At 46.6% G+C, this 72,089-nt stretch overlaps 1 protein-coding gene across 1 annotated transcript; it reads left to right on the top strand.

Annotated features, from left to right (window-relative positions):
• The first annotated feature begins 18,880 nt into the window (after nt 1-18,880).
• Kcna5 (potassium voltage-gated channel subfamily A member 5) lies at nt 18,881-21,641 on the top strand. The gene is given in 2 exon segments (XM_059256910.1): nt 18,881-19,764; nt 19,767-21,641. Coding segments are annotated over 2 exon segments (1,806 nt in total). The 5' UTR covers nt 18,881-19,043; the 3' UTR covers nt 20,852-21,641.
• Nucleotides 21,642-72,089: the final 50,448 nt, after the last annotated feature.

The following is a 72,089-nucleotide window of genomic DNA, read 5'->3' as shown; positions in this document are numbered from 1 at the left end:
CCTTCTTATTAGTTTGCTGTCTGCCAAAATGGCAGAGTGACCTACTCCAAACAACAAAGGACCTCACACCATCTTCGTGGGTGGCTGAATACTTGGCTGAGGCTGAGGCTGAGGCTGAGGCTGAGGCTGAGGCTGAAGGCCCGTGGTTGCCCCTCCTTCTGCTAGCCCAGAGCCTGTGGAGGAGGCACCTCGGGGCTCTGGCTTTTTCCCTTGCCCATTATTTATTTCTGTCTCCCTCTCAAACTGCAAAGTTGAAAGGTAGGGCCCTTGACTTAACAAATCTCTTTAAAGACAGGCCCTTCAGAGTGGTTGGTACCGTATGGGGGACACTGATACCTCACAGGACACAGAATGTGCCCTAGAGAATGTGTCATTTTAATGGGAGAACCAGCCACTCTGCCTGCTGCCACTCTCGTCTTTGGCAAACCCTGCCTCACCCATGCCACCTTCATACTCAGAATCCTCAGTAGTTCCCGTTGCTTCTGTGACCCTGGAGGTCATGTGTTCTATCAGTGTGACTTGGTGCTCCAAACAGTGCTCACATGGACAAGAGCTGAGCCAATCAACACAGCACTGTCAGATAAATAAATAAGTAAATGGCAGAAGCCACGTTCCTTAACCAGCCCCCAGCTCCATCCTGAACTACCTCCTCTTCCTCAATTCTGATGGGTGGCCTGCTTCTCCGGACAGGGATCTCCATCCACCTGTAGATGCCCAGGAGCTCAGTGCACTTAGGTGTCATACATCCTTGCTCTGGCAGGAAGTGGTATCTCCTCCCATTTGTTGAAGTTTGTCCATCTCCAGTCGGCCCCTGACCTATAGAACAACTCTGTTCTCTTGGCATCAACCTTGGAGGTTGGAGTGTGTCTTCTGTCCTCGGGCAGGCTTGGAGCTCCTTGTGTATAGGAAGGATGTGGGTGCAAACTTTAGTTCAGCCAGCTCCTTGGTGCCCAGCAGGGCTTCATACCTTGTAGATACACAGAGCGGTTCATAGTTGTGGTCTCTATTTACACACACACACACACACACACACACACACACACACACACACACACTGTCTTGGACACAGTGGAATGCTCTCATAGCATCACTGTGTCAGTCTTCCCAGACATGAGTGCCAGAGTATCCTGAGCAAACGTGACTTTGTGACTTGATCCACCTTTGTCCCAGTCCTTCACATTCACGACTGCCTGGCTCCTGGCTTGACCACAGCTTGCTCACTCTGCCAGTCACTCAACTATGGTGGGCTGGGGCTGAGGACACGACAGGAAGTTGGGGAGAAAAGCACGTCCCAGAAGAACCAACGTGAGTGGAGTGAGATGGTGTTCCTGGGGCCTTCCAACAGGTCAGTGAACAAGCTCCCGTGGAGTTTTACCAGTTTGGGTGTCATCGCTGCTGGTTCTTTGCCATGTGACATGGAACTCTCCTGGGAGAGCGGTGGGGGCTCAGTTTGTACATGTGAATGGAGAGTTACAATACCTACCTACTAAAGGGAATGTTTGGAAAGAGGGTTGAAGGTTGAACGAGAGGATGCCTGGGCATTTCCCAGGCTGGCAGAGCTTGGTCACAGCCAAGGGACAGTCAAATAATTATTGCTAATGGTTCTGTTTCAGCCAGAAGCAGAGTGAAAGTTTCTGGATTGGAAAATCCGACCTGAGGCCCAACAAGTCACTGGATGGAAAATGGGTGTAGCGTCATGGGACCTGGGCAGGGCCTTAGTGTGAGAAAATCAGCTGCCGGGGGAGAGAGCCAACCTGGCTCTCGGCCTCCACTCCACACGTGGCAACCAAGAACCCACTTTGCTTTTCTCTTCATTTCTTTCCTCTCTCCTTTTGTTTAAAGACTTTTTCATGGTTGGGGATTGAACCTGGGCATCGCGCATGGAATCTGCCATGGAGCTATGTCTTCAACTCTTTCTGTTTTTATTTTTAAGACAGAGTCTTTTACTAACTCACCCAAGCTTGTCTTGAACTCATAATCCTCCTGCCTCAGTCTCCCTAATAGCCAGGATTACAGGCCTGGCTAAGAATCTGAGTTTTCAATGAACAAAATCCTTCCATGATCAAGGTTGGCCTTAGTATATTTGGAAGTTCTTTTGTGATCACCCCAGGAGCTTCTCCCCTTCTTTTCTAAGCTAATAGCCATCTGTCTGCAGACAGGTAGACACCGTGGGAACAGAAGGCCCACAGAAACAGCTGGTTGACCTCCCCTGGTTAACCCTGTCAGTAGGATATAGTCTCACTGCTTTCCCTTCCTGACCAGCAGATGGCGAGCGTGTGTTAGTGCTGCTGATTCCTGGATGCCATCGGATTGTTTGCGAGGTAAAAATCCTCCACCTGCTCCTTTATGGAGTTCTATCAGGCAGGTCTGGGTAGCATTCCAGATATCCAGTGAAGATGTCTTCCTCCTGCTGGATGTAGAAGCTTTGTTCCCAGTACTTGCATAAAGAAATGCTGAGATACTGAGGTAGCATCTCCCTACCACAAGAGTTCTTGGGTTCCTCACTCTTGACCTACGCACCCACATAGAGGCAGGTACCCCCCACCTTCTAGTAGCTGGATTCTAGATTAAATTAAAATGGAAAATGAACAATTTAAACAGAAATATTATGGCAGAGATCATCAGACAGCAAAGCCTGTCTTTGTTTTTTTTGTTTTTTCGAGACAGGGTTTCTCTGTGTAGCTTTGGAGCCTGTCCTGGATCTTGCTTTGTAGACCAGGCTGGCTTTGAACTCACAGAGATCCGCCTGGCTCTGACTTCCGAGTGCTGGGATTAAAGGCGTGCGCCACCACCACCAAAGCTATCTTTACATGTCAGTCAGGGAAGGAGCCCAGCTGGGAAACCCAGAGGGTCTGCAGGACCCTGTGGATGGATCAGTTCATAATTCATTTGTGGTAGTGTGGAAATAAGGGGCCTTTTTCTTATAAGCCTCTTACATGGTTCATTGCCAGGGTTCTGGGAGGCAAGATGGGATGTCAGAAGGAGCCTAGTCTCTGAAGGCAGACTGCTTAAATCCCAGTTTGGCCATGTATTAGTTGTGTGCCTTTGGATAAGAGTCTAAATTTCTGGAGACCCAGTTTTCTTATCTGAAAGGCAGAAGCCACAGAAACATAAATTGCAAACTACTATGTACTGTTTAAATGATTTTAGAGTCATATAATGAACTTGGTATACCGTAGGTGCTAAATAGATGTTAATAAATGGCTGCTGACTTTTGTTTTGTTTTATTTTACATTTTCCTTCAGTAAAGTAAGTTAGTCACCTGTCCTTTCCAAAGGGGTGTCTGAAGTTCTAGAAGACGAGCCTGGAGGAAGAAGGCCCCAAGAATGGACACGATTCCCTCCTCCCTCTCCAGGTCTTCCTTCTATAAGGACCTACGTCAGCTCACCTTCCAGTGTGTCTGTTGACATGGCACCCTGTTCTTCATCTGATGGGCCAGAGTCCAGTGTGCTCTGCCTGGGAAGGTGAGTGATGTCCCTGTGGAGGTTCAGCCTCCCATGGGGCAGGTCTCTGCTGGGCTGAGTGACGGCTTGGGAGGTGGGTGTCTGTGCCAGAACAGCTTGTCTCTGAGCTGGCCCTTCCCTGAGGTCATGAGGCCAGGCCTTTGTTGCTCCTTAGTGCCTTCCAGGAGCTCAGGCAATAGCCCAGAGAGTGAAAGGGGATTATTCATACACTCACATAGCATTCTGCTCCCCCAGCCCTCCATCATGATCTTAGCTGGTTCACTCCAGATCTCAGGTAAAATCTTACTGATGATTGTCTCTGCAGATTTGCAGGAGTGTTCCCAGCTGTGAGGAGGCTCTCTCCCACCTCTCTCTGCAGCCTTCTTCAGTGGATGCTTAGGGTTTTTTTTGGCATACATCTTCAGAACCTGTACTGTGGGCTGGCAGCCTGGGGCCTCTCATAGGTTCTGTCTATAGGGGAAACATCTTTTGTGGTGATATTTTATTTGTACTGAAATGTGATTTTATTTGCATGTTAATAAATAAAGTTGCCTGGGGGTCAGAGCTAATAGCAAGCCATAGCAGAAGCTGGGTGGTGGTGGTGCACGCCTTTAATCCCAGATCTTGGGAGACAGAGCTAGGCGGATCTCTGTGTGTTCAAGGATACAGCCAGCATGGAGACACACGCCTTTAATCTCAATACCAACCATAGAAGACCTGGAGGTCTGTACAGACAGGCAGTGAAGAGGAGGTCATGTGGTTGGGTTTACAACCAATGAGAAGGCAGAATAGAAAGTCTATAAAAAAGACAAACAGACAGGAAGTAGCTCTCTTGCTGAGGAGGACAGAAGCAGCAGTGAAGGGTAAGGTTTTTTAGCTCTGACCTCTTGGGCTTTCATCTTTGCATTGGCTCTGTGTTTCTTATTTAATAAGATGGTTACATCTACAATCTTTCATCCTCTGGCTGGTGAGAAGACCCTGTCAGCTCCAGGATTCTGGGCTGAACCCTCAGCTATGTTTTGAGTTACACCCGTGTCCTGATACCTAATCATGAACAGGTCTTTCTTATCCCAGGGTCTTCCTTGGTCTCCCTACGTGTCAGAGTCTCAGTAGCTACCTCCTTTGTTCTTTGAACTAACCATAATAAATTAGCATGACAGAAAACTTTTAACAGGTGACCAGGTCTCATTCCCATCACCTAAAACGTGAGTGCTGCAGCTAGATGGCCACTAAGCACAAGCATCCTGTGACCCGTGACTGCTGATCGAACACAGGTGCCTGAGTACCCTGAGGCTTAGGGACCATCACTGACAGATATTGGTGACAGTCTGAGGTATCCCTCATAGGAACTGGGAGTCACTCAGCTCACCATCAGTGCTAGCATGACAAAAATGGATGACTCTTGGGGGTAGCTGATGAGGAGAAGGAGCAAGAAGATTCCTGGGATCATGGGCTGGCGCTTGTGTTTGTTTTTGTTTGTTTGTTTGTTTGTTTCTGAACAGTGGGAGGTCTTGTTTCTGCTGGTGGACAAGGGGACTAAACAAGAGGAACCCAGGAAGGGAGTTGTCCCTCCTCAGCATGATTTCTGATGCTCTCTCCCTTAACTCCTATGCTTTATTTCTTCTAGAATCAGTCTGTGGCCATCACTGCTCACTCTCTGCCATCTCTTCACCAAGGATTGCTTACAGATGAATTTCACAGCAACCATGGTTTTCCATGTTGGCCTCATCATCCTTTTCTTCAGCTTCCACCAGAAGACATCCCTCAAGGGACACTGGAAGAGGCTGACTTAAATAAAGAGTAGGACCAGAGACCAAGACCAACAGAGGTATCTTCATGGAGACCTGGGCAGAGGACAGCAGAGCTCTCAGCTCTCTCCCCTGCCCCACCCCAAGAACTGCAGTTCATCCAACGAAAGAGGAAAATCTCCCTTCTAGAGTTCAGGAGGAATGAAATGGACTCAGGCTTCATACCCACTGCCCACATGGATTTATACTATCTGTGCACCTCCTGCCTCTACTAGATATAGTCCTTTAATGGAAGGGACTGTCTTTTTTTCAGTGGCCACTATACTGGGTACCCACTTCATCTCAACAAATGCCCCTTTAAGGCTTGGATTCTACAGCTGGTGGTCATGGCCACTGGTAAAGAACAGGCCTGGGTATGGACAAAGTCAAGGATGGCTTGCCACCTGACTTGAAGTGGGAAACTTACTTGGTTTCCAATGTGGCTATGAACAACTACCCCCTCCCACACACAGCTTTTGGCTCACCACCCTCAGCATGGGTGTCTCTGTAGTCGCATGATTCCATAGCACATTATTAGGGTGAGAGAAGGGGATATATGCATGGATCAGAATTGCTTTCTGTCAACATGTGGATTTTTCTGCTTTGTTCAATTGTCAAATAAATATTGACAAATGAAATCATCTGAGATCAACGGTTCTCCTGTCTCAGTGGGAGATACTAGAGTCCACTAAGTACTCTGAATGTAAATTGTGCAAAAAGCTTCTACAGAGGGATAAGGGCACTGTTGAGAAATGGTTGATCTTCATTTATTTTCACATATAGAAGTCTCCTAAACCCCCTCCCTGGCCATCAACACCCGAGGCAGGTGAGAGAACTGGCCCTGGGGTCGTAAAAGCAGGAGAGATGCCAGGTGGTTGTAGCTGGAGTTTTCCTGCCTGGCCCATGGTCAGGGCAAATCTCTCTCACCTGCCAGTCCCACAGCCACTCAGACCTGACCAAGTAAACACAGAGACTTATATTGGTTACAAACTGTATGGCCATGGCAGGCTTCTTGCTAACTGTTTTTACAGCTTAAATTAATCCATTTCCATTAATCTATACCTTGCCACATGGCTCGTGGCTTACCGGCATCTTCACATGCTGTTTGTCATCGTGGCGGCTGACAGTGTCTCTCACTCAGCCTTCCACTTCCCAGCTTTATTCTCCTCCTTGTCCCGCCTACACTTCCTGCCTAGCCAATGGCCAATCAGTGTTTTATTTATTGACTAATTAGCAACACATTTGCCATACAGAAAATCCCACAGCACTTCCCTTTTTTTTTTTTTTTTTCAAAAAGGAAGGTTTTAACCTTAACAAAGTAAAATTACATATAATTTGGGAATTTGGGCGTAGCTTCTCTTACTACTTCCTGCTGGAGGGGGGCGCTGTATCTTATGGGGAAACAAAGAAAATTTTAGGATTATGGAATAGTCCATGAGGCTGTATCGTCTGAGCCAGTCGCCTTGAAACGGTTCTGGATGTTGGATCATCTGGGCCATGGTGTCATCGGAGACCTTTCAGGGGGTCTTGGCTGCTCAAACCTGATGTATCTTAATCTTGAACAAATCCATAGCCTGTGGCTTTCTGTGGGAACAAAAGCAGAGTCTCCTTTCCAAAGCAATATATCCTTATATCCAAATTTTGAAGTCAAGGTACCTTTAAAATATACATTTTGGCATAACTCAACAGCTTTTACAATCAAATGTTTTTCTGCAGTTAAAAATCCCAAAGACAACACAATCCAGATTCTCTGTGTAATATCCATTTTTACGTGGCTTATTTTTTATACTACCTTTACTGTCTCTTTAAAGACTTTATTTTTAAAAACTATTTATTTCTTTATATAACTGTATATATTCCTTTTTCTCTCTCTTTCAAGCCTATGTACATTTTTACACACATTGTAAACTATTACATCTGAATCTGTCTTATTGTGAATCTATTGCCTTAAACTGCAGCAGCTGTGGCTGCTGGCTCCGCCCACCTCAGTTTCCCAACATGGCCGTGGTACTTTACCACCGGCTCTGGGAGTTATCGTGGGTCTATGCTTTTATCCAAGCAGCATGTAGCCCAGAAACCTCTTTTTTTTGTTTTGTACTAGCAAAGTCTAAATCCGCCATGCAGCTTAATGTGCCACTTGCAGAGGCCTCATTCCCGCCAAACTGCAGGTCCAGCGCGCACACCAGAAACCCTCAAGTAGCTCAAACCGACAGCTGCCGCTCATTTGAGAGAGACAATTAGGAACTGTTTTTAGCTCCGTTTTAGAACCTTTTTCTCAGTTTTTAGGTGAAAACTCTTGCCACCACGTTGGACGCCATTTGTAGCTGGAGTTTTCCTGCCTGGCCCATGGTCAGGGCAAATCTCTCTCACCTGCCAGTCCCACAGCCACTCAGACCTGACCAAGTAAACACAGAGACTTATATTGGTTACAAACTGTATGGCCGTGGCAGGCTTCTTGCTAACTGTTTTTACAGCTTAAATTAATCCATTTCCATTAATCTATACCTTGCCACATGGCTCGTGGCTTACCGGCATCTTCACATGCTGTTTGTCATCGTGGCGGCTGGCAGTGTCTCTCACTCAGCCTTCCACTTCCCAGCTTTATTCTCCTCCTTGTCCCGCCTACACTTCCTGCCTAGCCAATGGCCAATCAGTGTTTTATTTATTGACTAATTAGCAACACATTTGCCATACAGAAAATCCCACAGCAGGTGGTGATGGCATACACCTTTAATCCCAGCACTTGGGAGGCAGAGTCAGGTGGATCTCTGTGGGTTTGAGGCCAGCCTGGTATACAGAGCGAGATCCAGGACAGGCACCAAAACTACACAGAGAAACCTTTCTCAAAAAACCAAAGGGAAAAAAAAGAGCAGGAGATCTGTCCCTGTCCCTCACCAGCTGCAACACTCAGGAAAGCAGGCCCTGCACCTCACTTGGGCAACACAATAGATCCAATCCTATTAGCAGAGGTGTGGATGAGCCAGCCCAGAGGTTGTAAGCATGGGAGAGTGGTTCCCATTACTTATCTGTTATGTGGTGGCGTGAGTTGGGGAAAGCTGCCTCTACCCACCCATCAATGCCTGAAGCAGGTGGAAGAGATGATCCTTACTTTACTTGGAGATTTGTTAAAGTTTACTATCTTCTGTATATATAAAAATAATATTTTTTTAAATTTCCAAATTTATATATAAAAAATAATAAATAATAAAATATATAATAATAAATAATAATTGATAAATAATAATAATAAAATATATAATATATTATATATATTTGGTTTTTCGAGATAGGGTTTCTCTGTGTAGCTTTGCGCCTTTCCTGGAACTCTCTTGGTAGCCCAGGCTGGCCTCAAACTCACAGAGATCCGCCTGGCTCTACCTCCCGAGTGCTGGGATTAAAGGCATGCGCCACCACCGCCCAGCCCTATATTTCTATATTATACTACTGAATATTTTCTTGATTTTCAAACTCATTCCCCCCCGCCCCCCCCCCCCCCGAACACTGCTTTAAAGTGGAATTGCCAGGGTCACTGCTTTGACTACCTGGTTGTCCCTCTGCAGCAGTGAGGAGGACAGTGAGAACCTCAGAGCCACTCCAGACCAAGGGTGGGCCACATCTAATTCTTCCAGTGCTTCCAATGGACACAGCACTAGCCTGTGGATGTGTGAACCAGACACCTTTCCTCTTCAAATGAGAGAAGTGAGCCTGAGAGGCTTAGAGGTTAAGTGATTTACTTATTCAAGGTGACCCAGAGTATAAATGATGGAGTGCCACCTGAACCCAGGCTTGTCTTACTTTGGATCCTATTCCCTAAGAGTGCTTGGAGGGTGACAGGGTCAAGGGCTGAGTTCCCCGGAAGGAAGTTCCTGAGTAAGCTGGAGTCTTTAGAAATATCCATCATGAGGTGAGCACAGATGTGGCCCAGCCGTGCACCTTGGCAGCTGAGTTCTATCTTAGTACCCAATATTATTTCATTTTTAGGGTTTGCAAAGTGCTCCTGGCAGCTGCGGAGCATAAACTGATGCCTTTCTTATGCCCGCTTTCCTTCCTGGGCTGTGAACACAGAGGCTGGAGTTGGCCTACGAGAGAGCAGCCAGCAGGTGGTGCTGTCTCAGTTAAAGCAGGCCACTCCTGCCTGTGACAACATTTGCCTCATGGAGGCCCCACCCTTTGGTGACTGTCTCATGAGAACCTGCACAGGTCTGGGACTGCTCCAGGCTCTCATTAACACACACTGGGACACTGGCTTCTCTCCATCCAGCCTTTCAGTGACTCGAGGTAGCCAAGGGCGTGATGGAAGAAGAACGCTGGACTAAACCAGTAAGAACCTTCCTCTGGCCTCTGTTCCTCAGAAAGGCCCTGATGACACTCCCACCACCAGGAGTGACCATGGCCCTGCCACTTGCCACTCAAGACCCGCCCTCCCAATCACCTTATTTGAACTAACACTCAGTGTCCAGATCTATAAAGTAGGGTTACTTGCAGCACCGACCTCCCAGCGTTTACTGTTTTGGCAGTGACATTCTGTTCTGACTCAGTTTACCTGGAGACAGGGTCAGATATAGAGGGTGAAGGATTGACTTATGAACCCAGGCTGCTTCACCTGTGCTTCTGACCTGATACCCACAACCCCCTTCCAGACAGACCTGTAGACCTTGGTGAAATGCATGTATTTACCTATTCAATCTAAAGGCTGCAGATAAAGAGATGCACAGAGGAACGAGGTATGGAGCCTGCAGAATGCACTCCAGGGACCCACGCGTCTTCAGCATGCAAGCTCCGTGAACTCAACTCTTTGACATTTTCATGGAGACTTCATTGCATGGACACAGCTGATAAAGTTGTTAGCTGCTAGTGACAAACTGACGTCAGTCTCTCTGTCCTCCTAGTCCCCACCAGCCCTCAAGTCCTGCCTTATTCTTCCAGTGACAGGCCCCCATCCTGAAGCTCCCTAGGGGCTTCAGCCTTCAGACCACTCATTGTTCTGGAGAAAAATCCACCCCTTTGAAGATTCCAAGGATCTTAGGGGTTGCATTCTAGGACACGGAGCTGAAAGCCAAGCATCATGACTACACAGCTCAGTTCATGTATTCTACATGAACTTGCACTCTACATGGAACCTAAGATAACCTATAAACTCAAAACTACATTTCCATCTTCTAGAAGGAAGGACAAAGGTTTGGACAGGTTCATTTACCTGTCCACATCATGTAACTAGTAATACCAAGTACAGACTGGGGGAGCTAGAGAGATGGCTCAGTGGTTAGGAACACATACTGCCCATGCAGAGGACCAGAATTCCCAGCACCCATTTCAGTCAGCTCACAACCATCTGTAACTCTGGTTTCAGGGCATCTGCCACTTTCTTCTGGCCTGCAAGGGCAACTGTACTCCCATGAAAATACCCCCACATAGACACACATGCATACATATAATTAAAAATAAAAATAAAAAATGTAAAAACAAGAAGTGTAAGGCGGCACTCCAGCCTTAATCTTTCGCCTCCCAGTGGCAAGCTCTTATTCCATAAAGGGTTAGCAACCTTCTTTCCTCACCTCTGACACACACACACACACACACACACACACACACACACACACACACGAGAGAGAGAGAGAGAGAGAGAGAGAGAGAGAGAGAGAGAGAGAGAGAGAGAGATCTGTCTTGAGCTGTAAGATCGCTGCTCACGAGGTTGGTAAATGACTTCCACTATCTAGTAGAATAATCCAGGACTTCTAAGGGGCCATGGAGCTCATGCAACCAGACATAGGGGCTGCTGTCAGCCATTTCTTTGTTGGTAGAAACAAAGGTGAGGACTTCTGAGACTTCCAGAGGGTGGTGCCTGGACACGAGCTGACAGACTGAAATTCCTCATCACGACCCTTGATATTAGAGTCCTGTTAGCAGCATCAGCTGGCTGAGAATAAGTCAGTTATTTTCCCCAGATTAATAAAAAAGAAGCAGGGTAGGAGGGTGGGATCGATCAGTGGGCTGAGGAGTCGAGGGATAAGAGAAGGCACACGTTAAAATAGCAGCAGATGAATACCATGTAATTTCAAACAGTCGATAACGTCACGCCGAAAGGCTGGTATGTCCGCTGAGATAATTGCCCTTTTCCCGATTAGCGTCTTTATCAGGAAAGGAAATGATTGCTGTGTGTGAGAAATCACGCTGCCTCTCGTTTCACAGAAGCAGCAGTAACGAGAGCCCAGGCTCCCAAAGTGTGGGCTATCCACACACACAGAGCCTTTGAGGAGGAGGCATGGGGTAAGTCAGTCTTCGGGATCACTGTTCGTCTTCCAGGGGTATGGGGGAGACTACTGACTGAGCTGGATCTTATGTGTCTGGGTTTGAAACCAAAGACTCTCCAATCCCTCAACAGAGCAAACATCCTCGTGTTTCATGACTGTAAGAGGCAATTTGACAAGCTCACCTCTTATTTCCCTTGCAGCTTTCCAAGTTAAACTCCGAATCACCAGGCATACTCCCTAAGGTCAGCACAGTGTGACAGTACAATAATCATCCATTAAGGATGTCCGCATTTTCATCCCCAGAACCTGTGAACATGCTACTTTGTGTGGTAAAAGAGGCTTTGCAAATGTGAGTGCATTTTAAGGATCGTCAACTAGGAAATGTTTTGGATGAGATGGGTGGAGTAAATGAAATCACATCTTCTTCAGACAGAAGAGGATGAAGATGGGTCGGGCAAAGAGGTGTAACCAAAGAGGTGTAAAAGGGAGCCATTAGCCAGGGAATGCAGGTGGTCCTGAGAAGTTGGAACAGACAGAAAAGTGAATGCTCCTAGAGTCCCTGAAAGGCATCAGACCTGCTGAAATTTTGATTTTAGTTTAAAGAGTGTAATTTTGAACTTCTAGCTTCTGGAACAGCAAAATACTGAGTTTATTCTTGGCAGACTGTTATAGCAGCAATGAAAAGCTGATACTGCCTAGGAAGGCCTAGGGCAGACGATGTCAACCTCAAGATGTCAACATCTCAGATGACACAAACTAGGGTCATCTGAGAGGAGGAAACATCAACTGAGAAAATACATCCATAAAACCTGCCTGTAAGCAAGCCTGCTGGGTTTTTTCTTGATTGATGGTTGATGTGGGAGGGCCGAGCTATCATGGTGGTCCTGGATGGTATAAGAAAGTGAACTAAGCGATCCATAAGAGCAAGTCAGTAAGTAGCATTTCTCTGCTGTCTCTGCTTCTGTTCCCGCCTCCAGGTTCCTGCCTTGAGTTCCTGACCGAACTTCCCTCAGCGGTGGAGTATGCTCTGACAGCTGTAAGCAGAAATAAACGCTTTACTTCCAAGTTGGTTCTGGTCATGGTGGTTTATCTCAGTCATAGAAATCCTAACTAAGACAATAAAGCTCTCTTACCCCAATACCTTGCATCAGGGTCTCCCATGCTGAAGCTGATAACCCAAGATCCACTTTCCCCAACTTTCCACTAACCCAGAGGATCACGGCTGCATTGTGGTGTCAGCACAGGGAGATAACACAGCGACAGTGTCGGTCACTCTGAACAGTTAATGGACAGAGCGTCAGTGGGTGCTTACTATAGTCAAATGGCGCAGACTGACTGGTGTCAGTAAACACACTGAGCACTGTGGTTTCTGAGACAGCTGATACTTAGAAACTCTATGGGAAGTGGTCTTTACTACTGTTTCCATAACGTCTTCACACAAGGAAACTGAGTCATCACGAGTAAGTGGAATTGCTGAGCCTCTGCCCTCAGGCAGGCCCTCTGAGAAGTCCTCTCTAGCTTTAGTGGATATCAGGATCACATAGAAACTTCCAATAACACTGGTTCCTGGGCCTGCCTCCAGATACTCTAATGCCGTATGTGTGGAGAGAGCACTGACTTCCCAGGATGCTCCAGTTGCATCCAGTATTGCTGGTCAGTGAATCACATTTGAGTAGCATGCAGCTGATGGCTACCCCAGCTCAGCCTCCACCACTAGGACCAGCTGCTTTAACACTATCACTGAGCCTCAGTCCTCTTCCATGATTCATTCAAGTTCTTGCCAAATCAGAATGAAGAGGATTTACTTTGATAGGCGTACTGAGTAGAAATCGATGCAGAGATGAGTATTGCCATGAACTGTGCACCATCCTCATGTTTCCTCCCAGGCTTAGAAGGAATGCTAATTGTACAACAACCAAAGGATCTTACATTTGCTTGGCTGGTTTTAAATAAAATGCCTTTATTATGCTTTTTATAACCTCGCCTAGATTCAAAAACGTATCTTTTGACATGGACTGCAACGAGCTGGAAAAGCCAGTGGATCTAATATGCCAAACTCGTGTCTTTGGTCTTATCCATTGGGAAGAGTATTTAAAATACAAATTATAGTTGGAATTGGGAAATTTAAAATACAAATTCTACTATCTCTAACCTTAGAGGACAGGGAAACTATTGGCTAATGATCTCACAGAAGGCTTTCATCTTATGTGAGTGAGTACTGTGGTTAGACCGTTTGAGAGAGGAAAAGAGGGATACAAGAAAGAAAGAAACTCTGGCAACTCAGCTCTAACCTGCAGCTTGTCAGTGGAGGAGGGATGACCACGGGGAGGCCCAGGAGAAAGCAAGACACCCAGACTCACCAACGCCAGCTGTCGGGTGAATTTCCCAGCTACTGTATATTTAGGTCACATTACGCTCTCTGTTCTCTGAAAATGCACTGGACCCATTAATAAATTTATTCTGCGATTATCACTGTGTAGGGAGGCAGAAAGGGAGGAGGTGGGACAGGGAAAGCCAAGCTCCAGATGTGAACCTTAATTTGTGAATGGCCTCTCATCTTAATCCTTCTAAACAGAAATCTGGGTCAATGTAGGCATAATCTCTTTTCCCCTCTCCCCTCACCCTCCCAGGATGCTCCTTCCATGCCCAGCCCCCAATCATTTCCCATGTGCCCACTGGCGAGGGAGAGACCTGTGTCTCCAGCATGCACACATCTGACTTGTGTGTGCTGTTTCCTTCCACTTCTGTGCTTTCTCACACAGGAAAGGGAGGTCACTTCCAGGGCTTCCTTTCAAGGTGTTGGATTGAGAGGCAATGAGGAGGGAAGGGGTGGAGAGGAAGAACACCTTCTCCCCTCACTAATGTATATGCTACGTGTGGAGGAGGGAAATGTGTCTGGGACAGAAGATTGTGAGAAAGAGTATCACCATTCATTCCACGGTCAATGATTGCATGATCATGCGTCTTTCTAGTGTAGCATAGAGTTGTATATTTTATGGAGTCAGCACTAAGACCCAAACTAGTAAGGACCCATTGATCAACTTTTCCTTTATTTATTTGAGAAGAAAAAATGCTTTGGTAGATTTCAAACAGACTGACTTCTTTTGGGCTCTCATTGGTGCAGACAGGGAAGTCTTAAGGTTGCTCTGCCTTCTCTGGACAGCTCCTCAGAAAGCTGCAAGGCAGATGGAGAAAACAAGTCTTCCCTAATCCGGGTGTGACTGTGTCCCACCATCTAGAAAGAGTGGTGGTTTTGTCTAATTACTGTTTTGAAAGGAGGAGAAATTCGATGATAGGGCAAGCACGTGAGCAGAATAATGTGGGAGAGCTCCTTCCCAAGAGTGATCAAAGGGGGAGGGAGATGCAGCCCCAAATCCAGCATCTCTCAGTTTGCCTGGTGGAATCTGCCCGAACTATTGCTCCATCAGAGCAGTCTCTGGTCCACCTCCTCGAATGGGAGGGTTGGGAGCAGCTGGAGCACTAAGGCTTGCTGCCTGGATAAGCATCTTCAGCCTGTCTGCAGGCTGCGGCCGTGCAAACATTTCTGATGAGGGTCTCCTGTGGGTCAATCCTCCACAGTGGAAAAGTACAATTGGCGCTGTAACTAGAGCCAAATGTTATTTCTGTTCCTTTCTGTCCATTTAAAATTTGCTCAGTAATGGAAGGTTTCCGCCCAATCTAGGTGAAAATATAGGTCTCCACGTTTGGGGTTATATTATATATTAATTGATTAACATTATATTAATATAGTACACAGAACTACAGTGACTACTTCTCAAACAATAGGAGTTAGGCTGTATAATCCATCATGCTAAACTGACATTTTACCCACAATGTTGTTTTATCCACAAAATTGATGTGGCTTGTTTGGTAATAGACAATTCAGTAATATATAACCTGAACTAAGGTCAGAGCAAACCTAATTTACTCCTTGCCTTATTTAGCCATCTAAATGGCTCTTACATTTATCTGGTTAGGTATCAACTCCCCAGTCTCTGTGAGTGTTAGCTATTATTAGAAATCACCTTTGCTTCTGTCCCTCAGTTTCCCCTTTATGCCTGATCTAATAGCTGCATTTGTTATTAGTTCAGCTGCAATCAGTGTGTCCTCACTAAAATGTATAACATAGAACTCACATAATGTATAATTTTATAAGGAGCCTGAAGTTAGTAAAGCATAGCCTGGTTCACATTCTCTCTTCAGTTCTCTCTCTCTCTCTCTCTCTCTCTCTCTCTCTCTCTCTCTCTCTCTCTCTCTCTCTGTGTGTGTGTGTGTGTGTGTGCGTGTGTGTGTGCATGTGTGTGTGTCTGTCTGTCTGTCTCTCTCTCTGTATCTGTCTCTCCCTCATTTATCTGCTTATATATTTACTTGTCTATTGATAGATGATAGATAGAGAGATAGATAGATAGATAGATCGATCGATTAATAATGAGTGGTTAAAACCAAGTGTAGGTGCTCACATACACCTTAAGCATAAAGACAAAGACATATTCAAGAGGGAGGAATGTGAAGTGGGGAGAGGTCGAGATGAAATACAGATTTATCAGCACAGCTGCCTCCATAGAGACACAAGAGAAGTATCTAAATGTGGAGGAAGGCACCACTGTGACAGGGCTGGGAAGAGAAGAAGATCACTAAGACATGGCCGGTCAGCTCCTCACGAACTGGCTTCCGTCCACCTGGCTGGCCAGTCTCACAGAACCCTTCCTCAGCCTGCTCTGTCAGTTCCATTAACTTTATTTCTGGTCCTCAAGGCAGGCCTGGGATTTCCTTTCTGGATTCTGAAGTCATAGCCTTCCTTCCACTGTAACACCCTGTCTTCCGCTCACCCCCTCAGGAGGGCCTCTCTAGGTTCTGAAAGAAGTCCAGCCCTCACTGTTGTCACAGCACCCTGAGTTCTGGGAGGAACGTCTCCAAGTTGGAATTAAACAAGCAATGTAAAATTAGGTGTCACTGTGTTTTTCCTTTCTTGGGGTGTACCACTAAGGGGTTGCAAAATATGTCTGCCTTGGTCATTAATGTTTTATTTATACTCTGGATAAATAGCTTGCATGTAGTAGACATTAATTAATTAATTTATTAAATGAATAGTTTTCGATACTATCTCAAGTAGCCCAGGTGGGCCTTGAATTGACTGTGGAGCTGAGGGTGACCTCTTGAACTCCTAATCTTCCTCCATCCACTCCCAAGTATTGGCACTGCAGGTATGTGCCATCATGTCTGCCTTAGTAGGCGTTTTTGTAAGATAAAGTCTTGCTATATAGCCCAAGTTGCCCTCAAACTTTCAATTGTCCTGCCTCTACCTTCCAAGTACTGGGGTTAAAGGTGTGCCTTGCCATTCTTGGTTCTCAATTAATAATGGATTAACAAAGTTGACATTTTCTCTCTCCCTTCTCCTCTAGCCCCAGCTCTCTTTCATTTCAATGCCTTGCTTATAACATCTCTCTTTGGTTACACAGTCTTGCCAAGGCTTCTTGTGGTCTAGGAGGACTGCTTTTATGAATCAACCTCCCCCCACATACATTTTATTCTGGAGAAATAAAGAGGTGTTGCAAAAGATTCCTTGAGAGTCATCATTTGGACTTTATCTGAATGAGGTTGCTATTCAAGGTCTGACTTCCAGGCAGTTAAGTCAGCACTACCCAAGAGCTTAGTCTAAGAGCCATGCCACCTCAGAGTGCTTCCTTTGCTCATCATCTTAGGGTCCTGTCCAAATGTAGACACTCAAAACTGCAGTAACTTCACAGCAGTGTAAAACCAAGGAACATCTGGAGGAGGCTGTGTCTGGAATTGCCACGCATGCCTTGAAAAACCCTCTTGGCTTTTGATGTCTGCAGTGGCCCCGTAGACTAAAGATGAAGGGAGAGAGAGAGAGAGAGAGAGAGAGAGAGAGAGAGAGAGAGAGAGAGAGAGAGAGAGAGAGGAGGGGGGGGCTGATGTCTATAAATGCCGAGGACTATATGTTATCTCAGCTGTCCTCCTGCCTCTTGCAATGGAAGCTAATGCTCTCAAGGCCAGATATGGGGAGGAGTGAGTCAAGCAACTTGGATTTGAATTCCAGCTTTGACGCTTTCTATTTCTGCGGACCTCTGCAATTTTGTCAATCATTCTGTGCCTTGATTTCTTTGTGTGTTGAAGGTAGTAATAGTACTTACTTACAAAGGAAGATGATGTAGAAACACACAAGAATGACATGGACACACCAACAACAAGTAAGTCCCCCAGACACCCTCCACCTCCCTCTCTTTACACAAGGCTCTATGCAGCTGCTAGCACAGAGGCTTCCCCTGCAGAATCTTACCGACCAGGATTTATAACTCTCTTTTCTCACTGCGGTTTTTACAGTTGAGGATTTGTGGAGAGGTTTGCAGGACAGTGTAGGGTACAGGGTCATGGGGTCCGACAGTTTCTCTCTTGATGAGGCTGCCCTGCCAGATCAGATCCCCAATGAACCAGGTTCAAGGGCATGCTGCTAGGCTGTGAGGTCTCAGCTTCCTACCTTCAACGGATTTCCTGGAAGATCAGAAGAGCGCTCTCTCTCTCTCTCTCTCTCTCTCTCATCTCTCTCTCTCTCTCTCTCTCTGTCACACACACACACACACACACACACACACACACAGACACACACACAGAGCTCACCACTCCCACCCAGTCTAATTCTTTTGAAAGAAGGGAGACTGTAAATACTCTAAAGCAGTGATTCTCAACCTGTGGGCAGCAACCCCTCGACAAACCTCTATTTAAACAAACAAACAAACAAACAAAAACTACATGACGATTCACAACACTGGCAAAATTACAGTTACAAAATAGCAACGAAGTAATTTTATGGTTGGGGGTCACCGCAACACGGGGAACTAACTGTATTAAAGGGTCGCAGCACTAGGAAGGTTTGAGAACCACTGCTCTAAAGAAACAATATGCAAAGGACTGTCTTCTCTAATTCTCTTGTTCTTAGATTCAGCTAAAAGCCTTGCCCTTCCATCTAAAGCAGCCCCCATCCTCTCGTGTCCCCTTGGCTTTCAGTGTGTTCCCAGGTGATCTGAGATCCTGAAGCTATTCTCATCCTGTTGCCCTGGGAGTTTCAGCACTCCTGGAACAACCTGTTCCTCTCTCCTCCCGCTCTTTGCCTCCTCCCCTTCCCGTCCATTTTTGCTGTGGAGCCCCAGCTGAACCTTCCAGAGAGACACTCTCCGACTCGGTCCCCAGAGGAGAAAAGGGAGGGGGAGGAGGAGAGGAGGGAGCCACAAAGGGCGGAGGCCGGGGAGCTCAGCCAGAGAGGGGCTGCTGGAGGTTGCATCTGCTGCAAGGAGGCTTTTCTGCTGCCTGGTAACCAGCTGCCAGAACACTGAGAGAGAGAGAGAGAGAGAGAGAGAGAGAGAGGCTGGGAGTAGGGCAGAGACTTCTTGACGTCAGGACCAGCCAAGGGGATCGGGCCAGCTACCCAAGCCAGAGCCAGCTGGGCCCTCGGCTGGAGAGAAGCCCGAAGCAAGGCGCTGAACGTGAGTTGGGGGTGTGGGAATCGGTTGTCTGGGGCGCAGCATGCCCCCTGCCCCTGGGCCATGGAGATTTCCCTGGTGCCTCTGGAGAACGGCAGTGCCATGACCCTCAGAGGAGGAGGGGAGGCAGGGGCAAGCTGTGCGCAGACCCCCAGGGGAGAGTGTGGGTGCCTTCCGACGGCAGAGCTCGGTAATCAGTCCGAAGAACCCTCACCGAGGGGGCGCGCCACGCATGAGGATGAGGACCACGGGGGGCGGCCTTTGCCCACTCTGCCTCCGGAGCTGCCACAGCCTAGAGGGCCACCTGCTGAGGATGAGGAGGAAGAAGGCGACCCTGGCCTGGGCACAGTGGAGGAGGACCAGGCTCCACAGGGTGCAGGGTCGCTCCATCACCAGCGAGTCCTCATAAACATCTCCGGGCTGCGCTTTGAGACGCAGCTGGGCACCCTGGCGCAGTTTCCCAACACCCTCCTGGGGGACCCAGCCAAGCGCCTGCGCTACTTTGACCCCCTGAGAAATGAGTACTTCTTCGATCGCAACCGGCCCAGCTTCGATGGCATCCTCTACTACTACCAGTCTGGGGGTCGCCTGCGCAGGCCGGTCAACGTCTCCCTGGATGTGTTTGCAGATGAGATCCGTTTCTACCAGCTGGGGGACGAGGCCATGGAACGCTTCCGGGAGGATGAGGGCTTCATCAAGGAAGAGGAGAAGCCCCTTCCCCGCAACGAGTTCCAGCGCCAGGTGTGGCTAATCTTCGAATACCCAGAAAGCTCGGGGTCCGCAAAGCCATCGCCATCGTGTCGGTCTTGGTCATTCTTATCTCTATCATCACCTTCTGCTTGGAGACTTTACCTGAGTTCAGGGATGAACGGGAGTTGCTCCGCCACCCCCCAGTGCCGCCCCAGCCCCCAGTCCCCGCCCCAGGGACCAATGGCAGCGGGTCCGGCGCCCCTTCCTCTGGCCCCACAGTGGCACCACTCCTGCCTAGGACTCTGGCTGACCCATTCTTCATCGTGGAGACTACATGTGTGATCTGGTTCACTTTTGAGTTGCTTGTGCGCTTCTTTGCTTGCCCTAGCAAGGCAGAGTTCTCTCGGAATATCATGAACATCATTGATATTGTGGCCATCTTCCCCTACTTTATCACCCTGGGCACCGAGCTGGCAGAGCAACAGCCAGGAGGCGGTGGTCAGAATGGGCAGCAGGCCATGTCCCTAGCCATCCTCAGGGTGATTCGCCTGGTCCGGGTGTTCCGCATCTTCAAGCTCTCCCGCCATTCCAAGGGGCTGCAGATCCTGGGTAAGACTTTGCAGGCATCCATGCGGGAGCTGGGGCTACTCATCTTCTTCCTCTTCATCGGAGTCATCCTCTTCTCCAGCGCCGTCTACTTCGCAGAGGCAGACAACCAAGGGTCCCATTTCTCCAGTATCCCAGATGCCTTCTGGTGGGCAGTAGTCACCATGACCACTGTAGGCTATGGGGACATGAGGCCCATTACTGTGGGAGGCAAGATTGTGGGCTCACTGTGTGCCATCGCTGGGGTCCTCACCATCGCCCTTCCCGTGCCTGTCATCGTCTCCAATTTTAATTACTTCTATCATCGGGAGACTGACCATGAGGAGCAGGCTGCCCTGAAGGAAGAGCAGAGCAACCAGAGGCGGGAATCTGGGCTGGACACGGGGGGTCAGCGGAAGGTCAGCTGCAGCAAGGCCTCCTTCTGCAAGACCGGGGGTTCCCTGGAGAGTTCTGACAGTATCAGAAGGGGTAGCTGCCCCCTAGAAAAGTGTCACCTCAAGGCCAAGAGCAATGTGGACTTGCGGAGGTCCCTATATGCCCTCTGTCTGGACACTAGCCGGGAAACAGATTTGTAAAGAGAAATCCAGGCAGATTGGTGACCGTGGAGCTGGGAACAGGGGTGGCCCTCTGGAGCCAGGGCATCTGCTGTTTATACCACAGAGTATTAGAAGCCCACCTGATCACGATGTCTGGATGCCTGCCTGCCTTTCTGCTTTTCACCCTGCCCACCACCCTGCCCTCTAACTTGCCCACTTTTTCCTCCTTTTTGCAGAACACCAAGGGTCACCTATTTTTAAGAAGTATCACATTCCATGACGCAGGAGCTGTTGAGATGGTGGGCCCTGTGAGATGGATGTATTCGTAGCCAGTTTTCTATACCCAGCAGAGGGATAACTCAAACAAAAATGGCTTTAAATAGCTCGGATCCCAAGAGAGTCATAGCCCTCCCTATCCCTGTGTTCCAAATTTACTTTACATGTGATTATATTTGTGTATGGGGCAAATATTTTTATGGCTGATGAGCGCATTTTTGTACAGCGGTGCACATGAAGAATTTTTGGGTGTGTTCTTAAGATATACTTTGAATTACAAAAGAGGTGGAGTCATCATTTCGTAGGACACTTGGGGCCAGAGACCCTGAAAAAGATGTTCAGGTTCCTGTGCCATTGGTGCTTTGTGTCTAGGGTAGAGAATATTCTGGAAGACTAGCACATCTATTTATTTTATTTTATTTTATTTTTTGGTTTCCCTTAAACATTTCTTGTGACATTCCTCACAGAAGCATTTTAATGATGTTGGAAGAAAACATTTGGGAATTCATTCTTTTCATTTTGATACCAGGAAATAAAATGCGACCCCGTTGGGGCAAGTGTTAGTTTTTCTTCTGCTGATGTGTGTTCTGGCGTGTTAATGAGGGAAGTCTGCCACTTGCTGTCTGGATTTAGAGTCAGTGCAAATGCTTCCATGGGGCTAGAAAACTAAGAAGCTCAACATGCTCTTTCTGATGGGTCTCTCTGAGCTTAGAAGGCTGATAGACAGATTGCTTGTCTCGAGGCTGTGTGACACGGATGTATTAGAGTCAGCACAGACTGTAGAAGTGAGATTAAAGGAAAGGGGTGGTGAGCCCTGCCCTGCAACTGTCTTTTTCTGGTACCAGCTCAGAGTTTCTCAAGGTGGTCTCCTTGACTGTAAGTCCTAAGTCCTTCATGTTATTGTTCTCAGTAGCTCTGAGAAGAAGCCTTATGCTCACAGAGAAGCCTATTCAGTAGTCTGGTGAAGGTCACTCAGGAAAGCGCCTGCCTGTTCACTACCCTGGAGCCTGGCTTGGCAGAGGTGTGAGCTATGCCTTCATGGTGGGGAATATGGAAGGGCTTTCTTGTCCCAGCTAAAGGACAGCCCGTGGGTTCACCCCCATAATCCCTAAACTCAGAATGAATCTCTTTGTTCCTCTTTCAGCTGGATGGTTTGTGGTATAACCACACAGCAAGTCTTATTCCAGCTTTAATTTCTCTCTGGGTTCCTGAGCTGTCTGGGTTCCTGCTGCTGCTTTTTCTACGATACAGGCTGGTGGTATTACAGCCTCACTGGGGAAGCTGCTGGTCCAGTGGTCCCTGCTCCAAGATGACACCAGGTCTTAGTGGCTAATTCTCAGAATGTGGCTGGGCCTCCCTATCACCGATTCACTAAATTCAAGTTTAAGAGCTGTGGATATAAATAAGATGGAATATAAAAACTAGTTTCTGAAAGCCCAGTCACTTTTAGTCAAGAACTGTTCTGATAGCTGATGATCTGCAAGGGAAACAGAAGGACCCAGAAGCCTGCCTCTGTAGGCTTTCAGTGCATGAAAGCTTAGCGGGAGGAGCAAGAGGCCTGTTGGTTGACAATGTGCAGTGTGTCTAAGCAGGGCACCTGCCAGAGTCTTGCTCCACAGTGTCACCTCTGACCTCTCTGTGCTTTGAAAGCTAATGTTTGAGATTTGGGGCTGGCCTGGGAATTGGATCTGGGAGGTAGCCCCTAGGGCTCCGCCTTCCCGGCAAAGCAAAACAGATGCAACAGGTATAGGCAGGATTAAGTGGGGCGGCCGTGCTGCCCTCAGATTTCGGGTTCATCTAGGTGTTTGATGAAGTATTGGCCCATTTATAAGGACTTCATCTTTAATGTATCCAGGGAATGGGCGCAGTGTTCCGCACATGCTTAGGGACAGAGTGGAGGAAATGAGAAAATCAGGACTGACTGTTGTGCCTGTGTGGGGGGTGGTGCTGGGGGTCCCCTAGCTCAGGTCTACAAAAAGAGACCAAGATGATTTAACTAGGCTTCCCAGTCCCCTGTTCAGCCTCCTACTGGAGACGGCGACAGCAGGGGACCTTCCACACCCTCAATGTGCCCCCCATCCCCCCCCACCCCCCACACTGATTCGGGAAATTACTGCATCACCCAGCCCACCACTGTGGTTTGCCGTGTGTCCAGTCACCAGGAAAGCCACCTGAGGTCCAGACTGCTGCTGAGCTATCTCTAGCCCTGTCCTATCCTCCTTTTCTCTGTGTCCTTGCTTTTCCACATCCTTTTCCTTGAAGAGATGAAATCAAGTGACTTCAGCCATGCTTGTTTATCCAGCTGTTTCTTCCTGGCTCCCACAGCAGGAAACCTGTCTTCTGCACGGATAAGGTGTGCACAGAGCTGGGGCTGTGCTCTGGGAGGTGAGCGCTGCATCCCCGCCCCACTTCTCTCTCACTGTTTACAGGTTTTCTTTTCCTCCTGTGGGTTTGAGGTGGGGCAAAGAGAAGAATCTCTGACTCTCTTTAAAAATCCCCAGCTCCTTCCTCGGTTGGCCCAGCTGGGCTGCTCCCTGGAGGGGTATTCAAACAGTTTAAACTGCTGGTCCCTGAGGACTTCTCCACAGAGTTTGTATTGCATTATTCTGCATGATGCAACACTATCTGCCTTGGGGTAGATGGAGCAGAACTTCTTTGGGGAAGGGGCACATTGTTCTGAGTACCCTCCAGAAATGGCAAGTTTGTTTGCAATGGAGTCTGGTCCTGGATCATGCTCTTTTCTCTCTGTTGCGGGCCTACTGTCTTCCAATGTGGTGTGGGACATCGGGAACAGATGGAGGGACACCATTCCCTCTTCCTAAGGCTTCTGGACTCACAGAGAAAAGGACCAGTCAGTGTAAAACAAAAGCAAGTCCCACAAGACAATGAGTGGTCAAGTCCCTCCTAGGGATTCCCAGATGGAATGTCAGTGTCCAGGGTCGTGAGGAGTTTGGTCTGGGCCACCGGGGATCTTCTAGAGAGCTCAAAGTGGAATTCTGGTAACAGTCTAAAGGAAGACACTACTCTATGTCAGGTGGTGTCTTGATTTAGGATTGAGGGCCACAGTGCAAGCTCCAATGTTGCTAAGGGGTGAGGGGGTAGGCTTGGCTTTTATGGTACTAGTTGGCAACATTTCTGAAAGGGAGCAGTTTGAAAATGTTTTAGGTGTTGTGGGCTGAGGCAGAATCTAGCCTATGTAGGTGTTTATATAACCATTCGGAATGTAATCCTCTACAAATGTAACATCTGCCCCTGCTGGAGAGCTGCATGTGCTGTCACTTTGGCTTAGTTTTCACACAGAGTCGCCTCTTGGGGGTTTCATCACATTTGTGAGCCCAGATCTGCTCCCCTGATGTCCCTGTATTCAGCTTTATTTGTATTTATCGCCAATGCCAGATCCTGATGTGGAGAGGGCAGTGCCCCGCTAAGAAAATGCCTTTGAGAAAGACTTAGCTTTTTCCTGCCACTTTGTGAAAGTCGGCTTTTGCCACCTGTCTGTGGAGCAGGTTGCTCTGTGTTCAGTGAGGAGGGAGGAGATGTCACACTGGACATCTTGTCCAGGGTTTTCCTTAAGTTGCTGGCAGAATGATGAAGCCTACAAGAGTGTGGAGACGCTCCTTCCCACATTTGACATTTGATGTTGCGTAGGCAGTCCAGAGGATGTTCTTCAGTGACCTTCTTCAACTGAGAGTTTTTTGTTTTGTGTGTGTGTGTGTGTAGACAGAGAGAGAGAGAGAGAGAGAGAGAGAGAGAGAGAGAGAGAGAGAGAGAAGAAGAAGGAGGAGGAGGAGGAGGAGGAGGAGGAGGAGGAGGAGGAGGAGGAGGAGATAGAGACTTCGGGATGGTTCAGCCTCTATGTGCACATTGTGTGGACGTGTACAGCATTATGCATGGATGAAGGTGTCACGGCCCCTGCTGGAGTAAGTCCACTCCAGCCCACAGACCTCCAGACAAAGCAAGACATACATTATCCTCCTTGGTGTCAAACTGTGCATCATGGATTGTTTCATCTGGAAGAGGTCTTATATGTTTCCTGGTTTGTCTCACCCATTTTACAGATGGGCAAGCTGAGGCCCGGAAAGAGATGATTCCTACTATTTGTCCATGTGAGATTAAAATTGTTTTCCCCTGACTCCAAGACTGGATTTCTCTCTAGAAGCCTACATGCAAGTTTCCTGCCTAGCCTCCCGAGGCATATCCTTGCCCTGTATGATTCTTGCACCCAGCTCTCTGGGGCAACAACTTCTGCATACTTGTTAAGACAAATAAAGTTGTATTTATTTCTTTTCAAGCATTTCTAGGCTTGGAGGGATCATGCTATTAAAGACACAACATTGAAGCTTAACAAGGCACAGAGTCCAGACAGGAATGTGGGGCCCATGGGGACTGAGAGGAGAGTCCCATGTTCCCTTACAACAGTAGAGCTCTGCTAGAGCTGGGGGCGTGGAAGACCCAGGTGAGAACCAAAGAATGAGTTTCCAGTACCCCAGAGACGTAAGTCTGGAAGACAGTGAAGAACACATCATTTTAGAGTTAGCTAATGCACAGTGTCCATTTTCCTGCCCTGGGAACCTCCACTCAACTCCACTGCTGTCCCCAAGCACTCGCCTTTGAACTGGTTCTTGGCTCCTGTCTGTGTCTTATCTTCTAGACTTGGACTGGGAGATGTTTGGCTTAGACAGTGGTGATTTTTGACACAGGTCAAGTCCCTGTGGTATGATAGTGAGAGGTCATAGCAAGTCGTTGAACACTGTGTTCACATACTCAAAAAAAATGGAGTGTGGCCTTTTGGGGCTTTAAGTCTTTGGGCTTTACAAAAATTCATCTCCTAAAATAGGCTCCTTCAAGAATTCTTCAGCTCCATTGCTTGGTAAGCATATAAATTGTGTTTTAACCTAAGTCTGACCTTCAGGATGCCCCAAGAGCCAATAATATAACACCGCAGCAATGTGACGCCTATTACAAAATTCCACGTCACTCTATTTGGAAACCCAAGAGCTGATTAGCAGCTTTGTCTCTAACAACTGTCCCCTTGGTAGCCTACTGTAACAACTGAGATCATTCCTGTGTGGATGGTGCCTCAGAACCCCCACCACTGACAGGAGAGTCCAGTGTCTGTGTGTTTTTGGCTTCTCTTCCAAGCTGTCCGCCACTGAGGCCACTTCCATTGTTAAGGTGGACATCACCTAGGTGACTGAGGCAAATGGTCCCATTTGCACTCGGGAGCCACTACATCCAGTTGTAATCCAGGCTGAGTGTCTATCCTGGGCAACTGACATTTGCTGACACATCTCTCCTCTACCCAACTCCCTTGATTATGCAGTTGCTATTCGCTGTTCCTCTTTGGCTGAAGTGATGTCACCTCTGAAGTCCACATCATCTGGGGTGGAGTCATCTATGGAGTCACCTCCTCAGATGGTCTTCCTGCTTCTCTTTCACATCTCCAGGCTGCTCTGCCTGTAACTTTCAGAACAGCTCCTGTCATCACATCAGTCCAGGGCTCCCAAACTTTGGTCAGTGTCCCGAGCCCAGCTTTGAAAGTTCCCCAGAGTGTGATGCCAAATCCCTCTTCCCCATGAAGCTGTCCCCAGTCTCTCTGGTCATTCTTCTTTGGTGTTTCCTTCACAAATGTATTCTACTCGCCTGTGGGTGGCTGGTGGCTTACCTGCATCTCTTCCACACTAGCTCGAATTCCTTCTTAGGAGCAGACTATAACTCAACACCCTCTGTGGGATGTCTTTCTGTATGCTGTGAATATGTGTTCTCTGATTGGTTGATAAATAAAGCTGTTTGACCAATGGTGAAGCAGAATAAGGTTAGGTGGTACATTCCAACTAAAGAGGGAGGAAGAAGAAAGGCAGAGGCAAGGGAGATGTCAGCTGCTGCCAAAGGAACAACATACCAGCAGACTGGTAAGCCATGGAACACATGGCAAAACATAGATTAAGGATTACGGGTTCATTTAAGTGTAAGAGCTAGTCAGTAACAAGCCTGAGCTAATGGCCAAGCAGTTATAATTAATATAAGCTTCTGAGTGATTATCTTAGAAGCAGTTACAGGACCATGCGGGCTGGGCAGGAATAGAGAAACTTCTGACTACAGTACATACTCAAGCTTTTTTTTTTTTTTTTTTTTTTAATAACATTGACTTCTTTTGACTCAAAATAAAATTATTTCCAGGCTCCTGCACAAACATTGTCTTTGAGAAAGTAATGCCCTTGGCATCCATGCAGCTGTGGGAGAATGGCATTCATTCCCTGGTCATTTCCCTTTGCTCTGCCCTATGCACCAAGGATGCAGTCCAGGTGGATGTAACATGTCTTGTGAACTGAGATTTCTGGTAGTCATAAGGACAATTGTGAACAAGGACTCAGAGCAGTGCTCCAGAGACCAAGCGGGAACTATGGAGTAAGGATGGAAAGTCAGCACCCTGATGACAGGGAGAGTGATCCAGTCTGGCTTTCCAAGGACAACCCAGGCATAGTGTTATCATGAGCACTCAGGAGGAGGTAGAAGTAACATGGAGGCACCGTTTTCTCCTTCCATTGTTATCAGCTCTATTTTGGGAGCCCCGAGTCACTTGACTCGTTTACGATAATAAAAGCAGTAGCAGTGCCTGGAGAGCCAAGCTCAGCCAGGCCCCCACAGATATTCTACGTTCCCCTGTGCCAGCTGCTGGGCTGGATGCTGGGATTTCAGTCTAAACAAGATGTTCTGTGGCTTTAATCCATTCCTACAGCCACAATCCAATCCTCAGCTTAAGACTTGGTGACACAGTAAGCAGTGAAAGAATATCAAATTCAAAATAAACTGTACTAGCCAGCATAGCCAAGAAGACCCCAGAGTTCTACGGCTCATGTACCTGCTTTGTTGTTGTTGTTGTTGAAATGTCAAATGTCAAGTTATTTTTCTTTTAGTTGGCACTGGGCACTCAGGTTGACATTTAAATTTTTTAGAGTTTATTCTTGGACAATTTCATTCACACACACACACACACACACACACACACACACACACACACACACCATATGTGGCTATACTACTGAATAAAATGACTTGCCTTCCCCTTGCAGCCTTTGGCTACCAAAAGCTCTTTAGCCAGGAGTGAGGCTTTATGAGCCCACCCCATCCATGCTGCAACGTTCGCAGGCTCCATCTTATACAGGTTTTGTGTAGGTAACCATGGCCGCTGTCAGTTTTTGAGTATGTTGGCCATACCATCTCCAGAAGACAGCCTTTCACAGCTTTCTTCTAAAAAAAAAAGAAAGAAAGAAAAGAAAAAAACAAAAGTTATTTTATGCATATGAGTGTAAGCCTGAGGGAGTCAGAAGAAGGCCTCAGAGGCCCTGGACCCCCAGTGTTGCAGATGGTTATGAGCTGCCATGTGGGTGCTGGGAATCGAACCCAGGTCTTTGGGAGAGCAACCAGTACTTTTAACTTTTTCTTTTCTTTTCTTTTTCTTTTTTTTTTTTTTTCGAGACAGGGTTTCTCTGTTTCTTTGCCCCTTTCCTGGATCTCACTCTGTAGCCCAGGCTGGCCTCGAACTCACAGAGTGTTTTTAACTTTCAACTGCTGACCCATCTCTCCAGTCACACACGCTCCTCTTTGAGTTGATTCTTGCTAGATACATGACACATTGGGAACCAAATGTCGCAAAGTGTTGTGGCACGGGTGTGTGGGTTCAAGCAGATCCGTGGAAAGAAAACTCAGAGGCACCTTAACAATGAATTTAGCCTTTTTTGGCTGCAGGTGGATCCAGTCTCTAAGGACTGAAAACTTTCCCTTCACCCAGGGCATTTTTATTTTTCTCGATATTTACAGTTTAGCTAGTTGATTTCCATATGTTCAAAACAACCTGAAAGAAGCTCCCAATAATACAATGCCAGTTCAAGTTCTTTGATTCATCGTGTACCACAGTTTTCCATGTTTCCTGAACCAAGTTTTGCATAGGCCTCTGTATCCTTGGGAGACTCTCAGACAAGAGTCACATAGAGAGCAACAAAAGAAACAAAAGGTGTCTGCTGAACAAAAGATGGATTAGAGCTAGGTGCTACTCTCTGGGGGCAGGACAGGTGTAGCCCAGCAGGAATGCCACCACAGGTACAGACCTTATCATCCCATTCTGATTTAGCCATATCAGGGGTTCTTATCTGGGTGGCTTTGCAAGTGGGGAATGGACTCCAGATGGGAACATCTGGCAGTCACTGGAACAGAGCCTGAAAGGAGTGGGAATCTCCTTGAGCTGGACAGAGGCCTTGCTCTGCAGTTTTGAAAGGGGCCATTCTCTAGGGGGAGCCTGGGCTGAAGGTGAAGTCTGCTCAATCATCTATTTATGATTTAATTAAGTGAATTAAAGCTCCCTGGTCTCTGATGGTTGGTCTGAGCCACCTTCAGGCTGTGGGCAGCAGAAGAGTATCTTGACAAGGTATTGCAGAGATGAGGGAGTCCAGCCAGAAACAAAGGAAAAATGTCACCGCAGTGAAAACTGCATATGTGAGAATTGTGTGATAATGAGATGAAGAAAGACAGGCTATGAACTCAGTAGAATTTGTAAGGAAATGTAGGTGTGCATATGTTTGGAGAAGAAATAGATAAATGTTCAAGGGGCCACTTTGGTGTGTGCTATACAAGTAACCAGGAGATGTTACCATTGCCCAATTGAGGATTCCCTTTGGGAGCAGATTCATAACCAGTCCTTGGAGCTAATGCAAATGTCAAGTTCCTATTGCACTTCAAAGGACTAGTACTTATTCACACTTTGGTGTGAACTGGTTAAATCAAATACAACTAAACGTAACCAAACACTCGGGGAAATGTGGCTTTCAGATTTGGGATGGCGGAGGCCAAGCCTGGCAGTAGGTTGCCTAACAGCAGAGCAGACGAAGGGCTGGGTGGGGGTTAGAATGTGGAGTCTCCAGAGAGCAGCTGTGTCCAGGAGGAGGAGGACAGAAGGGTTGGGGGTCAGGGGTTAAGAGTGGAAGGCAATTAGGAAGGAAGGCGAAAGGGGATGCTGGATGTGATCGCTGATATTGGTTGTTAACCTGACTCACCCGGGAAGAGGGAACTTCAACTGAGGAAGTGCCTCCATCAGACTGGCTTGTGGGTGTGTCTGTCAGAGCATCTTCTTGATTGCCAATTGGTGAAGGAGGGTCCAGCCAACTATGGGTGGCAGATGGGCCTGGGCCATATAAGAAAGGTAGCCGGACATGAACCTGGGAGCACGCTAATAAGGAGCACCCCTCCATGATTCCTGCCTTTGCTCCCGAATTGCCCAGAGAGATGCCTCCATCAGTAAAGCACTTCGGTTAAATGAGTGATGTTTGGGATCAGGTGGAGCTGAGTTCAAATGCAAGAGAGCTCTTTCTAAATGGCCTCTCGTAAAAACAATTTTTCCCAAGTGTGAAACAGGTCCACGACAGGGTTCCTTTTAGAATTGTCACAGAGCAAAACCAGTCTTGGGATCTGGCTCTGTACTAGAAGCAAGGCCTAGATTTCATCAAGTCCCAGTTCCACCTAAATACCAGAAAATAAAACAGCTAAACAATAAAATAAATCACGTAACTGTTTGTCAGGCAGGAAGCCTTCAGCGAAGGTGAATTGTTGTTAGGATTACAACACAAAACTCCAGGAAGAAGCCTGGAAACCACCTTCAAAGCCACACCATCAAACTCAGCTCATTCAAACTCACTAATAGCCAAACCAGTCACAACAGGAAACAAGACACCTGGGTGGGGTAAAGGAGGCATTGAGATTGTTGTGGATCTGAGAGACAAGAAAGGAAGGGAGGGAAGAAGGAAGGGGAGGGGAAGGAAGGGAAGGGAGGGTGAAGGGGTAGAGGGTGGCACTAGTGCCTGGCCATGGCTACCATGGGTATACAGTGCTAGTGGCTGGCGCTAGATACTGTGGTGGCGGAAGAATCATGAGCCATGGTTACTTTTTTAGAGCTTTATTAGGAGAAGGAGAGAGAGAGAGAGAGAGAGAGAGAGAGAGAGAGAGAGACAGACAGACAGAGACAGACAGAGAGACAGAGAGATGCAGAGAGAGAGAGAGAGAGAGAGAGAGAGAGAGAGAGAGAGAGAGAGACTGCACGGAGGGAAAGTACAGAGAGAGAATGGAGAGAGCGCATGGGAGGGCACAGTCTGCTTTTTAGGCTGGGAAGCCTTTGCAGGCTGATGACATAATAAGGACAGAATCCTTACAGAGGGGAGGGGAGGGGAGGGAAGGGAAGGGGAAGGAAGTGCAGGGGAGGGGAGGGGAGGGAAGGGAAGGGAAGGGAAGGGGAGAGGAGGGGAGGGAAGGGGAGGGAGGGGAGGGGAGGGAAGGGAAGGGAAGGGAAGGGGAGGGAGGGAAGGGGAGGGAAGGGAAGGGAAGGGAAGGGGAGGGAGGGAAGGGGAGGGAGGGGAGGGGAGAGAAGGGAAGGGAAGGGAAGGGGAGGGGAGGGGAGGAAAGGAAAGAGGAGGGGAGGGAAGCGGAGGGGAGGGGAAGGGAGGGGAGGGAAGGGAAGGGAAGGGAAGAGGAGGGGAGGGAAGCGGAGGGGAGGGGAAGGGAGGGGAAGAACATAGTTTTCAGTGTACAAGAGGATTTGTTACTGGGATATGGAACACAAGCAGATTCATAGCCATTCTGACTGTTTCTAAGTTTTAAAATACAGACCATGCTCTGTAGAAGGGGGGCAGGGATTTCACAATAGTCTATGGCTTTGAGACAGAAGTAACTTGGAGCAACCACTGGCATCGGCTCTTTGGGCCCCTGTGCCATTTACCACAGATCAGCACTGAGCTCCCAGGAGCTTGCTTTGCTCAAGCAGAGACACTGGCTGACAACCCCAGTCAAGGGAAGTCAGGGTATGTTTTGACAACCAAGAGTTTCCCTTTGCAAGCTGTCTGGGTTCCCAGGTAGCTCAGGAGAGTGTCAGCTGCTAAATCAAGGCTGGAGAGTACATGTTGACACTCTCCAAAGGCTGATAGGAAGTGTCCTTCAGCTCTGGGAAAGTGGATGGTCAGCCGAATGCAGAGCTGGTTCAGCTCCCAGCATCTTTGTTTATTCACAAAAAAAGAAAGAAAAAAGGAAAAGAAAAGGAAAAGAAAAAGAAAAAAACAACTGTAGACGATTTGCTAATTGGTCTTATTAAATAAAAAACATGGAGCCAGATATATGGGTGAAAACCTGAATAGGAAAAGCCACAAGCTAACCTCACCTCACCAACTCTGCAGCTTCCAAAGAGAGCGACTTCCTGTATACTCACACCTGTATGCCTTTCTGTTCTGTTCTCTCATTGGCTCTCTCAGCCCAGCTACATCACTTCCTCTTCCTGCCCAGCTCTGTCACTTTCTGTCTGTCTGTACAGACCTCCAGACCTCTATGGTTAGTGCTGGGATTAAAGGCATGTATCACCACACTTAGCTCTGTCCCCCGGTGTGGCCTTGAACTCACAGAGATCCAGACAGATCCCTGCCTCCCAAGTGATAGGATTAAAGGCATGTGCTACCATTGCCTGACTTCTATGTTTACTTATAGTGGCTGGCTTTTTCCTCTGATCCTCAGATAAACTTTATTGGAGGACATAGTATATCGGGGGGAGGGGGGATGATGACACAATACATCACCACAACCAACCAAACAAAAAAACAAAAACAACAACAAAAAGAACTTGCAGCACAAATACCTGGAAACTCTCTCCTGAATATTGCTAAGAAACCAGCAGAGAGCTGCTGTGGCAGGTGTGGGGAGCAATACAGTGGAAACTCCGAGATCATTTTGAGATACTAGTGTTCCACAAAGATTCTGGAACTTACTGCTACTGTAGGCATCACCTGCTGAGCATCTATTGTGCACCATGTATAGCTGCAGATCCTTCATAGACATCACCCTCCATCACTAAGGTGATGCTACAGTGATGTAGAACTAATGAAAGTTAAAGGCTGTGGTGTGAACCCTAAGCCCCACAGTTCCACATTGATTGAGCTGCATTGAAACTCATTCACTTGTGCCTGTAAACTGTATATATCCTTCTGCTGGTGTCTATAAGAGCTGAACTTGGAGGCTGGAGACAGAGTTGACTAGAAAACTGGTAACAGTGGCCTGTGCATATCTGAGGCAGGAACCACGGACAAAATTCCAGCAAGGAGCAGGCGGAGGAGGTTGTTGCTAACCCACCAGCTGCTCTGCCCAAGTACCATTTTCCATCCTTTCTGCACAGCTTATCACAGCTGCTGGTGTCCCCAGCATAGCTTTTGTTAGGTACTCTGAGCAGCTCCCACCAGGCCTATGGCAGGTCTCCTTGAGACCAAGGCTCACCACCTTGAACTAAGGTCACTGGGCTTGCTAGCCACAGCAGGTTAGAGCGAGCATATTTTCCTTAGCTGAAAAAACAAGCTGTCCACATGCTGTCGCCATTTTTAAAAGTTATCCTGATAATTATAGAAGCAACTTGGACATTTCAGACTATCAATTATTTCCCCTTCCCCATTTGGGAAAGATGAGACGACATCGTTTATTGTTCGAGATGGTAGACAGCTTTCTAGTTCTGTGAGAACACCTGTGACAAAATACTTAATGGTAAACCATTCACAGGAGGGAAGGTTTAGTTCATGCTTAGGTCACACTTTCTGAGGTTTCAGTCCATGGCTGTTTGGCCTGGAGGTTGAGGCCTACTGAGACACAAATCAACACAGAAGCATACTCACTTGATGGAGCCCAGGAAAGAAAAAGGGAGAGGGTGGGGGGCAGGAACAAAATACCCCTTTAAAGACATACCCCTAATGACCTATGTCCTCCAATTAGGCCGCATCTCTTACAGGTTCCACCCCTTTTCAATAGTCCATCAAGCTCTGAATCTAATTATGAGGTCATAGCACCCACGATCTAATCACCTCCCAGTAGTCCTGTCTCTTTTGGAAGGGACATTTAAAAATCAAACCTGTAACAACATGGGAGCTGAAGTCAAACATTCCAGAATATATGTATCTTTTGCTGGAGAACTGCCCACTTACAGAAGTACAGATAGGATTTTACATCCCCCTTCCATATCCTGATTCCTTGGTTTGGATGAGTGTCCCCCTGTGATCCACGTGTTAAAGATGGGGTCCTCCCCCTGTGATCCACGTGTTGAAGATGGGGTCCTCCCCCTGTGATCCACGTGTTAGAGGTGGGGTCCTGTGACAGCACAACTGAGAAGTGATGGGCCTTAAGAAGGTCAGGTCTAGTGGGAGGGTCTTAGACCACTGAAGTGATACCCTTAAGGGAAGTACGAGACTCCAGTCTCTTCTTCTTCATATAGACGTATGCCCTCAGCATTTTGCTTTGTCACATGCTTCTGCCATAAAGTGACACCCTGGTCAGAGGATCGAGGCAATGGAGCCCCTCAGTATTGGACTGGGAACTGTATAATGATAATCCCAAATAAATGTTTTCTCTTTTGAAGTGAATTGCCTCAGGGGTTTATCATAGCAGCAGAAAGCAAGTTAACATTCTCTACAGAGGAATCAAGGCTTGTGAGAAAGGCTGGAAGGCTGGGTCACTTTGAGTAAGAGACAATAGTTAAGGAGTAGATTTTGGGTTTCAATGAGCACCCCTAATCTGGGTGACACCCCTATGCAGCTGTAAATGTGATGTCTGGGTATCAGAACTAGGGAACGTGGTGGTGCTGAGTGGTCAGAGAGTCCCATTCTTTTCACTCCTGAGAGATATTCTCAACCAAGAGACACTGTGCCCACTTGAACTGCCAACAGGGCTCAGGAGTCCTACCACCAGACAGCTACTGAGTAAGACACTGACTGAGTTGGAAGGTGTCTCAGAGCCAAGTTCTCAAGTTTCCATCTAAGAATCATCTAGGTGCTCCTGAAAGAATCTCAGTTTCTAGACCATCTCTCAGAGCATACAACAAATGCCTATTGGATTTTTTTTCTAATACTATACCCCTATGATCTGTTATAACTAAAGATCCCCAGGCCTTTCACCCAGATTCTTTCAATAATCTCAATATGCTGTCCTGTCTCTAGTTCTGACTCTAGATATAACCACTATTTTCTTTTGATAATTCTACTTGAAGAATCTTACTATTTTTTAAATCTCAACCTTCAGAACTACCTCTATGGATAAGTAAGTGTAAGGCATGGAATCCCTCTTCCTATATCATGCAAAGGACAAAATTAAAGCTGCTGTTAGTGGTACTTAATCTTCATTGGCTAGTCAGCCTATCTGGATTACAAACAACTCCCAGCATTGTGAAACACACATTTTGGTATGTCTATGAGCATGTTTGCAGATAAGACTAACTAAAGAAGTAAGACCTACCCTGAAAGTAGAAGGTACCATCTCATGTGTTGGAGTCTCAGACCAAAAATGGGATGGGGGCTGGGGGCACTTCAGCTGAGCATTGAGCCCTGGCATTCTCCTTTATCTGTTTTCTAGTCTACCATATGCGAGCAAGCAAACACATGCTCCTGCCACCACACTAAGGGCCACTCTCATCACTATACTTTGTCTATCATGATGGACTGTATCCCTCAAACTGTAAGCCAAAATAAATCTCTCCTCTTTGAGTTGTTTCTTGTCTAGTCTGGAATTGGATCACAACACACCCACCATCTATAAGCAACTGTAGTTAGAAATTTTTCATTAATCACTTACATTTGCCAGAGACTATTTTAAAAGTTGTATGTACTATTCAGTTTACTCCCCAGGACACCCATGTGTGGCACTACTGTAATAATCATTTAGAATTAGAAAAGGAGGCAAGAGATATATACTTGCCTAAGACTCCATAGGAAGGAAGCTGCAAAGCTAGGGTTTAATTCCAGGCAATCCACCCCCAGAGCTGGCACCAAGCTAATCCACATCCTAAACTCCTTCTCTCTTGCCATGTCATAATGAAGACGAGTTTATCTGTTCAATAAACATTTACTGAGTGCCTGCTCTCTGCTGGGAAAGACCACATGGTATCTGACTTTATATAGCCCAGTCTAATGTGGGGAAAAGACATAGATCACATGGTTCTACAGAGCTTTGTGAAATGACCTGATGAAAAGGCACTGAAGGATCGACTGCCATGGGAATGTCTATTAGGACATTACCTGCTCAAATAGATCAAAGGTATGGGTCTTCAAGATGCTGTATGATGAGGTCCTGTTCTGCAAGGCCTTCTGTGGCCACTCTTGTTGGGAGCTCCTTGGTCTCAGTCTAGCTACAGGAGCCTTGGGTGGAAGGAGAATAGGGCATGAGAATGCATCATGCAGCCCATTGGGTAACTGCTCTTCTCTATCCCTAAGGAGATGACTTGGGAGGATCAAAAGGCCTGAGCCCTGGAGGACACCATGGAGGCTCATTCTTCCCAAAATCAGAACTCAGAGTCAGATCCTCTGTGGTCAGAGAAAGTTCCTTAAAAAAAAAAAAAAAAAAAAAAAAGCCAACCACATCTGGACTTCCATAAATGGGTGTCAGTCACAGACTAAGCCAGCACCTTGGGTTATACTTAAAGCAGACAGAGAAGGTGGAAGACTGTGTGGAGCTGGGGTCCTACTGGCCTATTTGGAAAGGCCTGTGCACCTGGTACTCCTTCAGTGGCAAAGTGGGAACTCGCCTAGAGTCCCTGATGCTGCATTACAGAACAGCATGAATGTCACTGTTGGGGAGGGACATGTAGATGAATTTCTAAACAGTCTTATTAAATAAAAACACAGAGCTCAGCACAAATAAAATATCACCACAGGGATACAAACTCAGGGGCTGCACTTTAAGTTTCTGCTTTTATTTTGTTTGAGGTTTTGTGAGACAGGGTCTCACTATGTAGCCTAGGTTGGCCCCAAACTCCTGGTAACCCTCCTGCCTCAGCTTCTTAAATTCTGAGATTATAGACATATATCACCTGGCTTGTGTCTGAAGTGTTTTATCACTGGGTGGGGTGTGTTAATTGGAGAGGGAAAGGACAAGGCTTCTCTGTCACCTCTGAAGAGCCATGGTGGAGGCCTCCAAAGGAGGTCTCTGGACTCTTTCCTCTGAAGGAGGTCTCTGGGCTCTTTCCTCTGAAGGAGGTCTCTGGGCTCTTTCCTCTGAAGGAGGTCTCTGGATTCTTTCCTCTGAAGGGGGTCTCTGGATTCTTTCTTCCTAAAGAGGTCTCTGGACTCTTTCATTCCAAACCATCTGAGTTCTCAGGAATTAGTGACTCAGAAAATTAACTAATTTCATTCACTGCAGTTCCTCAAGGAAGAAAATAACAGTCCAACTATGGACTTAGAGGAAAAAAACAATGTCCAGAAACTTGAGTGAGTGTTAGCCTTGTGTAGGTTGTGGAGAACAAGAAAGAGACACTGTCTCAAACAGTGTGGAAAGTGAGGAATGACATTTGAGATTGTCCTCTGACCTCGGCGTGTGCACCATGGAGTGGGTATACTCTCACTCCCACATGTGAATGTATACACTGCTGTGGGATGTTCTGTATGGCAAATGTGTTGCTAATTAATCAATAAAACACTGATTGGCCATTGGCTAGGCAGGAAGTATAGGCGGGGCAAGGAGGAGAATAAAGCTGGGAAGTGGAAGGCTGAGTCAGAGAGACACTGCCAGCCGCCACCATGACAAGCTGCATGTGAAGATCCTGGTAAGCCACGAGCCATGTGGCAAGGGATAGATTTATGGAAATGAATTAATTTAAACTGTAAGAACAGTTAGCAAGAAGCCTGCCACGGCCATACAGTTTGTAACCAATATAAGTCTCTGTGTTTACTTGGTCGGGTCTGAGTGGCTGTGGGACTGGCAGGTGAGAGAGATTTGCCCTGACTGTGGGCCAGTCAGGAAAACTTAAGCTACAATACACACACATGCACACACATGATATATGTACACTATCTCATACATTACACATGCACACACACATCATATGCATATATAAAATCTCACACACATCTACACACACACACACACACACACACACACACCTTAAATATAAGTAGTGTATCTCCTTTATGCTGTTACACATTCCAAGCTTTCATATTATGATTCTGACTAACAGCACTTTTAGGAGCACGATGTGAATGGTGCTCCTTGAAGAGCTGATGCAGTACTATGAAAGCACAGCTAAGAAGCTAAGAAGCATTTCAGTCTATAGTTTCAATCTATATTTCATAAAGCTATTGCATCAGAAAAACACTAACATGAAGCAATGTATTAGTAAGGCTAGGTTAGATGCTGCTGCAGTAACAGAAGAATCCAAGTTCTTAGTAACTTCATGTGTACCTCAGAAAATGGCAGACTGCTTAGTTCATGCCAGTCACTTGGGGACCAACAGCGACAAAGTAGTCTGATGGTTGGTTCTTGATAACTTGACACAAATCAGAGTCCTCTGGGAAGATGAATATTAACTGAGAAATTGCCTCTGTCAGACTAACCTACAAGCATGTCTGTGTGGCATGTTATTGATTAATGGTTGACATAAGAGGGTCCAGTCCACTGTGGGTGATACCACCCCAGAGCAGGTAGTCTTGGGCTATATAATAAAAGAGTCTGAGTTAACCATGGAGAACAAGCCAGTATGCTTACAGTAAGCAAGCCATGGTTTCTGCTTCAGTTCCTGCCTTGAGTTCCTGCTCTGGTCTCCCTCAATGATGCACTGTAACCTATAAGCCAAACAAAACTTTTCCTCTCCCAGGTTGCTTTTGGTCATTATATTTGTGCAGCATCAGAAACCAAACTGGGACACGGCCACTGTCTTGTACATCCGGAGTCATCACATCAAAGGCAGAGAGCTCTAAAGAGTCTTGCCTTGGTAATTATGTATGTTTGCTTAGAGATGATACACATCATTTTTGCTTCCAACTTACTAGCCAGAACTAGTCACATGGCCCCTGCATCCCAAGAATGACCCAAAAAGAGTGCTCTTTCCCAGAAGGTCAGAAACATGTGACAACAGGAATCACTGCTTCCAGCCAGTAACTGAGAATTGAGACGATCAGAACACAAAGGCACAAATCTGGTGGTAGCCAGTGTTTAGAGCACCTACCTTCTGAGCTGTTACTGAGGCTGAAGTGAGTCCTTTTTTACTAGACACAGATGTGGCTTACTGAAGTTGTTCTCAGTGTCATGAAAATTGGCTATAAGGGTCTTTCCATTTTCATTTACTGACTCTTAGGTTTATAAAATTTGGCAAGGTCTCAGGGTCTTGAATTTTTGAGGCAAGGAATGAATCCAGAAAGAGGGAGCTAAGAGGCTACAGAGACACAGGACATTTGGGGCCAACCTCGGACCAGAACCTAGGACCAGAATCTGGCTCTCCTCCTTGGACTTCGTTCATGCCTATCAATGTCATATTTACTTCAGCTGTTTTTCCAGAACCAGATGTTCCCACTTTGTGGCACTAACCCTGTTGCTATTTTTGATGAGACAGCTGGCTCATCTCACACAATTCATCCGTATCACTCCTTTCATCAAACAATGGGATGCGTGTGCAGCGAGACCAAGACACTCAGGCTTGTGGTCTAGTTCTCCACGGAGTGGCCCTGTTTTCTGAAACATAAGTTCATCTGATGGGATGGGTGGCCCATCAACCTTGCAGGGGGATGTGACTAGGCATGGCTGTTGGGCCGTGCATAGGGAAAAGTTCAGATCCTTCTGTTTTGGTTCAAGTGCTTGTTTGTTACTTGATTAAATACTTCTTCAAGAACAATCATGCACCTGTGCCAGGTGATGAACTCCAGAAGAGCTGGGACTGTTTTATTCAGTCCAGCTACTTCGTGCCCGGGATAATTTGTGATGTGAAGGATTGCTTACCATGAACCATACCTCTGGTGGGTATTGATGGCGTTATCCTGTCATATAGAAGCTTTGCTGAACAACTGTTAGTTCCATTTACAGATGTATAAACTGAGACTAAATGGTGGAAGCCATATAATATGTATACAAGTCAGGGTTCAATCTGGACCCTCTAAAGAGTCTTTCTACAGATTCTTTCTACAGAACCATGATGTCTTAACATTTTGGCCTCTGTTCATCTGCATCTTTGGTAGCCTATCTTCATCCTAGTCTACTGGACCACAATGATGTTTCTTCTGCTCCATTTGATGGCCTCCAAGCCCTCTGTGTTTAATTCTCTTTGAACAATTCTTATCATTGAATGAATTTCCTTTTTCAATACAGAGGTCAAACACAGGGCTTTCTGCGAGCAACTTAGAGTATGCCAAACCCAGCCCTCAGGGGATTAACAGTTATCATATGACCTGTTTTTTTTTTTTTAAGTTATCTCAGAAGTAGAAGAACTTTTTTTTTTTTTAATCACAAAACCTATATGGCTGAGACTGTACTTTTGATGACAAACATCAGATTTTGCACCGTATGATGCTGTATTGTTCCAGTGTAAGTTCCATTATTTTCCTCTTCAAAGGGTCCCCTTTCCTCCAGGCAGGTGCCACCACCCACTGTACACTGAGATGTCTCCTGACTGGTCTCTGTGGAGGGGAATTTAAATTTTAGTGCCATGCTGGCAGACAGCGAGCAGGGGTATCTTGTGTGTGACGCCAGTGAGATGTATGTGGGACTCATAGGTGGACTCTGAACTTGGGGCAGTGTGTGTTTCCCTTGTGATCCCTGTGCCCAGCTCAGGACATTGTTAGTGAAGCTTGACAAATGTGAACCTTTTTGTTCTTCAGAAAGCACACTGTTCATTATAAAGGGAGCCACAAAAGGGCTAGGGTTAATAATACTTACAATAATGGTTTCCATCACCTCTGTTGAGTAAAAGGTGAAGTTCATGCCTCGCTGCAATGGGCCACCAGTGTCCTGTGTGCTCATGAAGGGGAAATCTGCGGTAGTGGTGGTGGGGTGTTTTTAGTTTTACTTCACAGTAGTGTAAGCAGCCTTCTCAGCTGAAGTGCCTTTCCCTACTGAGACTGGCCTGTGTTTATTTGTATCCAAGTCAGTTTCCCCAACCATGAAAGATGTCTCCCTCACCTGCCTCCCACGATACTTTAACCATACGCCTGTGTTATGAGCACACACACGCAAGTCTCATGTCCTCCATGAGCCGCAGGCTTAGTCTCACAACTCAAGTGTCTTTGTTTTTTCTGTTACCTAGGGAAAACATGTTCACAGAAGTGGATCATAAATCACTGTTGAAAACATTACAAAATTTAGACGTAATCACATTGACATTATAGGCCTAGAAACACTGCAGAAAGAGTCAGCCAAGGACTTAGTGACAGGAATCTCCTGGACCTGGCTCTGAATCCTTTCTGCCAGGGGAAGCTGGGGACTGAACAGGCTGAGGACCCTCTGGAAGCGTGTTTCCTTATCTCGTAAGTGCTGGTGGGCTGTGGCTATGTCGCAGTGGAAGAGCGCTTGTCTAGTCTGGGAGAACTCCAGCCCAGCACTGTAAAACTAAAACCTAAATCCTAATCAAAGCGCTCACTGAAGTTCCTGTCTTCACGCAGACGAGAACTGTAGTGACGCCAGCAGAGGCTGGCAGTGACTCGGGCATCAGGCAGAGATTTTCGTCTAGAGAAGCTGCTGCCGATTTGTAAGAAGGCCATCCTGGTCAACGCTGGAATTAGCTCTTCGACAACAGACAGGAAGCGCTGAGTTTCACCTTTGTGGTCTCTGATTGTTTCACAGGAGTTTGGGGGTAACAGGTCACTCACTGAAACTGAATACTAGACAGTCAACCCCAAAGGATGTGGGTGAGAAAATGGAACCTTTGTGGAGACCCTAGTCTGAAACCCCAGGGAAAGCCACCATGACGGGGCTGGAAGGCAGGAAGCAACTTGAGTGTACACGTGACTGTGTGTGCGTGCGTGTGTGTGTGTGTGTGTGTGTGTGTGTGTGTGTGTGTGTGAGAGAGAGAGAGAGAGAGAGACAGAGAGACAGAGAGACAGAGATGTAGATACAGAGAGGCAGACAGAGAGAGACAGATACAGAGAGACAGAGAAAGACAGAGACAGAGAGACAGAGACTGAGACAGAGAGAGACAGAGAGACAGGTACAAAGAGACAGAGAGAGACAGAGACAGAGAGAAAGAGAGTGTGTGTGCTCCAGAAATCAATTAAACCCCATATCTTGCTTCACTTTTCTTTGTAAAAAAATCTGGAGACACAACGCTCCCAGTAAGCAAAGCTGATATGGGATTAAAATGTGTTCACAAATCTGAATTGACAAGGTTTTCCAAAGGCGAAATGTAAATACTGCACGTCCTCATCGCTAACAAGGACATCCCACCATTTTAGAGGGAGGAAATTCTGGGCTTCAATTCTCCCTTTGTGACTTCCTTGAGCAGCTGTTAATCTCAGTGAGTTTAAGTCCTTGCCTTCCAAAGAGGTTAGCAGTCTTACCTCAGGGAGAGCAGGGGATGCAGGGAAGTGGTCTCATCTGAGGCCTTCACTAAGGATCAGGCAGCTTTCTCCTGCTGACTACAGCTCTTGTTGCTATGCATCCACTCTGCATGTCTTAGGGGAGGGAGCTGAGGAGGCAGCTGTGGGGTAATGGTTCTCGAGAGGCAGCTGTCTTGGTGGTGATGTTCAGACATCAGCCAGTGGGGCAGGGTTGAGGGGGGAAAGCGAAGGTGGCATCCTTCATCTCTTCGCTGACCTGCAGTGAGCGTTTTCGGGCCACCCATTTCCACTTTAGGAGGCTGTTATCTCTGAGGAACAGGGGTGCGGCAGAGGAGGTGGACCTCAGGGTAAGTTCAGGTACCCACCTCAAGAAGAGCGTTCTCTTTCCTACAAATAAAATGGAAGTTACTTATGGCAAGAGGCCAAGGACTGAATCTGAAACCTAGATGACAGAGCCAGCAGGAGTAGAGATCTGATTATAATTTAGATTCTTAGAGCCACTGGGGAGAAAGGGTTCATACTTTATAGTCCATTTAGTAAATGCCCAAGATTGCCTGTGCATACAGTATTGCTAATAGACAGATGGCGGGTCTAATGCTCCTGTTTCACACAGCACTCTCTCTTGTCTGTCCAATAGATACACATATTTTAAAATCATAAGCCTTCTTCTCCTTCCTGTGCCTTTCCCTGCTTCATCAGAAAACTGGTTATGAATTATTAACTACCACGTTGTGGTTTCATTGTGAACCATCCTCATAGGCTCGTGGGTTTGAGGACTTGGTCCCCAGCTGGCGATGTTGCTTTGGGAGGTTGTGGCACCTCAAGGAGACAGGCCCCAGCTGGCAGAAGTGGTCACAGCATTGCTTGGAAGGTTACCCCAGCCTCCAATGCTTGCTTAGAGTTCTCTGCTCCTGACTGTCACTGTCACACACTCCTGCTGCCTTGCCTCCTGTTATGATAGACATGTCCCTCTGAAACTGTGAGCCAAAAGATAGCCTTCTTGAAATTGTCACACATTTGCTCACAGCAACCTAGAAGTAACTAATACTGGATTCTGGACTAGAATGTAGGTACTAGAATGCAGATGAATGACATGTCCCCTGCCATCTGAGAATTTTAATATCACCAAGCAAAGGAGAGGCATGGGGACTCTGGCCAGGGAGGCAGAGTTTCTCTCTAGCTGAAGCCAGGGGCATATGGGCTCTAAGCCTCTTGACCAGAGACTAGTTCTCAGACACTGAGGCCTAATAGGAGGATAGGGAGTTGAAAGTGAACTAGGCAGGGCCAGCTGAGCCCCAGAGAGTAGTTGCCTTGACCCAGATTTGTAGCTGGAGTATTTCTGGTTCTGCCTGGCCCACAGTCAGGACAAATCTCTCTCACCCGCCAGTCCTGCAGCTGCTCAGACCCAACCAAGTAAACACACAGAGACTTATATTACTTAAACTGTTTGGCCTAATGGCTCAGGCTTCTTGCTAGCTGTTCTTATATCTTAAATTAACCCATTTCTATTAATCTATAAGTTGCCACGTGGCTCATGGCTTACCGGTATCTTAACATCTTCTCATGACAGCAGCTGGCAGCTCTCTGCCTCAGCCTTCTACTTCCCAGAATTCTCCTCTCTCCTTGTCTCGCCTAAACTTCCTGCCTGGCTACTGGCCAATCAGTGTTTTATTTATTAACCAATCAGAGCAACACATTTAACATACAGAACATCCCACAGCACAGATGAGCAGGGGGAGTGAAGAAATGGTGTGGGAAGAACCCTGGGCTGGAAGTGGAGGGAGAGAGAAGGGAGAAAGGGTGTTTGCTCTTGAACACCCCATCTGAAGTCCGGTGACTACAGTTCCAGCCAAGCCTGGTCCTCTACATGTGAAAAGGCTGTAGGTGAGTCAACCTTTTATCAATGGGTGATTTTCTGAACTCCCCACATGTAAATGAAATGATTGTAAACAGGGTAGAGTTTCAGGAAGTTTAAGTATGAGACCCTCAGGCCTGCAGTGTGCTGTGGTCTTTCTACAGGGCACTTCTGGGTCACCTGCCAACCTGGTTTTGCATAGATTTTGGAGTAATGGTGACTTGCATTTAAGAATAATCATTGCTCCCTCTTAGGAGGTTAACCCCTTCAACTAACTGACTTAACCCCTTTGATTGTAAACTACGAATGATATTGTAAGTCATAAACTTGCTGGAATGATGGAATTGAAAGTACTTAAGTGGTTCTTACCACATCCAACCCAGTAGGCTTTGTAAGAACAGGGCTCCACATTTGCTCTTGGGTTGTTGGTCCAGAGGTGTCACCTGCATCTCATAAAATGAAGGTGATGTGTAAGAAGATGTCAGCTTGCCGAAGCTGCTGGATGCTTCCTAATATTACAGAGCAGGCAAGGGCTTAGAGGTTCTTCAATTCAAGTCTCTCATTTTATACACCAGAAAGTTAAACAGCAATATACATTCCCCCCAAGCCCAAGTCTACACTTGCACTGAAGATTCTGCTGGATGATTGACCAATTAGAACTTTGTGATTATATAGAGTTGGAATATTGCAAATCTAAAGCCGAAATTATCTTGGGCTGTCGTTAGCACCCTTACTAGCCATTTACTGTTCACTTCTATGTCTGAACTAACAAAATTCTGTTTATCAGATGAAACCTTTGGGATGTACTATCTTTGGGATAGACCCTTGTTACTCACCAACTCAAAAGCTAAGAATGTCATTAGAAAGCATCTGAAGCCCACAGCAGAGCATTCCCTGCTTGTTGAAATCTGCCTACCTGAAGTCTGCATCAATGTATTTGGTAAATGTCTTGATATATGACCTTCTTTTGCTCTGTAACTACAGAATTCACATAACCACTTCCATGAACACTCAGGACAACTCAAGTCCATGTTCCCTGCTGTTAGGATTCTGTCGCTCTTCCAGGTATATGACTACACGCGCAGTTCAGTAGCTAAGTAAGGGGTCTTACGTCATCAGTGTGCTGTGTGATTATGCAATCTGAGCATGCGTGGCGTAGCTCCATAAGCCCACATGCGCATGTGCAGGGAAATCCTTAAAAAGCCGGTCACAGACTCCTCCCTTCTCTTCTGCTCTCTCCTCCTCCCTCTACTCTCTCTTTCTCCTTGCATGTGTCTTTCACAGACATGGCTACGCTCTCTTCTGTTCCATCTCCCATCCTAATAAAGCTCTGATACTGAGTTCTGTTACCTTTCTCAGATGGTAACAAGCGCTGTATTTAAAACCAACACCTACCATATCCCTTCCAGACGGCTCAAAATAAGTTATTTATTATCATTTTTGCGATGAGAGCTATGTTTTCTGTCTTACACAAATACCACAGAGATGACGCTGAAGGTGAGGTTACCTCCGAGTCCAGAGATCAGCCTCTCTCTCCTTCCTCTGATTCCAGCAACCTGGTCTTTGTTCTGGCTCATGTCATCTCAGCCTGCTCCTAGCCCAGTCACAGCCTTGCATGACAGCCTGTTCTGAGTGGCCACGGGCTGCTCACTGGAGCAGAGAGAAAGGGCTGGAGAGAGACATGCGGTGGTCGCCCCAAGGAGGAGGCATCAGCAACAGGACACTGAGGCGTTCTGGCAGCAGTGACCCACTTAGAGAGGGGACTGCTGCCATCATGCATCTTATGATTGAACGGGCAGGTACTGTGGGCTTCTCCTGTCAGAGGTGTGCATGCTTAGTGAGGATGATCATCCAAATGGGGACGGGGAGGGAGAGGGAAGAGGAAAGGAAGGGTGAAGGGGCGATGGAAAAGGAGAGAAGGGAGGGGAGAAGGAGCAGGGCAGGGATAGGAGGAGAGATGGGGAAGAGGGAAAGAGAGAGTATAAAGCAAAAGCTCACCTAAGGGTGGCTGAACATACAAAATCAGGACCTCAGGGGGCAGCCCTGGCTTTCCTGAAGGGATGACAGTGTGTCTTGGTAGTTCTACAAGAGCATGAAACATCTTAGGGCTAGATATGAGCCATCTTAAGATGTCCCTCCATCTTCTCCAGGGACAGGGGAGCAGGAGGAAAGCTGCCTAGTGTCCAGCAGGTGGCAGCCGTTCCCAGGGGGACTGCTCTTGGGGGAGCACCCTGGATGGGGTCGCCTTCAGAGAGCACGTTTATACTCCCAGGTAGCATCCCTTGAAGACAGAGTGCAGGGTTGGGGGTTCCAAGTCACTGTACCTCCCTCCCTCACATGTGCACAGTGCAGAGAGTATACATCTACGGCTTCATTTTGGGAACAGGAAAGGTGAGGTCCTCAGAGGCACTCTCTGATTCCCATGGAAGGATGATCACAACCACCTTCCTCTTCACATTTAAAATTGCCAATGGCAGGCTGCAGTGGTGCATGCATGCCTGTATTCCCAGCACTGGGGAGGATTGAAATTGCTGGACCAGCCTGGGCCAGCCTACTCTGCCTCAATAATAAGTAAATATAAACAAAAGCAGCAACAACAAAAGCAATAAACAAAAATGCAACCCAGAGTACTGCAGCCACACTTCCTTTCCCCGGAGCCAGGACTACCTGTGGAGCAGGGCAGTGGTTGCCTACTCTGTACTCAGCTCCTCAGCCCATTGTGACCCCCTGTGAACTTCAGCCCTGGCTTCCTTAGAGGCGGGAAGGGATCAGTCAGAGGCAAGGGCAGGTGGAATCACCCGCAACCCAGTGATGAGATGAATACTCAGTGCTGCAAACTAGAGGAGGCAAAAGCAGAAGCTGGTGGGGGGAACTGGGGTCCCCCCTAGGTGGTAGTTCTTCAATACGCAAAATACTTGAGGCCCTTCGGATATGTATCCTGACACTAAAACAATCCCAATGCAAATCCAATTGCTTTTCCATTCTCCAAACTCAGGTGGCAGCCTTGCCATTCCAAACGCAGATACGGTTCTTATTTGGAGAGAGCCTAAGAGAGCAACAGATGCCACACAAAGGGCTTAGTTGAGCCAAAAATACCCAGAGGACACACCACTCAGAAAATGCATGATTTACTGAGGGATAAAGGGCTTGCCAGGACTCTGGCCAATGTCAATAGTCAGAACAAAGGACAGTCAGAGTACAGGACTGGCAGAGGGCTCTGAAATGGTAAAGGAGGGATGTGTCTGGGTTTAGATGTAGGTCAGTCCTCAGTGATGTTATGGCTGAGGGCACCCCCACAGTGAGACATGCATTTAGGATGCTTTACTTTTAATCTCCAGGACCAGTTTTTCCTCTAACATAGTTGGACCACTGTTCATTGTCATACCATTCCTGTAAAGCTCTTTCATGCTATTTGCAAAAATACAGCTCAATGCTGTATTGTTTGTCTAAGCTTGTTGGTGTTCTCTCTAGAATATCCCCCTTTTTTCACCCTTTTGAGCAGCACTGAAAGGTGATTCCAAGAGTTCAAGAGATAGGCATGTCAGGACCTCCTTCAGACATCTCTACAGTCAAAGTTTGTGTATTACAATCTGCCTGCCTTGAGAAAGCACACTGACCTCCATTATGGCCCAACCTATTCCTTGGAGTTTATGCTACATACTTCCTACAGGGGATGCATTTGTCATTACCTGGAGCAGACTAGGCCGGAAAGAAAGGATGGAGTAATGGAGGTGGTCTTGTCCCATTGACTTCCAGTCAGAAGACTGGAATTCTAGGTGGAGCTTAGCAGAGAACTAACTAGAAGCTCTTTAATATCTCCATACCTATGTTTCTGCATGAAGAGGTGAAGGGGACTGAAGACAGAGTTCAACTCACAGAGTGTTTATTTACTGTATTTGAGACCCTGAGTTTGACCCACAGCACTACATATGATATTTGTGGTACGTGCTTGTTATCCTAGGATCTGGAAAGTAGAGCTAGGAGGATGAGAAGTTCAAGGCCACAGCTACATAGTAAGTTTGAGGTCAGCCTGGATTACCTGAGAGCTTACCTACCCCAATTCTTCTATCAAAAAGAAAAAAAATGTGATGGCAACCTTGAGCTTTGATCTCACACTTTTTGGAAACCTAATGTGTTCCTGTTGGCCTAAGTGTAAGGTAAACAATAAACCAATGTCATTACTGCTGAGATTTTAAGGATCTTCTTCATCTTCCAGCTTCACAAGGCTCTCCTTTGGGGCAGTAGGTGATGTATTTTCTCAACTTCTGGATAAGTTTTCCCCATGAGCTTAACATCCAGAGGATCTGCTAGAGCGCACCATGTGATTCTTTCACCATTTTCAGTCATCAGGGTCCTGGCCAGAAGTCCAGCCCAGGGGGTTCCAGTGGGGCCACAGGCTCTGCAACTAGACCCAGCTAACCAAAGAGGAGATACGTCATAATAAACACATTAGGGGAATTTATTCAGTATGCTACATCAAGAAGGAGCGAGGTCCGCACCCCCTATCTCGTGTTCCAGGGGCTCGAAAGAACAACAGAATCACACAAGGAAGGAGTAGAAGGGAGGAACTAGGGGTCTGCAGAGCCAAGCAATCATGGAGAGGATTTGGTCTGGTTGATTATTGTCCTGGGACTGACCATGCAACTGCTTGGGGACAGCTTTAACTCTTATTATGGGATGCCAGTCAGTCACTTGCTATTTGAGGAACCCAACAGTGACTGCCGAAGAGACTCTTCAAAGCAACAACAGGCCACAAAAGCAAATGGAAGTTAGTTAGTCAATACCTGGGTCACCCTTCAGGCTTAGATCAGCATCTAGGAACATCTATATGGTTTTTCTGTGTTTAATAGGACAGAGGGATCAGAGGGCCCCTAAGTGAATGCTACATACCTTTTCTTCCAGGTAGTGATAAACACAATCACTTTAAGAAGGGAGTAGTAAAAACTCCTTGGGTTAAGTCGGTCTGTAACAGGGGTCAACCTATTGAAGCGATTACTTATATTATCTATTATTAAATAAAACTCAGGAGTCAGATATTGGGGTAAAAACCTGATTGATCAGAGAAGCAGCAGAAAAGCCACCAGTGACCTCCTCTCTCTCTCCTGTCTCAATCCAAAAAGGGCCTACAAATCTTTTTAAGCCTCTCCCTATTACTTCCCGTGTCTCTCTATATGTCCTGGGTCCTCCAAAACCTCTCTGGCTAATTCTAGTAAGCTAGTAGCTAACTCTGCCCTCTGAGTTGGTCTTGGGAGTGTCAGAATGCAATCAAAATATCCCACAACATCCCACTTTCTCCAAGAATCCCTAGGTCACACCTACCAGGAGTCTCAGCATTCCCACTCTTGGGCCTGTGCGACTCTTACCAGCGTTCCTGAGAGTCTGAACGCTGTCAGAGAATGGTGGGTGAAGGAGAAGGTGCCCCAGGAAGAACAGAGTGGATGTTTTCACTAATATTTGCATGCCCAGATTCCTCTGTTCTTTGTGTTTGCCAAACTACATGCTCCATAAAGATGCAGAAAGCAAGTATTTAATACAGACAAGTTGAGAAAACACGGTATGAAAGCAAGGCCCAGCCTGGGAGCATTCATAGCCTTGAAGGGGGGAACGGCATACAGGGACAGGACCCCAACGGTGAAATTCTGTGTAGTGGAGATGCTAAGATTTCTTTCACCCCAACATACTGCAGTCTTGGGGTGAGGGTTACAAACCCAGGCCTTAAATTTGATTGATCTATGTCTATACTAAAGGGTGACAGTGGGGATAGAGGTTCAGTGTGCCAGAGCTCTACTTTTCAGAAAAATAAAAAGGCAGAATAAAAAGCCCATAGTAGCATGAAGCCACACTAGCCCCCAGCTTGAGGTAAGTGGTAGTTATTTCTCAGGGTTGTGGCCAGGAAGCATCAGGGCCCCAAATTATTTGGTCTGGGGCTTTCTAATGGCCCTGTGAGGAGATCTACCCTCCTAAGGTAGTTGTAAGGTGAGCTACTCTCTCAGATGTACTACGGGGTCAACAGCAACCTGAGGTGAAAGCTGGCTGGAAGGAGTGTTTGAGGCTGTGACCCACGGTTCCCCATCCAAGGGCCTGAGCCAAGTCCAAGGAGAAAAATCCAGGTAATAGCACAGTTCCCTAGTCCAGACCTCAACCACACCCCCTATCCAATGACACGACCATCTCCCAACAGTGTCAAAGCAAATACAGGTCAACATGGATGGAGGTTGAGTGTCAGTGAGGAGTGAAAAACAGAAGGTGTGCCAGGATATCATGTGATCACCAGGATACCATGTGATAAGCTTTATATGCAGATAACCTGCATTTATCTGAAAGTGGAACTCACTGGTGAAAGACATGGGCATTGACTTCAGGTCAGGAAATTCCTCATGGGAAGGAGGAGTTGAGTGAAAAGGGGCTTATGGACAAATGTTTATGCTAGGCATAACTTCACTTCTGAACAACACAACCAAGACCAAGTGTGTCAAGGTACAAAACCATCTTCTAAACCCTGGAGGTAGGTGTGTACATCATTTTCTGAGTGTTTGCAAAACTTTATATTAGATCAAAACTTAAAAAATAAAAACAACCCCAAAACAAACAAACAAACAAAACTAGGCTTGGGGAGAGGCTAAAGGTTGGGAGAAGTTTAGGAGTAATGAACTACTTTTGCAGAATTCACCAATATCCTGAGTTTATCTGACTGTTGGGACCACCAAGGGAAAGCCCCGGCTTCAATTCAAACTCCGGTTAGACTCTGAGACAAGATAGTCAGCTCTGGAAGCTCTTGGTGAGTCCCACCCTCCAGGACCAGCTCTCATGCTCTGAGAACACCCAAGAATGACCAAGGCTCCATTGCAGGCCCTCCATACAAGCTGCTGCCCTGATATCAGCCTGGGGTCCAGGTGAGCCTCTGTTCCAATTGGAGAAAGCACACTTACTGATGATGGTCCTGATGTTGGAGGACCCCAGCCCTCAGAATAGGGGAGGTGTTAGGCAGGATACAAAATCCAAAGTCACCCCCCTAAGTCCCTGCCTGGCTGGGGCCACCTCTAGCCATCATGCATTATTCAGGAGAATCATACTGCTTATTGTCATCCTAGGGTTTTCCCTGTGGATGTGTTTGGGTTCCTCAGCCTTCATGGCTCTTACATTCATTCAGGCTTCATTTCAGACCTCCCAACTCTCTGGATCTGTTTGTTCTTGTTGGGGGTATAAGAGAAGGTAGGAGATGTTTCCATGTGAATCCCTACTAGTGATTTGATAAGCTGAACCTTGAATTGTAGTCTAGGTGCCAGACCTAGAAGTATTTATGTCACATGACCTCGGATACTCCTTTGGAAGCTAGGAAAGGCATTCCCTGGGAGCCTTCCTATTTAGAAAGATTTCATTAGGAAAGAATATTGTAGGAAACCAGAATACCAGGGTGGCCATTTCCTGGCCTCTTTCTTATGATCAGGTGCCCAGTACATCTTTACAGCTCTCTGCTCTCTCAGGGGTCAGGGCAATTCTGTGCACACTGCAAACACCCAGTAAGTATGTGTGAATGTAGGAGATGAAGGAATGAAGATCTTTGGGAAGTGGATGTGCAACCTGAGAGCAAGAGATGATTATAATTAGAAATCCAGAGCTAGTGCTGGGAACCCAGCAGAAGGGCTGGTTCCCCGTGCCCTCCCTGTCAGACACACTGTGCAGGCTCCAGACAGCCTGGGTCCCAGCCAAGACTAGAACGCTGGCTTGAAATGAAACCCCAAGGGGAAAGTCATCCATCACAGAAGGTAATGGTCCATGGAAGGATTTGTCTCCCTCCCTCTCCCCCAATCTTCCTGGACTAGCTGTTGGGAAAGAATCTAACTTTCCCAAGAGAAGAAAGGCCAATTTTAGAACTGTTTTCTAAGTTGGTTACAGTACAAGGCATTCTGCGTGGGTCCCATACTTAGGTATGCCTGAACATTCTTGGACTGACCCCAGACCATCCTGCGGTACCCCTGGTCTCACTGTCTGTCTCTTCTTCCAGTGTCAGCCAACTATTAGGTCATTGCATAGAATCCTTGGCTTCCTGAAGTGATACAGCAGGCCCAGCTCTGTGTTATTCACTATCATTACCAGTGATAAAGGGGGGTACGGCCAGCTTAAGAGTCATTGGGCTGGGGCTACAGCTTACCCGTAGAGCCTTTGCCTAGCATGAGCAAGACCTTGGGTTTGAACTCTAGCACCACACTAAAAAAAAAATTAAAAAATAAGCATCAAAGTTGCTATTTCTCCTTTTCTGTATCTGTGTATTGTATTCAAAAGCACCAAGGCATACTCACATGGCTTCTTTTTTTGTTGTTTATTTATTTTTGTTTTTACATCCCAACCAAAGCTTTCCCTCCCTCCCTTCTTCCAAGTTCCTCCCCTCACTTTCCCTCTCACTCCCAAACTCCATCCGCTCCTCCTCCACTGTTCCTCTTCAGCTACATAAGGGCACCCCATGGATTAGTGGGGTTTTTTTGTTGTTGTTCTTTTGTTTTTGTTGTTGCTGTTGTTGTTTTTCTATTGTTTGCTTTTGGAGACAAGGTTTCTCTGTGTAACAGTCCTGGCTGTCCTAGAACTCACTCTGTAGACCAGGCTGGTCTGAAACTCAGAGATGCATCTGGCTGTACCTCTCTAGGACTGGGGTTAAAGGTGTGAGCCACCACCACCTGGCACTCACATGACTTCTTAAGACTTGACACTCAAAAGAGCAACATCATGATTACTTGGGATATTGCTAAAATGTACAGACCTCAGGGTGTAGCTCAGACACAATGAGTCAGGATCTGTGCTGTAACAGGCTATATGGTGCTTTTCATGCCCATTAAAGTTTGCAAAGTACTGCTTTAGCTTGGTGGTCCCCAAGAGGACAGCCATGGCTCAGCAGCAGCAGCAGCACCTGGGAGTTAGAGAGTCATGATTAGAAGCTGCTCATGGCACACACGTTATCTACACACATACACACCATGAAGGCAGAGGGCCTCAAATTCAAGGCCTACCTGAGCTGCCTAAGATACCTGGTCTAACGCTGTCTCAAAAGTGTGTGGGGACCGACCAGTTGAAGGGGTTACAGGAAGGGCAGGCTGGCTGTGTTAAGCCCCACCCAGACCTGCAGAACGAAATGCTCCTAAGACCAAACGTACTTCAAGAAGCCTTCCACAGGGCTGGAATGATGGTTTAGCAGTTAAGACCTCTGGGTGCTCTTCCAGTGGACCCAGGTTCAATTCCTAGCACCCACGTGGCAGCTCACTACCATCTCTAACTCTAGTTCCAGGGGATCTGATCCCCTTTTTTGGCACCAGGCATGTGGTACCCCAACATATAGGCAGGCAAACCACGCCCCACCCCCACACAATAAAATAAATTCCTTCCAGATGGTTCTGATACTTTCCAGCTTGAGAACCACTGACATGATGGATACTTTCATTAGAACATAATTTTAGGAGCAAGTCTGTGGCAGTACCCAGTGTTCCTCTTTGAGGTGCGCTATAGTTTGAATCTGGAATGTCTGCAAAACGCCCCTATATTAAAGCCTGGGAGCCTTTCAGGAGGTAGAGCCCAGTGAGAGGAGGGTACAGCACCGAGGCGTGCCCTTTCAGGGGATGTTGAGATCCTAGCTCCTTCCTTCGCTGCCTGGTTTCTTCTCTGGCATGTGTTCCGGTTCATAATGCACCATGATGCCACACGTCCAAGGCAGCAGAGCCAGCCGCTGATCCTGAACTGGAGCATCTGACACCCAGAGCCCCAGAACAAACCTATTGTCTTTAGAAGTTATCTGATTGGTGTATTTTGTCAGTGATGACAAACTGATGCACTCCGGGTCTCGGCGTCACAGAGCTTTTTTCCCTCTTTAGTGAGAGCATCAGAACTTGTAACTAGAAGGTGTGTGTCTCCACATCCCAGGAGCTGAACAGATGTCGAGGGAAATTGGGCAAACCAGTGAGTTGGTCTGTGGGAGAAGAACCTTTAGGAGAGGGCTCTAGCCGACCTTGAATCCTTTCTCTTCAGGGATTGGATGATCGTGTTGACGGTGAACTGGTCCGGACCTGTGGAAATGGCTCTGCGTCCCCCATCTTATAGTGCTGCCTGTCTGTCTTTCTCAGCAGCTTGCTTCCTATTTCACAGCTCAAGGGCCAGCCTGTGGCTTGAGAAAGCTAAGTTCTCCCAGCCCATCACCACCTTTCACATGGTCAGGCGCTGTCCCCAGAGGCCCAGAGAATTCATCTGTCAAGTGAGGGGTGTTGGTGAGAGGTGCCAGCTTTCTGGCTTTTCTCCTGTGACATTTTGGGGTTGACTTTGCCCTGAAAGCTGGATCAGACACCTCTTCCAGTGTCTCCCTGCTATTGCCAGGGATCTCACATTTTCTGACTCTCACTCAGAGCTTTTGCAGGGGGAGTGAGTGTTTCACTGTGAGCTGGTCCTTAGCAGAACTGTTTAAACGGAAATCCTTATGGACCAACATTGACTCCAGGAGCCCAGGACCAAGTCTACATTGCCCTTCTACTTCATCCCTGCTTTCGGTATTTTTAGATGCCAAACTCTTGTTCAATGGAGCCTTCCCTTACCCAGCACCCCAAGCAGAGAAAACCTCCCTTGCCAGTTCCCTGTGCTGGAAAGATATACCACCACCACCACCACCACCACCACCACCACCACCACCACCACCACCACCACACTATCACCACCACCGTCACTACTACCATCTCCACCTCCACCTCCACCTCCACCTCCACCTCCACCACCACCACCACCACCACCACCACCACCACCAACAACAACAACAATAATAACAACAACAACAATAACAATTTAGCTGAGACTGTTGTCCTTTGTAAATGAGGTTGCATTACCAGTGTTGCTAGTTAGGGTCACAGCCTGTACTAGACTGGACCGTCAGTCCTCAAAAGTCCAATTAAACAGACAAGCAGTGATGAGCAGAGAAAGGGAACTTATTCAATGCGGCCATACTAGGAACAACAATAACAAAAGAGGTCAAGTGAGCCTTTACATCCATTATTAGGGTCCTGCCATGAAGTTTAAATAGAAGGTAGGAGATGAGGTATTCATAAGCAAGTGGTCCTGGTGGGGGTGTGACCCTGCCCATCACCGAACCCTTCATTATTGTCTCAGCTCCAGTTCCTCCTGCAAGGTAGCCTGACAGGTTGGCAGAGTGTGTGGGACTTCTGTCTGAGGGACAAAGTTCCTCTCTGGCTGGCGCCAGGGCTCAGACTTTGACTTCTCTTACTTTGAGGCTCCTGGAGAAATTCCAGTTTCATAGGGACCATAGTTTTAACCGATGGATAAGCACAGGGAAGTCACAAATGGCCCTCTTTAGAATGTCTCACTCCTACCTGGATGGTTTCAGTAGGGATTTTCTATTTCTTCATGCTAGAAGATCTTGGTCTAGTACAGGGTATGTAGAGGCTGCATGTCCTGTTTGCTGCCCACATTAGTGATGCCTCCAGACATTAGGGCTGGCTCTCAGTTTTATCATTATTTATGGATATACCATTGATTTGCTGCCTTCTTTCCTATGAGTACAAATGCATATTTAAGTTTTAAACTTCGTGTTATTTAGTTAGCATTTATATATGCTATGGTAGATGCTTGCATTAGTTTAGCCCACAGTGTCCAGTAACTAAGCCCCAGGTGGTGGAGTTTCACAATTCCTTTTTAGACGAGGAAGGAACTGATGCTGAACTCAGAGCCGGAGATCCCAGGCATCCTGTTTCCTCTGTGTTCCCAGCTCAAGGGTGAGGGGAGGACCAAGCCACTAGGGGGCTCCATTTCTAAGACATTTCAGCTTGAGGTTTTGGTGTCTCGCTCCACTCCCTCTCCCCAGCCCCTCCTAGGTTAGCTGGGTCTGGTGTGGGTCTGTCTGTCTGTGTTTGCTGTTTCCCCAGGGTGAACCAGGGAAGACTAAGAAGACAGAGTTGGTTGTGACTCTGTTGGGGACAGCAGGGTGCAAATAGCTCTTCCCATCTGCAACCACAGCTCTTGCTTACCCTGGTTTCAGTTATCTGTGGTGTTAGAAGATAAAACCAGTAGTTGTGTCTGTGACCCAAGAAGCTGGAAGCAGAAGTGTTGAAGAAAAAGGCAAAGGATGAAGACTATTGGGAGGTATTTTCCTTCTTAGAGAGATTTTAATGTGTTCGGCCATTTACAGAAAAGGGAACCCTAGCCTTACTAATGCGAAATTTCCTTTTAGGCTCCATAGCACGTGGTTGTTGTCTGCGGTGGGGAACTAACACATGAAACTAGGATTTTCAAGACAGGGTTTCTCTGTGTAGTTTTGGTACCTGTCCTTGAACTGGCTCTGTAGACCAGGCTGGCCTCGAACTCACAGAGATCCGCCTGCCTCTGCCTCCCAAGTGCTGGGATTAAAGGTATGCACCACCATCGCTCGGCTGAAACTGGGATTTTTAAGAGCCAGAGGAAGAGGTTAACACATTAGAGTTCTCATTTCCTACAGAGGCTCACAGATACTGTCCCAGATTAAGATAAAATATTAATCTAAAAATTTTAAGGATATCCTAATACACAAATTATATTTTAAGTGATTTAAGTATGCTAACCAATGTCACAAAGATTACTAGGGAAAACATAAAAACAGTGTAACTAGTGAGAATTAGAAGCCTGATAAAGAGGAAGAAAGAGGTTGTAGATCCAGTGCATTCTGCAACTGTGACATTAAGCAGGCATAATTAAGAATAGAAGCACAAATATTTTGTCTTCTGCTCTGCTGGCCAGAACAGGAAGAATAAAAACCCAGAAGTCCATGGGAGCCATCTCAAAGCACAGGGGGCTATTCTTTATCCACAGCTTTCTGTAAAATAACAGTTTAAAGATTATGTGTGCTCAATTATTTGTACAAAAATATAAGCCATTTGACATGTCCAAGGGGTCAGAGATAATTGTGTCCCAGTTGACAAGATTTGGACAGAGCAATGTTTTGACTTCTAGTCCTGGCAAATCCATCTTCTTAAGCAGGAGAGCCAAGGAAGCCAGAGGTCAACGGAGATAAGATGTCATATGACAGCTGGTGAGAGAAGAAGCCGGAGAAGACACCCTCCCCCAGAAGAGAGGAATCATGCATGCACGCATGCACATACACACAACAGAGAGAGGGATCATGGGATTAAACAGAAGAAATCAAGGGGAAAGGTCAGCTGTGAGACCAACATCATTTGTTTTAGGCTTATTCAAGTCCCATCTTGGAAGTCAGTCTGGAGAAGACTGCCCTGTCCAGAGAACAGGAAAAGATATCAGAGAAAAGAATGTGGCCACTGGACTTTCCTCTTGTCTGAACCTCCAGTGTTCAATAATCGGTCTTCTTGCTTGTTTTAAGGCCCTGCCTTATTTACTACTACTGTGATGAAACACCATGACCAAGACAACTTTTATGAACAGAAAGCATTTAATTGGGGACTTACTGACAGTTTCAGAGGTTTGGTCTACTATTATCCACGGCTAGGAGCATGGCGGCGAGCATGGTGCTGGACAGAGCTCTACATCCTGATCCACAGGCTGAGAGAAGAAGAGATGGAGAGACTGGGCCTGGCATGGGCTTTTGAAACCTCAAAGCCACCCCCAGTGACACACTTCCTCTAACAAGGCCACATCTACTCCAACAAGGTCACATCTACATGATCCTATGGGAGCATTCTTATTCAAACCACCACAGGCCCTATGAGGGAGTTCTTAATTTCTGTAATGTAAGGAAAAGCCTAAAGAAAATAAAAGATGTTAAGACATGCCAGCTCATCTCCCCTCCACTCTGTGCAAAGGAGTTTTCTGACAAGCATTCATTTATGTGGTAATGCCAAATGTGAGCTGAGAACTCCAGTTCTGGGCGGTCAGGTTGGAGCAATTAATCCAGAAGAAGCTAAAAAGAAGCAGTTTCTGTGCAGTGACTCCAGAACTTGTCACACCACCACACTCACAAACACACACACGCGCGCACACACACACACACACACCCCTCCAGCTGCTGGCTTTGTGAAGCTTTTCCTGTATCCTGCCCATTTGTACTGTAAGACCCTCTGTCTATGGCTCTATGAATCTTCGTGCCTGGCTCAGCAGAAGCCCCCCCGAAATATGCTGCCTCTTCCTGGCAGTTCTCTGGTTTCTGATTCTTTCCTGATTTGTGTAAACTTTCTCTTTGGCTCAGATGCTGAGGACTCTCTCAAGTCCACTGTAAGTGTGCAGGAAACACTCCAGATCACGTGGCCAGCAGATCATGGCCAGTGAGAATTCATTCCACTGTGTTTAGCAAAAGCATTTCTTCCCAGGCCTCCCAAATACTGTCACAAACCTCTTCCTTATGGCCTGTGTCTAAAGCCTACCCTGCATAGCGCTGTACTGAGCTCTTCTATGTTGTCCCCGACTTTTCCAAGTTCACTCCCTCATTCTCTTTCTTGTGCATCCTGCTCTCACCTCCTTTCTGTGCAGAGCGCCTGCCTAAGCCTCTGTGTTTTGGATAGACTCTTCTCTCTTCCCGTAATGTGCATCTTCTCCTCTCGTTTTCAAAGCTGCCCTTGGTGACTTCACAGGTGGCTAATAGGTTTACCAACAGGTCTTAGAACATTAGAACACTGAGCATTCTTCTTTCACCCGTCTGTCACCTCCCATCTTCTCTTAAGGTCCCATAGGGCCAATGACTCATCACCACCACAGCGTCCATACTGAGCTCACATCTGGAGCCTCGATAGTGCAGTAGGTGAAATTAAGCTTTGTCATCTAATGGAATAGAAATCTTAGCCATGCCACATCATTATGGTGTGACCAAGACAACTACAGTGCATTTTAGTGTCCCTACTGAGCACCCACATGAGGTGGTTCACAGTAGTATGTATCTCCAGCTCGAGGAGACGTGACAGCCTCTTCTGGTCTCTTGGACAACCTCACACACATGCCATACACTCACATAGACTCTCTCTCTCTCTCTCTCTCTCTCTCTCTCTCTCTCTCTCTCAGACACTGATGAAAATAAATGGTAAAATTGGATCATTCTGTAAAGGGCTTTCTGTGCATGCCAAACACTCTGTTAGTTTCAAATTTAATTATTATGTCAAAGGAATGCAATGTAGACTTACAGGTTGGTTCTCTGACCACATTTTCTCTCATCTTTTTTAAAGGACCTGCATGAGGTAATATGGGTGACAAAGGTTTCAGAAATTGAAGATGGAGCTTTAAAAATCAAAATAAGTCAGCATTTGGAACTGGGGAGGTAGCTAAGTGGTTAAGAGTGCATGCTGCTTTTTCAGAGGACCTAATTTGGTTCCCACCACCCACATCTCACAAGCACATGTAGCCCCAGCTCCAGGGGATCTGATGCCCTCTTCTGGCTTTTGTGGGTACTGCACTCCCGTGCACACACCCACACATATATACCCACACATACACTGTAGTCAATACAAAAATTCTGAGAACTATGAACATGAGTTACAAAACCACGAAAACAGTCTCATAACATTTTAAGTAAGTTTGTGAGATTAAGTTGGGCTGCATTTATACTTCTATTGGACATGCCCAAACAACAGCTTTGCTCAGCAATAAAGAAGAATAAGATGTTCTGTTCAGGAAAATGAATGGAACTGGAGATTATTGCGTTAAGTGAAAAAGCAGACTTGGGAAGGCAAGTCTCACTTGCCTTCCTTCCTTTTCGGGAGCCCGGGAGGGTGAAGAAGACGTGAAACAGAGACAGGGACTTCTAGGGACGGAGAAGGAAACAGGCAAAGAGAGGGTATATAAATTACAGAACAGGTGAGTGCGGCCAAATTACTTCCCAACCATGCACAGAGACCTCATAATTTAACCCCTCTGCAAAGTTAATATGCACAGATCAAAATTTTGAACTTCCCTGGAGGATGGCCGCAGGCACAGCTTTCTGAAGAGACTGGCCTCCTCTTCGCCTGTCTCCAGTCAGTCTTTTGGCTTGCAGTCTGCTAAGAGGCTGCCACACCCAAAGCCCCAGAAACTTATAGGTTCCTCTGGCAAGTGAGCATCAGAACTGGACTGTTTCTTCTGTCTTGGTTCCATCCACGACAAGGCATGTGACACTCAGGCTCTCTGTCCTTGTTCTATCATGGGAGATCTGTGTCCCACATAGAAGCCATGTCCCACACACAAATTATGGAAAAGTCTGCAGAGACCTTTTTTTTAAATTTATTTTTTAATGATTTAAAATTTATTATTATTATTATTATTATTATTATTATTATTATTATTATTACTATTATTATTATTTACATCCGACAGCAGTTTCCCCTCCCTTCTCCCCTCCCAATCCATCCCTGTCACCTGCCCTATGCCCTACCTCCTCCGCTGTTTCTGTTTCTATTGCAGGGACTCTTGAGAAGCTAGAATTTCCATTCAAGGCTGAAGGGCTGGGCTGAATCCCAAACGCTTGCCTTGGGTTCCACCTGCTGGAAAAATGATGTACTGCAGCCATTTCACTGGCCAAGCTATCCTCAATGAAGCAAAAGAAACAGTTTATCATTTACTGTTGTGATCTAAAATGTTTTATTCTTCTCACAAATATTACATCCATACTGCAGGTTTCCCTCTCTCCCCTCCCCCAGTCTCTCACCCTCATCTCTACTCTCCCCCAAGATCCATGCCCCCTCGGTCTCCCCTCAAAGAGCAGGCCTCCCGGGAATAAGACTAGGCACATACCCTAACATCAAGGCTAGACGAGGCAACCCAGTAGGAGGAAAAGGGTCCCATAAGTTGGCAAAAGAGCCAGTGGTTGACCCCCACTCCCACTGTTAGTAATCCCACAAGAACACCAAGCTACTCAGCCATAACATCAGGCTCCCTGATCTCTGCAGCCCCAACGAGTCTCAGTCAATTGATTCTGTAGGCAGTGTTCTTGTGGTGTCCCTGACCCCTCTGCTTTCTCTGATCCTTCCTCCTCTTCCTCCTCTGCAGGACTCCCCGAGCTCCACCTAATGAAATTAAAATTTTTTTGAGACAGAATTTATCTTCTTTTCGAACCTCTGGCAGACTGGAACTTGCTGTGTAGATCAGGCTTGCCCACAGGGTTCCTCTTCCCTTATTTTCTAAGAGCTGGGGTTACTAGCCTGCACCCCAGGACCAGGCTCAACATGACCATCTAAACATCCTTGACTTGTTTCCATCATTGAAGATAACTAGCTGGTGGGTCTCAGTCAAAAAATAGACAAATATAGTCTAGTGGATGGTCACTGGAAATCCAGGTCACAGGAAAGGGGAGCAGAGGAGATAGGTTCAGTGTTAATCATCTTCCTTACCGAATTCCAATGAATGGTCACTGTTCTGCTCTGTGTAAACTGACTCGTTTTTTGTCACAAGTTCATGGTGCCATAGAACTGTCCTTAGGACCCTGTTAGCCACAGCAGTGGCCCCCCAAACAAGGCAATGACCAACAGTTCCAAGTTCCCCTTTCTTCCTCTTTATTTTAAAGTGTGTTGCTAATTGAGCCTGAAGGAGCATGAGCAGTGAGTCAGCATTGTTTTCCCAACCAGTCAGAAGACCCCCACGCCAAGGCCTGGTCCCCAAGATGCCACCGCTGAGAGGTGGTGGGGGGCTTCAAGAGCAAGCTTTATAGAAGCTCTTAAGGTAACTGGGGGCGTGCCCTGGAAGTACGTTGTAGGACCTCAGGCCAATCATTACTTATCTTCACTTCCTGGTCTGAGGTGGTAGTTTTGGTCCACCACATTCTCTGCATGAAATGCTGGCTTGTCTCAGAGCAAATCAGTCAGACTAGAAATTTAAAAGGTGGGAGTTTGAACAACTCTTTTCCTTTATAGGTTGGTTATGTCAGGTATGTGGTTACGGTGACGGAAAGAAAGCTAACTAATATGGTAGGAAGATGGCATATCTTTGGCAAACTCTATCTCTTGAAGACTCCATCAATGTTGGGGACTCTGCCTTAGCATGTGGACCAGGGAGCTGCTGGGAGGGCTAGCGCTGACTGCCAGGACTAGAATATAGACTCCTTTCTGTCTGTTAGCCCAGTTTTTCTATGTCGCAGTGGCTTTTTCTCCTGTTTCCATTGTCTCCAGCCTTCCATCTTTTCCATGATTCAGGTCTTTCCATCTCTTGCTGCATTACCATGGTCTCCATTCTGAGGTGCCTCCCTTTCTGGTTTTCTGGTTTTGTTCGTTTGTTTGTTTGTTTAAGTCAGTTGCATGCTGAAGACTACAGTGACGCTGTGACTTTAAACCCAAACCAGACTGTCCTGTCCCTGGTACAACCAGGATAACTACTCCCTCTCCTAAAAAATATCCTGGATTCCTGACAACACTGACAGGCCAATCAGCCCCTTCTCTCAGGTCCTCCTCTTCTGCCTGTACTCTCTCCTAATCAGAACTCCAGACACAGAGGAGTTCTGGTCTCCATTCAAGCATCCTCCACTGTCATCCCCCTGCCTCCCTCTGTCTGCCCAGCTTCATACTTCCCTTCCCTGATGGAAATTCTTTTTTTCCCTCCTCCAGCTCCAGATTCAGCCCGCCTCCCTCCCTCTTCTTCTTGCCTATGCCCTGGAGGCCATCATTCAGGTTCCATTTCTCCTAGTTTTTGCTGCTTCCTCCATAAATCAGCTAAGAAGGAAGCTCCCATCTTCCCCTGCAGCTGCCGAGTGGTTCTGCTAGTCTCCTGAGTTCTGATTTTATAAGCAGCAACCCCCTGCATCCCTACACACTACTCCTTCCCCCTTCCCCCGCTCCAAGCCACAGCATGGCCACAGCTACCTGCAGAGCTGAGTGGCGCACAGCACTCCACAAGCTGCCTCTGCAGGAAGCTCAGAGGCATCCTGCTGCTCCCAGGCCCCAAACCTCTGCGCCTAGTCCTTTCTGAAGACTCTCTTCAGCCACTAGCCTCAAAGCAGGCAACCTTTTCCGGAGGCCTTTGCATCATTCCTTCCTCTAGGTGGCAGCAATCATCTCCACAGAGCACATTCCTAAGGGTAGTAGTTTGTGCAATAACAGCACAGTGGCAGGGTCTAGACGTCCATTTGTGTGCAGGATAGCTAGCATGGTCTGTCATGCAGTGTGAGGTCAAGATGCTTGAATGAACGAACCAATTCACTCATCAGCTGCTTTTCTGGAAAGGTTGTGGTTTAATGGCATTGAGGTTTGGGGTTTTGGCTTTAGAGGGGCCAGTTATTTTTATAAAGAGCCCAGAGCATAGGTTCCGATCTAAGTGGTTTCCTCTGTGGCGTGGAGGGGCACACTATATCTGGATGACTGCACAGACAGAGAGAAAGCCAGATTAGAGCTGAGAGAAGTTCTCTCAGGGCCTTAAGGAGGAAGCAAAAATATTAAAAGTGCAGTTTGTGAGACTCACCACCTCTGCCTCTGAGCGCTGGCCTCCAAGGCGTTCACTGCCACCTCAGAACAATTTTTACTTTTCAATTATTCCTTGGCAAAGGTGGGGGGAAAAGACAAAGGTACAGGCATAGTTTCTGCAGGCAGAGTGATAGCAGACGCTATCTTCCCAAACATGAGGTCTGGAGTACACGCCCTCGAGTCCCTTCCTGGACAAGTTCTGTCTCTGTCTGGCTTCTCTGTTACCATGGACACCTAACCTGATCTCTTGCTTTTCCTGCCGAGTCCTTGTTTCTTGGCTCTGAGGCTCTGCATGCGGGGTGCAGTGGTGGAGCTGGCCTCTTCCCATTGCTATATTGGGAATTAGAGGCTTGCTACTGTGAATAAAGTGACATTTGCCTTCACATCCTTATTCTGGAAAGAGACTCCTATTCATGACTGTATTTTTAGTTGTGGCTACTGAGAGGGGCTAGCAGGGGGGGTGGAAAGGCCGAAGCTGTACGTCTGCAGGCTGTGTCCCATGTGCATAGGGGTGACCTTGGAGGATCAGGGATGTTGATCACCATTGCTTCTTCTTTAAGGCCCTGAGATACATGTAGAAAGTTCAGTTTTCCTTATTACCCTGGGGAAGAAAGGTCTCCAACAAGACTCACTGTGTGCTGTAGAGGGGGTGGTGTGGACATCATATCTGTACCTCTCACCAACCTGGAGGCTGGGGAAGAACGGGATCTGACACCAGGTGAATCAAGGACAGATGGCACCAGCCCAGGGCTTTGCTCATGGAGACTAGCCAGGCCACTGGCCAGAGCTGTTTGTTGCTGTATTCAGCCGCCTCTTGCTCTCCAAGGACTCAGTTAGGGACTGGGAGTGGGGAGCAGTAGGGCAGCCTGTGCAGGCACAGCAGTCTGGATGTTTCTTCTGTAGTCCCACCCTCCTTCAGGTGGCTGAAAAACTCAGAAAGCCACTACACCTGGAGGTGGGTGTCTGCCCAGAGGCCTTGCTGCCTCCGCAATGGCTGTTAGAGGCTCCAGTGACTCAGGGTCACACTTACCACCTGTACTCTGCCTGTGGAATAATGGGTTCACAGGTCCCAACTCCTAGCTCCCCTTTCCTGGTGACAAAGAAAGCTGTGGTGTGGTGACATTGTGTTCCCCAATATATTGTGCACCCTAATAAATTTATCTGGGGTCAGATAACAGAACAGCCACTAGACAGACATAGGGGCCAGAAAATGGTGGCACACACACCTTTAATCCTAGCATTCCAGAGGCAGAGCTCCGTCCGGATCTCTGTGAGTTCAAGGCCACACTGGAAACAGCCAGGCATGGTGACACACACCTTTAATCCCAGCACTTGAGATCTCATGTCTTTCTTGGGAAAGACACATGCCTTTAATCCCAGGAAGTGATGGCAGGAAGCAGAAAGGTATATAAGGTGTGAGGACCAGGAACTAGGGCTGGTTAAGCTTTTAGGCTTTTAGCAGCAGTTCAGCTGAGATCCATTTGGATGAGGACTCAGAGGCTTCCAGTCTGAGGAAACAGGATCAGCTGAGGAATTGGCGAGATGAGGAAGCTGTGGCTTGTTCTGTTTCTCTGATCTTCCAGCGTTCACCCCAATACCTGGCTCCGGGTTTGTTTTTATTAATAAGACCTTCTAACAATTCATACTGCACTGTGGGAGACACTCATATTTTGTGCTTCCTGTCTCTCCAGGAGAAATGCCGGCTACCCTGTCCCAAGTGCTCAGGATAGTCCCTCACAGGCACCGACCTCCATCCGTGGAATCTGCCATACAGCGTGTGAAGAGGCAGAGCAAACCCAGTGTCTGTCCTGGACTCTTCCCATCTGGACTTTGGCTGCCTTTTGAGATCCTACTCCTCACCCTGGGTAATCTTGCCCAACCTTAATACAAGGGGAGGTGCGTAGTCTTGCTGCAACTTGTTATGCATAGTCTTGCTGCAACTCATTATACCATGCTTTATTGATACTCATGGGAGATCTGTTCCTTTCTGAACAGAAACAGAGGTTGAGCGGATTGCGGGAGAGCAGAGGGAAGGTGGGAGAGGAGGAGGGAGCAGTCCCAAAGCCAATATAGGAGTCAGAGACAGCCCCTGCTCCCACTGTTAGGAGTCCTACATGTACACCAAACTACACAACTGTCACATCTATGTAGAAGGCTTTGATTGGTCCCATGCAGGCTTCCTGGTCGTTGGTTCAGTCTCTGTGAGCTCCTATGAGCCCAGGTTAGTTGTTTCTGTGGGTTTTCTTCCGATGTCCTCGACTTGTCTGGCTCCTACAATCCTTTCTCTATCTCTTCAGCAGGATTCCCTGAACTCAGTCTAATGTTCGGTTGTGGGTCTCTGCATCTTTTCCATCAGTTACTGGATGAAGGCTCTCTGATGACAACTGAGGTTAGTCACTAATCTGTGAGTATAGCAGAGAGAGTATCATTAGGCATTACTACATTGACAAATTTTTTTCCCCTCCAGTTGTGTTTGGTTCTATCCTAGGTCTCTGGGCCATCCAGCCTCTAGGTCAGGGGTGGGCTCACTCTTGTGGCATGGTCTCAGGCTAGACCAGCCAATGATTGGCCACTCCCACAATTTCTGTGCCACCCTTACCCCAGAACATCCCATAGGCAGGACAGACTGTAGGTCAAAGGTGTGTGGCTGTTTGGTGTCCAGTCCCTCCACTAGAAGTCTTGCCTGGTCACAGGAGGTGATCAATTCAGGCTACATATCCACTGTTGCTAGGAGTCTTAGCTGGGGCTGTCCTTGTAGATTCCTGGGAGTTTCCCTAGCATCAGGTTTCTATCTGACCCTGAAATGACCCTTCCAGTCATCTCTTTCAGTACTCTCCCCCTCCATCCCCCAAACCCGATCTCTCATGTTCTCATCCTCACCTGATCCCAATCCACCCATGAGATCTCTTCCATTTCTCCTTCCCAGGGAGATCCATGCATCCCCCTTTGGGCCTCCTTGTTACTTAGCTTCTCTGGCTGTGTGGATTGTAGCCTGGTTATCCTTCACTTTACAGCTAATATCCACTTATGAGTGAGTACATACCATGTTTGTCTTTCTAGGTCTGGGTTAACTCACTCAGGATGATTTTTTCTACTACCATCCATTTGCCTTCAAATTTCATGATATTGTTTTTTACTGCTGAGTAATACTCCATTGTGTATAGACATTTGTAGTTGGTTATTTTTACTCTTTGCTCTTTTAGGGAGTCTGCCACCCAGCTGCCAGATAGATCACACATAGAGGCTTATTCTTTCTTATAAATGCCTGGCCTTAGCTTGGCTTGTTTCTTGCCAGCTTTTCTTAACTTTAAATTATTCCATCTACCTTTTGCCTCTGGGCTTTTACCTTTCTCTTTCTGTATAACTTTTCTTTCCTTTTTATTCAGTGTCTGGCTGTGTGGCTGTGTGGCTGGCCCCTGGAGTCTTCATCTCCTCTTCTTCCCGTTTCTTGATCTTCTTTCTTTCTCTCTTTTTCCCATTTATTTTCTCTGCCTGCCCAGCCCCACCTATCCTTTCTCCTGCCTTGCTATTGACTGTTCAGCTCTTTATTAGACCAATCAGGTATTTTAGACAGGCAAAGTAACACAACTTCACAGAGTTAAACAAATGCAACATAAAAGAATGCAACACATCTATAACTAATATTCTACAACAGACATTTACTTTAAAAATTTCAATTTTGTCATTTTAATTTGCTTACAGAAAACTTGCAAATATGATAGAGAGGGCTAGAACTTCCCCCACTGTTAACTAAAGACAGCAGACAGCTGTGGTAGATTTGTTAAATCCAAGCAGTGAGCATTGCAGTGTTGCTTTTGACTAAGCACAGACTGAAATCAGATCCCATAGTTCTAGGGAGGACCCTTCCTGGTTCCAAGGTCAGACACCAGATACAAATTCCGTTTCATTATTACATCTCAGTTTTCTCCTCCTGCGTTTTCTGGTTTCCCATGACCTTGGCAATTTAAAGGAGCACTGGTCAAGTGTTTGTAGAATGCCCCTCTATTTGGTCCATCTCATGTTTGCTCATGATTAAACTGAGGTTATAGGTTAATGGGAGCAAGACCGCAGAGGCCATACGGCGTGGTCCTCTCAGAGTGTCATGGCCCACTGACCAAACAGCTTACCATCCGGCTCCCACGTGCCTGCCGGCACCCTTGCTGTTTCCTGCTTCCTGGAGGTTGTTCCTTGTAAATGCCACAGTCTATCCTGCACTCACATGGAGAGGAAATAAGTTCTGTCTCCCAGGGCCATGAATGTCCTCTACTTGGAAGTTTTCTGTGAAGACTCTATGTCCTTTCTTCAACGATTTACATCTCTCTGGATGGGTGTTTCAATTTGCAGAGTATACTTCTGTAAGGTATTTATTTATTGGACCATTCACGCTCCCACTGTCCCAGTTCTGACCCTTGGGTCTTCTTTCAGGTTGGTTCCGCTGTCCTTTGAGCATGCTCTCCTCATGGCTGTGCATGTATTTTGGTGAGTGCTTTCTTATTTTCTAACCACACAAAATGTTCCAGGTTCATTTTGCATTTTTCTTGTCCACTTCTCTGGCAGCTTTGGGAAATTGTATTTTAAAACATATGCTCATTGCTACTAGGGTATCACTGTTTTTTGGCTCTTCAGCAGACAGAGCTAAGAAGTGTGTGTGTGTGTGTGTGTGTGTGTGTGTGTGTGTGTGTGTGTGTAAACTCATGTTTGTGGTTGCTTCTGAGTCTACTCTATTTATCTAGACAAATAAACATGAATTTCAAAACTGAACTAGACTACGTTGATGTCTAGTGCTGTGTTAGAGGGTTTATTAGAGAGAGGATGGAGAGATGACTCAGCAGTTAAGAGCATTTGATGCTCCTGCAGAGGACCTGGATTTGGTTCTTAGCAGCCAAATGGGAGCTGAAAACTGCTTGTAACTCCAACTCCAGGGGATGTGACACTTTCTTTTAGCCTCCAGAAGTACTCACATATATGCATGCACACACACACACACACACACACACACACACACACACACACACTCACACAAATAAAACTAAAAATAAATAAACCTTTAAATGGTTTATTCTGTTTTTTTTCCTTACTTTTGAGAAGCTTGACTCTCATTACTATAGCATATTTACTTACTTGTTCAAAGCCTAGGAATATGTAACACACATGTAAAGTAGTATCAGAATGCCTATGAAACAGACCTCCAGACCTTAGCACAGCCGACTGCGTGATGAAAGTAGCATTCAGGCCTTGGAGTCAAGGACATGGACAGCAACACCTGACCAAAAGAGAACCAAGACCTAATCCTTCAACATCCATGGTTCCGGGAAAGTCTCTAACGTTGTTAGAAACATTAGTTGGAAACAACTAATCTTGTTTTTTGGTTTCTGGAGTTTTGCTTCTGGCTAACGGTCCTTGCTAACTGAGGTGCGTCAAACCAGGATGTGGTTTTTTGTGCTTAAAAGATTACCTTGAGAAAGGCTTGGGACTGCACTTGGGTCCCAAACACCCCAAAATAAAGACTTTCTATTGGCTTGAACCCATGCCCGAGTAGTCTTCTCTGGTGGATACCCCACAACAGCTAAATTGGGTAGTACGCTGAGCTTTATGCATACCAGTTTTTCTAAATGTAAACTTCCTCAAAGTATAGACCATAAAAACATACTAGTTGATATTGGAAAATCAGAGTAGAGGTGGTCAGCACTTGTCTCCTCTATAAGTGGAAGTAACCCATCTGGGCTCCAGGTCCGTCGTTGCTGGAACTCTCTTACATCTAGGAGTGTCTGTGTTCTGGTGATGGTGTCCTCTCCCCACTCCGGGGAGCCCTGAAGCTGTGGGCCTAGGGTTGCAGTTGCCTGTGTGCTTTATTCCTCTCTCTAAGCTGTAGAGGTTGCAATTGTGTGTTCCATGTCCCTTCCCTTCCCACAGCTTCCATTAATTATAGGTACAGAAAGACCACATTACAGCATCTAGCTGGTTCCAAACCACCACCCTAAGACACATCTTAGGAGGAAGTCTTTTGCTGTGAGAGCCACCATATAAAGTGGACAGAAGCATCTGATCTACCAGATGGGTGAGTACTGTCAGGAGAACATAAGAAAGCTGAACAGGCAAGTTACACGAGTCTCGGGAAGACCACACTTACTCACTAGCAATGGACCCCAAAGAAAAAAATTATACAAAATTCTCAATAAAGAATTCAAAAGAATGGGCCAACAAGATATCTCGGGGGGGGGGGGGGTAAAGGTACCAAACCTGCCAAACCTGAAAACTTATCCCCAGAACCCACGTGGTCGGAGAAGAGAACTGACTCACTGACTCCTAAAAGTTGTCCTCTTACTTCTGTATGCATGCTATGGAGTACACATGTGCAAACACACATACACACATAAATCACACACATACACATATACATGCACAAATCACACACACACATGCACTTATATACACACACAAATCATATACACAGATACACATACACACATATCAGACACACATACACACACACACACACACACACACACGCACACACGCACACACACACAAAAATAAAAATAAAGAATTCGGGGTTAGCACTGTGCATCGATAGGTAAAGGTGCCAGCTGCCAAGCTCGATGACCTGAGTTTAATCCCCAGAACCCATGCAAGGGGAGAAGGAGAGAACCGACTCTCACAAATCGTTTCTGATCCCCACATGCATGCTGTGGCATAAGCCTCCCTTCTCCCCCCAAACTAAAATAAGTAGATGAAAAAAAAAAACCCAACTCAAACCCCCAAACTTTTTGAATGATTATAAAGGCAGTCACTGAGATACAAAAGAATATGAAAGACAGCTCAAAGGAATTAAAGAAGCAGTTATTACATGAACAAGATATTTAGCAGTGAGGTATAAATAGCAAAATGAAGCAAACAAAACCTTGGAACTGAAGAACATTAGGAGTCAAATTAAAAAAAATAAAAATTGGGAGCCTCAAACCTAGACTAGACTGAATGGAGGAAAGATAAAAATCAAGTATTTGGAAATATCTTACTTAGTCAGACACATTTTTTTTTTAAACAAAAGGCAGTATGAAGAAAGCCTCGGTGATAGAAACCAATAAATGAAAAGAGGGAAGTTTATAACAATACTTACCTGTAACAAAAGGAGAGAAAATTCCCAGTGCTCAAGATGACACCACAACTCAAAGTACCAGAGAAGCAAGAACCAGCAGAAACTCAACTTAGTAGAAGGAAAGAAATAATACAGACAAGAGCACAGATTGCGTAAATCGAGACTCAAAACCTACCGAAGGTCAATGGAATGCAGAACTGGCCTCTTAAAAAGACAGTAAAATAAGACCTCACTCAGCTTTGACAGAACAAAAGAGAAAAGAGAAAAGGGTCAAATAAACAATAGCAGAGAAGGAAAAGGAGACGTTATAGTTAATACCACATAAACGTGAAGAATCAGAAGAGAATTTAAAACAAGCATATTCTAGCACATTAGGAAAGCCAGAAGAATGGATAGATCTGTGGATACACAAAGCCTTCCAAAATTGGTGTGATACTATAGACAAACTAGAAGAAAACTTAGAGGTGAGACTTGAAGACATTATGACAGAGAAAGATGATTTTTAATAAAACCCCAAAGCACAGGCTGGAAAAAGCCCCCACAGCTAGACAAATGGAATTAAGCCACACTGAGCACTTTGTCAGAGTACAGAGGACAAGCGGAGCCAGCGTACAGCACAAAGAACAGTAGATGGCCTTTGCAAACTATGCTTCTGAGCAGAAGTTACTAGTAAGAGTACATGAGGAACAAACAACTCAGCAGAAGAGCAAAATGATGCGTTTTTCCTCAGCTGTCTGAATAACGCCTTCTCATACTACGCAAGCTGGCCACCAGGGAGGAAGCTTATTTCCTGGTGTGATGGCTATTCTTGGTTGTCAGCTTGACTACAACTGGAATTAACTGAACACAAGTGGCTAGGTACACCTGTGAGGGATGTGTTTTTCTTAATTAAATAATTTGAAGTGGAAAGACCCATTCTTTTTAAAATCTAGATCTTTTGAGGTGGGAAGATCCACCTTTAATTTGGGTCACACCTTCTCTGTAAAGGACATAGAAGATGGGAGCTTGCTCTCTCTCTGCTTGCTCTTGCTCTCCCTGCAAGTCCATTCCTTCACTGGCATTAGAACCTGCGTCTTCACAGTTCTAGCACATACTGAAGACCTGCTGAGACATCCAGCCTTCTGGACTAAGCAACTACTGGATCCTGGACCTTTCATTGGTAGACAGCCATTGTTGAACTAGCTGGACCACAGCCTCCAAGCCATTCTAATAAATTCCCTTTACACACACACACACACACACACACACACACACACACACACACACCCCTACATATTTGTCTGTCCCTCTTTATATATAAAATATTTGTCTATATCTGTACTTATCTATCAGTCCATTTATCTGTATCTATACACATATATACATACACACATATTGATTCTATAAGCTCTGTTCTTCTAGAGAA

The sequence above is a fragment of the Peromyscus eremicus genome, chromosome 3, assembly GCF_949786415.1.
Source record: "Peromyscus eremicus chromosome 3, PerEre_H2_v1, whole genome shotgun sequence".
Lineage (NCBI taxonomy): Eukaryota > Metazoa > Chordata > Mammalia > Rodentia > Cricetidae > Peromyscus > Peromyscus eremicus.
Note: the sequence above shows the minus strand (reverse complement) of the source record. Positions and strands in the feature narration are given on the sequence as shown.